This window comes from Cucumis sativus, chromosome 5, assembly GCF_000004075.3.
Source record: "Cucumis sativus cultivar 9930 chromosome 5, Cucumber_9930_V3, whole genome shotgun sequence".
In the NCBI taxonomy this organism is placed as follows: domain Eukaryota; kingdom Viridiplantae; phylum Streptophyta; class Magnoliopsida; order Cucurbitales; family Cucurbitaceae; genus Cucumis; species Cucumis sativus.
The window spans coordinates 20,700,874-20,766,232 of record NC_026659.2 but is presented as its reverse complement, the minus strand read 5'-3'; the positions used below and the strand labels follow the sequence as shown (position 1 = coordinate 20,766,232).

General features: G+C 33.5%; 4 protein-coding genes and 1 pseudogene across 6 annotated transcripts; 2 read left to right on the top strand and 3 right to left on the bottom strand.

The window, feature by feature from the left end:
- Positions 1 to 15,083: 15,083 nt before the first annotated feature.
- On the top strand, positions 15,084 to 17,137 carry LOC116403942 (annotated as a pseudogene).
- Positions 17,138 to 25,371: 8,234 nt separating this feature from the next.
- Positions 25,372 to 39,726, bottom strand: LOC101209942 (protein GDAP2 homolog). 3 transcript variants are annotated; one of them, XM_031885545.1, is made up of 16 exons: positions 39,566 to 39,714; positions 39,457 to 39,480; positions 38,939 to 39,334; positions 34,741 to 34,818; positions 34,456 to 34,511; positions 34,234 to 34,353; positions 34,054 to 34,124; positions 33,429 to 33,522; positions 33,106 to 33,309; positions 30,517 to 30,768; positions 29,912 to 30,020; positions 27,832 to 27,899; positions 26,251 to 26,320; positions 26,088 to 26,162; positions 25,914 to 26,005; positions 25,372 to 25,737 (listed from the first exon to the last, which is right to left on the bottom strand). In XM_031885545.1, the coding sequence occupies exons 3-16, from the start codon at positions 39,251 to 39,253 to the stop codon at positions 25,662 to 25,664; spliced, it is 1,680 nt and encodes a 559-aa protein (XP_031741405.1). In that variant the 5' UTR covers positions 39,254 to 39,334; positions 39,457 to 39,480; positions 39,566 to 39,714; the 3' UTR covers positions 25,372 to 25,661. The 3 variants fall into 3 exon arrangements, with proteins under 3 accessions (XP_031741405.1, XP_004143794.1, XP_031741406.1); XM_004143746.3 differs by lacking the exon at positions 39,457 to 39,480 and having other exon boundaries at positions 39,566 to 39,726; XM_031885546.1 differs by lacking the exons at positions 25,372 to 25,737; positions 25,914 to 26,005; positions 26,088 to 26,162; positions 26,251 to 26,320; positions 39,457 to 39,480 and adding an exon at positions 26,378 to 26,399 and having other exon boundaries at positions 39,566 to 39,726.
- Positions 39,727 to 46,303: 6,577 nt separating this feature from the next.
- Positions 46,304 to 47,662, bottom strand: LOC101209452. Its single transcript, XM_004143744.3, has 4 exons — positions 47,342 to 47,662; positions 47,051 to 47,140; positions 46,867 to 46,963; positions 46,304 to 46,757 (listed from the first exon to the last, which is right to left on the bottom strand). Exons 1-4 carry the CDS (start codon positions 47,580 to 47,582, stop codon positions 46,616 to 46,618), a joined length of 570 nt encoding a protein of 189 aa, XP_004143792.1. The 5' UTR covers positions 47,583 to 47,662; the 3' UTR covers positions 46,304 to 46,615.
- Positions 47,663 to 56,139: 8,477 nt separating this feature from the next.
- Positions 56,140 to 59,096, top strand: LOC101209207 (probable inactive purple acid phosphatase 2). The gene is made up of 2 exons (XM_004143743.3): positions 56,140 to 57,153; positions 57,522 to 59,096. Exons 1-2 carry the CDS (start codon positions 56,464 to 56,466, stop codon positions 58,812 to 58,814), a joined length of 1,983 nt encoding a protein of 660 aa, XP_004143791.1. The 5' UTR covers positions 56,140 to 56,463; the 3' UTR covers positions 58,815 to 59,096.
- Positions 59,097 to 60,602: 1,506 nt separating this feature from the next.
- On the bottom strand, positions 60,603 to 63,767 carry LOC101209697 (reticulon-like protein B22). The gene is made up of 4 exons (XM_011657001.2): positions 63,375 to 63,767; positions 62,995 to 63,136; positions 61,416 to 61,485; positions 60,603 to 61,107 (listed from the first exon to the last, which is right to left on the bottom strand). The coding sequence occupies exons 1-4, from the start codon at positions 63,611 to 63,613 to the stop codon at positions 60,992 to 60,994; spliced, it is 567 nt and encodes a 188-aa protein (XP_011655303.1). The 5' UTR covers positions 63,614 to 63,767; the 3' UTR covers positions 60,603 to 60,991.
- Between the last annotated feature and the right edge of the window lie 1,592 nt (positions 63,768 to 65,359).

Here is a 65,359-nt window from a genome sequence, read left to right as displayed (position 1 = left end):
GTTTTGAAACCTATTTTGGAAATTTTTAAAATCTATTTATTATTTTATTCATCACTTTTCATCGGTAAAAGAAAAATAATGATTAATTTAATTTATTTGAAGGTAAAAGAAAACTTTTATTATTTTATTATTGAGAAAGTAGATAGAGATTAGAGGAGGAAGATATTATTATGTGTTGGGGCATATGTTTGGAACTAAATATTTTTTATCTCTTAAACTAATGTAATTTGTTTATTAGAAAATATTTTAATCTACATTTAATTTTTTTATTACATGTCATTATTAATAATTAAAAACTACATCATATTTTTAATAATTAAAAAATACAACTATAAACTTTCATACAGTTATAAATTTACATAAATTTTCACGCAATTATAAATTTACAAAATAACCAAATTGGGGAGAGAAAACAAAATTATTAAAAACTACAATATTATAATTATTATTTTGAAAAGTACAATAAATCTCTAAATATTTTTTTCATTTACTAAGAAATCAACCCTCAATAAATTTGAAAAATATCCAGCTCCTATGTCCACATATTTTCTTTAGTCCATTTTATCATTTAATTACAAGTGTTTTTACTATTCATTTCATGACAATTTTGTCATTCAACTTCATGTTTCAATATTTAATTGAAAAACATTCATTACCCCTAATTAACTATATAATATGAGTAGTGGAAGAGTTTTTTTTTTAAGCATGATAATATATCGAAGGCAGGGTTTTAAAATTTCTAACCACACTTTTTACCAATTTATTCGATATAAATCTATGGTATCTCCTTAAGTGAAGGAAAAAGTGCAAGGAGACAAAAAAAGATGAGAAGATAAAATAAAAAGTGAATCTAAAAAATTGCATCATCAATTAGGTGGAGAGGAAAATGCAAGAAGACATTATTTATTTCTTTGCACATTAAACACGTGCTAGAGATCAAATATACAAATATCTTCTTCTTTTTGTAATAATCTTCTTTTCTATTTCTTTGAAACTATTTTTTCTTTGAAGTTATGTACGTGAGTGGAATGAAAAAGTTTCTTGCATATTCTTTTTATCATATTCCTTCCTTTTTTTCTAGTTGAAATAAGAAAATTGTCACACTCCAAATCGTACTGCGACCATAATGACGAAGCAGTAGAATAGGATGCGAGTTTGTTACAATCTTGGAATTTTCTTATCGCAAAATCTTATTTTCAACTCCTTTTACATTGTCAACAAAACTCAAAACGCAACAGTGGTCAACCTAAACGTCAAGTATAATAAATATCGATCAAAACGTATACTTTATTAATAATAGACTTTTGATATATAATTACAACACTTTAAACAAATAACCAATGCTTAATTATTTCCAAAATGTTTGGAGTCATCTTGCCGCAAATCCTTTGGCCTAAACGTCTCATCTTGGAAGTTGAGATTTTTAAAACGTAAGTCTAAAAGACTTCACGAGATTTTATGAAATATTTTTCGCAATACCTTTTTATAAACATCATTTTGCATAAATAACATCAAATCATTTCATCTCGCATAAACTTTTTTTATGCTTAACAAACACGTTTATAATAGAATAATTTTACATAAACACACATTAGTTAATAGTTATTCCTTTCGCCAAGGATCACAAATCGTTTTTTACGCTTGGTCTCATTACCTCATGTTTGACTACTGTATCAACAACATTCGAGAACATACAGATTTGTTCTTGTTGCTCAGGTCGCTAAGCTTTATACGCTTCTTTCAACGCATAAGCCAACTTCTTATCACCTTATCACCTTATACACCTCATGGTGGCCTTGACTCTTTATGTGCACATAAAAGTTAGCATTATCTCAAAGAACCAACTAATGCATTGAAAACCATTTCATAGCATTGAAATTGCAATCATCAAATTAAGCTCTAACATTATAAATCATGCTTGAACACATATAAACTTTTCATAGAAATTTCTTTTTGAAATACTTTCTCATTTGAAATCATCTTTCAAAATAGTAAAGCGGAACCATAAAACTTTTAAGAAGAAAACCACTCACCACACTTTAACAAAAACCATCATCTTCCTTTTCTTCTCGTAGAGCCTTTTTGCGGAACAAACCGCCGTACTTAACATTTTGTTTTTCTTCTTCTCACCAAAGCAAAAGCAACATTTTAGCTCTTTTTTTTTTTTTTTAATAAAATCTTTTTTGTGCTTACTTAATGACCAAGTTCTCTGTTTATAGAGCTCTTAAACTATCTTAGTCATGCTTAAACTCTTATCGGTTTGTTAGCTCTTGCTTAAAACTTTACACGTGTAAATTTAGTATTCAACCCAGCCATGCTTTAACTTCTTAATCTTACACGTTAACCCTGTCAAATCAGACTTACTTCTTGCCTAACCCCATACCGCAAATAACTTTAACTACTTAACACTTCTAGCGAATAACCTTATCGCGTGATTCTATTTTTACTACAAGAAACCTTCCTCGTGAACTAACCAACTTTTACTCGCTTAGAACACTTATCACGAACTTAAATTTCAAGGTTTTCTCGCAGACTTCTTCATCGTGAAACCCTTGGTTCTTATCGTGAAGACTACCCAATCCCCTAGTCGTTTTAGCCAAAACTTTGCAACTTATTTCTTTTGAGAGCGTTTAAATTTATAGATTCTACTGCAAACCCTTATATTCTCAAAACTTCCTCGCGAATTAACTTCTTAATCGTGAAACTTATACTTAACCATAAATTTATCGCTTAATTCTTTATGCGGATTTATTCAAACGCCGACTTTTTTAATACTTAGCTGCATTTTACTTCTTGTACTCAAATAAAAAAACGGGTCTTACAAAAGTAAAATGACCTTATTTTTCATTATGCCTTTTAATCTTAAATTAATATATCTTTTCATTATGCATTTCTAGATCAACGCTTTAAAATTCCTAACATTTTTTTTTTGGAGAATGTGGTTTTAAATTTAAAATTAGTATTATTTGTTATCATGAATTAAATTCAAATCAATAATTTTAGATACACATTTCCAAAATTTTTAAGTTTAAAAATATTATATGACCTTTATATTAGTAGTTAATTACAAGATGTCTTATGAATATTTATTACAAACATTCAAATTATAAAATAGTAAAAGACAATAAATTAACTATTCAATCTCCTAGAAACAAAAGACATAATATCGGAAATTTGATCATGGAATATCTTTCTTGGACTTTAAACCAAAAAATAATACGGAAAGCCTAATTTCATCCTTTAGAACTCATCGATCGCCTTGATGTTAGCCTCCCGCGTAGTGGGCATTGAAGTGAAGGACTTGTTAATTCCTCTATATTTCGAAGGACTCATTCATTCCACTCAAACTTATATCCATTTTTTTCAAACTATACTCAAGAAGATGTGAGAAGAAAACTATGTGAGCCCAAATCTGAAAAAGGGAGTCCTGTTGAATTGAAGAGAGGTACCAAGGCGTGGGATGATTCTTCTAAAATGAAAAGATTGATTATTTTAAAGATAAAATTCAAGAAGGATGAGAAAATGATTCTTACACTGCTAAACACCTATACGCAAATAGTAGCATCCTAGTGGGTGAAGGAAGGTGGGAAACTTAGAGCTTAAGTTTTATTTTTGTACCTTGCAAGAAAAAAATGTAATCGTAAAGGATTTGGATCAAGTAATAAAAGTAGAGTTTTGTTTTCTATTTTTTTTTTTGTTGTGTTGTGTTTGTGTATCCATGTTGTGCTTATCGCTTAGTAGCTAATGAGTTTAGATTATTTAAGTGTTTTTTCTCTGTATTGAGTTGTAAAGATCTCTTGAGTTCAAAGTTGGAACTCTCCATTGGGAATTGGTTTGAAAAGTTTCGTTGATTAGGCATTCAACCTGCATTGTGGGTGGTGCTCCAAATGATCCAAACTGTGGGTTAGTATGGTCGTTACCCAGACGAATACCCCATGAACACTTCAAGAGAGTTTCCTGAAAATCTGTAGCATGTTCTCCCTCCCTAACATTACATAAGAGGAAATTTCTCCATCTATTGTTTTCTATTTCTATTTTCACCATTTTGTTCTAACAAAGGTGGACGTTCCCTTTAGTAATTATTTCACTATTTCATTTTTTGTTTTTAAAAATTAAGCCTATACACCTTTCTTCCATTCAAAATCTCTTGCAACTCTTCCCTTTATGGATATAATCATTAATTTTCTTTGTTGGATCATGAAGCATACAACAAGCTTCATATTTGTTTTTTTGATTTTAAATTTTATTTCTCTTTTTTTTTTTTTTTTTTGAAGAAACACAACTTATATTTGTTAAATTAAACAAGAATTCTATGATTTTTATAATCTTATTGGGACAAAGACTTTCTAACGTTATAATAGCCACATATTGCTACGTGGATACTATCTAAAAGTCTCTAATTAACGGTACTAAACACTACTTTAGAACCATTCATTTGCTACAATATTTATTATTTTAGCATCATCATTTTATTCTTTAATCCAATACTTAGTATTTCTTTATTAAACTAAAATAGTTACATAGTAAACATATATACTACTATAATCCAACTATAATATAATAACTTAAAGATTATATCAACCAACTTCATGCTTCAAACGTGTTTGAATAACACATGGATAAAGATTTGGACTAACTTTTGACCGATGGATCAAGGATGTGATGCCTATAAATTATTACACTATTTATAGGTTCACAAGTCAAGTATTTATTTTTTCTTTAGAAAATAAAAAACAGAAAAGGAAAGAAGAAGGCTAGATGTGAAAGAAACCTAAAGAAATGAACATGAAAACTAAACTTACCAAAAAGGATAATTTGAACATTCCAACTGGTGTGTTTTGCAAAGTTTGAAAGGAAAATAGGAATTAATATTAATTAGGACCAAGTTACACCCAGAGTTCCCCCAAACACTTCACTAAAGAAATATCAATTTCTTCACACTTTCTCCTGAAGTGCTTGGAAGGGAACTCTAGGAGATGCCTGATCAAACATTTTTTTTTAACTCTTTTTTATATTTCAAATACATTCCTTCAAGTCCAATCTATATATATATATATATATATACCTATACCTTCATAGGGTTATTTGGTTTCCACATGCATGCCTGATGCCCTTTGTAGTTTTGCATGCTAACAAAAATATAATGTAGATACATATCAAGATTCTTTAGGGTTTGAACCAAGACACATACCTGGATATATGCAATAACATTTCTTATGTGAAATAGAATCTTGCTTTTCTCTCCCATTTTCCTTTCAGTCCTTTTCACCATCTCAAAAAGCAAGTTCCATTCTAAAATCAAGATTTGTATTTCGTTTCATTGTTAGGCAATAAACTCAAATTCATAGCTTCTTCTTTGTAATTTAATAGTGTTTAATTTATATGAGAAGAATACAAGTGGGAATTCAAACCTCGTTTTCTTTCTTTGAAGTGATATTATACATGAAATACAATAACAGTACTATATTACTTAAAAGTTATATTGAGCGTATTTAAATACATCCACATAAATATTTTAAGTGCATTAACAATCAACAAATATGTTAAAATTTCAAGCACAATCTCATTACACTAATTTCAAGTATAAGATATACCTACTACGAAGTAAAAAAAATCAGAAATGGAAAGAAAACTTGAAAACAAGTCCAACCGTGGGAAGGGTGTGCATCAAGTGTACATCTGTAGTGTATCAAGTATCTAAAGGGGCACCGACGGATTTAGTATAGGTCTAGGAGCCTCCCTCAACTTTATTGTCTTTATATAATATGTATAAATTACAAAATCAATTATTGTTTAATATATTTGTAGGTAGTTTAGTGGTAACTTCATTTGTCAGCCCTCCTTCCAACCAGAGTCCAAGTCTCCATTGTATAGTTTTTTTTTTTCTAGATTTTTATTTTTTCTCTAAGTTATAACTCGAAGCCCCTGTCAATAAATTTTCTGTATCCGCCATTATAAAGAGGTATGGTGTATCAACTGTACATCAATTGTGTATCAAATGTATCAAAGGTCATCTCAAGTGTATCGAGTTATATCAATATCATTCGGTCACTATTTGAAAATAAAACATGAGTACTTCATTTTGTAAACATGACATGCCAAATATATTAGAAATACTATACAATCTTTCCTTGCTTTGCTACGGATTGACCCGTGCATACCACTAATGGTATGCTTTAAGTAGTAGTACTAGTCAGGTTCGATATTTATAAATTTCTTTTGATCGCCTCCTTTCGGAATTAACGGTACCGCAAATGGAGTTGCATCAAAATAGCTACGTTTTTCATTTAGTTGACTTTCTAGTTAGAGCATTCTTTTGCTTTAATTTCAATTTGTTTTCTTTCTTATGTTAAGAAACTCATGGCTGATGAAGCACATAGTGTGTACTATATCAGTGACGAAACTAGAATTTGATGTGGGGCACAATTTCCTATAAGATTGGAATGCGTTTATAGTGTCATCCCAACAAATTTTGTAGCAAGGATTACTTCCAAGAGGAGTGCCTAAGTAATCCACTGGGAAGCTTTTTGTAGTGAGTTTCCATGAGTCAGCCACAAACTTGATTCTGTTGTTGGGGACATTTACTGTACTAATTGTAGATTTGGTACAGTTTATCTTGAGTCCAGATGCTATCTCAAACATAAGCAAAGCATTTTGTAAGTTTTTGAGATAGTAGTCATCGTCCTCAATAAACACCAAAATGTCATCAGCAAAGAATAAGTGGTTAAAAATGCAGTTATTTTCGAAAAGAACCCCTTTTATGGAACCTTTCATTTCCAGGTGGTTGAGTAGTCGGCTCAAATAGTCCATGGCTAAGACAAAAATGAGAGGTGATAGTGGATCACCTTGTCGGATGCCTCTATTTGATTTGATTCTTCCATAGGGTTTGCCGTTAATGATGATGGAGTATTGCACATTATTACAATGCATGCCTTTATCCATGATCTCCATTTTGAAGGATAGTTTTTCACCTTCAGCATGTAGTCAATGAATGCCCAATTAACTTTGTCGAAGGCCTTTTCTATATCAAGCTTTAGGACACAACCTTTGATTTTCTTAGCTTCCCAATAATCTATAGCTTCATTTGTTATTAGGATTGCGTCCGTGATTTGTTTGTCTTCTACAAAAGCCATCTGATTTTCAGCAACCATTTCCTCCAAGGTAATCCTAAGTCTGTTGGCCAGTGTCTTTGCAAGGATTTTGTAAAGGGATGTAGTGAGACTGATTGGCTTGTAGTCAGAAGTAGTCACACATATATTTTTCTTGCCGATAAGAGCAATGTATGTGTTGTTTACATTCTTGTTAATGATACCATTCATGTGGAATTCATCAAAGGTACCCGTGATGTCATTCTTAACAGTCGCCCAGTATTTTTTAAAGAACAACATAGTAAAATCATCCGGGCCCGAGGCTTTACCCTTCTCAAAGGATAGGACCGTTTTTCTGACTTCATCTTCTTTAAAAGAGGATGTGAGGGAGGCATGGTGTTTAGAGTCGATTGCGTTCCAATCAAGATTTGAAATCCACATATTTTCCTTGGCTTCTCCATTGAAGATTCCGTGGTAAAGGTCTATGAAGGCTTCTGCTATAGAGTCATTTGTGGATTGGATATTCCCGTTGGAGTCAATGACCTCTGATATTTGATTTTTTCTTTGATTCATAGAGCAGACTTTGTGGAAGTATGCTGTGTTTTCATCACCATATGTAAGCCAGCTTCTCTAGGCTCTTTGACTCCAATTTTGCCTGGAACATAAACAACGGAGAAAAGCTCCCCTTCTGGCGCGATGTTTGGCACGAAAATGCTCCATTATCCAGAACGTATCATAGACTCTTTGCCATCTCTAATCTTCAAAATGGCTCTATCAAAGAGATGTAGGACTCAACCACAAATGGTTGGAACATCCAGCCAAGAAGGCAGCTCAATGACAGAGAATTAAACACTTGGATGAGCATCACAAGAGACCTTCCCCACCCTTCACTGAATCTTGGTCCTAGTACGCCAAAATGGATCCCAAGTAAGGATGGCACGTACACAATTGCATCTATGAAACAAACTCTTTGAGGAATCGAACTTCCCCAGCATAAACATAAAACCGCATCTTCTAAAAAATCTTCGGAGATTCTACATACCAAAAAAATGCAAATTTTTATGTGGAGTGTCATTCATGAGCGTCTAAGCAATATGGACACCATTCAAAAAAGATCTCTAGCTTACTGCCTCAGCCCCAACTAGCTCCCCTCATGCAAAATAGCCAATGAAGACCTAAATCACCTCTTTCTTCACTGTCTTAAAGCACAAAAGCTTTGGAAAAAAGTAAATGAAACAATTGGCCTATCTATCCAAGACACAAACATAAAAGACCACTGCCTATCTCATTGCAATCTCAGTTACAACAGCATAAAAAAACATCATATAAGATTCAACATGGCAATTGCTATCATGTGGGCTATTTGGCTGGACACAAACAACCTGATCTTCAAAGAAAAAGAATCAAGCTTGATAGGAACTTGGGAAAAACATTTGCAATCTTACAGGAATGTGGTCAAGCAGACACAAATGTTTCAAAAGCTACAGTCAATGCACAATCTCTCTAAATTTAAGTGCTTTTATCAACTAACTCGTAATGGTTTTGAAAAGGGATGCACTCTAGCCCTTTACTTGTAACTTCTTTGTTTTAATAAATGGGTTATGGAGCTTTCTGTCTCCTTAACCTGCTTGTTTCTTCTAAAATATATATATAAGATTGGAATGCGTAGCCTATAGACTTTTGAATTTGTTTTTATATCATGGCACCTAGACCTTTAAATTTTTCATTGTGTGTTTCATAGATTCCTATGGTTTCAAGTTTATATCGAACACATCTCTTACAAATTTAATTTAAGCAAATTTTTTTGGTATTATATCATATACAAATCTAAATTTGTCTCAATAGATCATACATTGTATGTTTTTCTTTTAAATATTAAAATGAACTAAATTGAAAATTTTAAGGCTCAATTATATCAAATTAATTACTTGTCCAATAAAAAATCCATTTAAACGTTAGTATGTTTGAAACCTATTGTATACAAAATGAAAAGTTCTAGACATATTAGACGACACACCCAAATTTTAGAGACTAAATTTATAATGTATTTACTGGTACTAAAAAAAACATAAAGTAATATCAATTACAAACTAAAAAAGTTCTAAATATATATCCAAATGAGTGAGTTTAAGTAATTTGCATGACCCTCTAATTCGCATAATTTTTTTTTGAAGGAAACAAGATGTTCGAAATCACTATCGAGAGGAACCACTAGGACTACCAAACACCATATAATATTAATAAAGTCAACGAGGTACAAGCGGGCTAAAGATGAGCCGAAGAAGAAAGTTAGTCTATCAAAGCTCTAAAATTTACTAGTATGATTGTAGGTCTATAATCTTTGAAAAGAGGGTGTCTATTACAGCAAAGACCTAGCAAATTACAAGAATCTTCCTATAGGTTTAACATGTTTTTTTATTGTTATTGAAGATTATGTTGTTTCTGTTGAGCCATTAGGACCATGGTATAGCAACATCCCCGTATTGAATGTGATGACATTTTTTTTTGCTTTTTTCTTTCATTAGATTTGACATTATTGTCCACAATAATATGAACAATTTGAGCTTGAAACCTTCCCCAAACTTCTTTATAAAACAAACGGCAGGTAAAGAGGATAAGGAAAATTTAAATAATTTGAACTTTTTACAAGGGGTTTTTTTAAAAATAAAACAAATCAATAAAACATTTACACTGTATAGAACAATTTTGAAAACGGACAAAGCCCACAAGTCCACAATGGAAAATACAAAAAATATCTCAGTCAACACGCGATTTTGGTCACACTTGCGCGTGAGTAATTATATTCTTTTAAACAATCTGCGGTCGTTTAGATCATAATCACGATAGTGTGTTTTTTTCACGATGGAAAAAAAAGCTTCAAATTTAAATGATTGTGTTGACTATGATAAATGATCGATTTGACCATGACAATTGATCAATTTGACCATGAAAAACGATCGTGTTGATTATGGTAAGAGATCGTGTAGTTCAATGTAAATAATCGTTAAAAACTTTAAATCTAACAAGTATGTTGACTTGGTAAGTGATCATTTAGATCATGATACACAATAGTATAGTTCTTTTTAAACGATGGAAAAAAGTTCAAAATTAAAACGATTGTGTTGGCCATGGTAAATGATTGTGTTTATAATTTAAAATAATATTTAACCGATTTTGATATCCTCAAATATGAGAAAGATAAAGAAGAATATTAAAACAATCATGAAATAGCTTCAAAGAATCTTGTCGAAAGTGATGAAGATGAATTGGGAGATTTAAAAAGAAAAATTATTCATTTAAAAATAGAAGAAAGAAAATCTGGAAAAGGAGATGAGGCAATCACAAAGAAGATAAAGAAATCACAACGAAGAAGAAAAAAGAGAAGTGATGAATCGTTTACCGTATTCAAGGACAAATCTGGAATTTATGAAAACATAACGGTGGTGGCTTCATGGTGTTGGATTTCATCTCCTAGATATAAAAAGATGTGGTCATCATGCTTTCACTTAGTAGAAATGATGTGTATTATTCTTTTCACTTGGGTTGTGCTCTTGTTACTCCTTTTAATCATTAGACACCCTTGCAATTGTATCACATAACTCATCTCCAATAACTTTGATGCATCCAATTTGTAGGAACTAAAAATACAACATATGGAAGACATAAAAGTTTTACCTTATAAGTTATATATATCTTAATTAAGTGTGTTCATAAAAACTATGTGTATAATTAAATGGTTGTCTAGCTAGTACAAAACAGCAAGCAAAGAAGTTCGAACTTTTTTATTAACTCACAACTTTGCATCCCAAAGTACATATTTATTAAATTCACAAACAAATTAATCAATTCATACTTCCATTTATTCAATATTAAGTCTTTATTATCGTTGTCACCTAAACTCACAATTACGTACTTTAGGAAACACGTGTTATTGATACGTCGTTATCAACGAACATTTTCTAATTGGTTCAAAGCTCAAGTATATAGAGTAAATGACTTCGATAATTCGTACAAGTGCTACTTTATATTTTATATATAACTATTCATGTACACGCATTTTAGGTTATCGCTGAATTGCTTGAGAGTTCAAACATTTCTCAAGATTTTTTCTCACTCACAATGGGACATTCATTTGATGTCCGCTCTTATAATGGATGCATTATCGGTGGCGTATGATTTCGCATGTTGGAGCTTAATTCTTGATGCACAACACAGAACAGTAGAGTCATAGTAGTCGATGAAGGCAGTGGAGGCGGTGCCGACAACAATTTCTACGGTGTTTTGGATTAAGTGTTGCACGTCGTTCAATATTCATTTGGACGACGTGCTTGACAATTCAAGTGTTGATCGTCTGACACAGACAACAACAAAAACCATAGGACACATAAGAAACTAGACTGTAAATCAATAAACACGTCTCATTTTTGGTTTGTTGAGGAACCGATGATTCTCGTAATCCAAGTGTCGCCACGTGTCCGAGACGACGCAGAGCGGCGTCCTCAAAAGAGTTAGTTTTAAAAGAAAATACGAGTCGCCACCAATATTTTTTACGGTGTGATTGGACACTAAAATAAAGTAAACATTTTTTAAAAAATGGTATGCAAAAAATAGAGTTTGAGTTCGAGAGTCATTTGTGTATAAGGAAGGTATTAGCACCCCACAACACCCATTTAGAAAAACGGTAGCCAAATTTCAAATCTTGAATTGAAAATATTTTTTAATTTATTTTAAAAACAATGTCTTATTCTATCCCTTATTTACTCCAATATTTGAAGCAATAATCTCATAAAATAAGTGGAATAATATTCCATTAGTTAGACTATATATTGAGGAAAATTTCTCACCTTAAGAAAATGAGATTATTACAATTTCTCAAAATCTATGCTAGTCTTCGAATAAATATTATTTTTAAAACATTGATCAAAATAATTTTTTCTTGGAATCAAATCTTGAACTCCCTGTGATATTGATCCCTCACTTCAAGAATTCTAGAAAATCAAACTATCAAATTTCCTAAATTCTATTGTAGGATTTTGTTTAAGGAAAACGATATAAGTTATTAGAAAATATTGATTTAGAAAACATTCACTACGAGAGATTGATGTATTTCCAATGCGTTACAACGTCGAGAAATATTAAGAAAAACGTACCGAACAACTCTCCCAACATATTACTCAACATCGGGACAGACGCGGTAAAATTGTGTTGGGAGACCCATCCCCAACACACCACGGAACTTCATCGGTATTTCATATCTTCCGATGATACTTCCACCGATGTCCATTATGCACCGGCTTACCCCTAGGAATCTACCGACGTGCACTTCACGTCAGGAGACAGTGCGTCGTGAAACTTTTCTCCAACACATGTAGACGAGTTGGGAAAAAACCTTTTTCCCGACACATTATCTGCGTTGGGAATAGTATTTAAATTTTTTATTTTGCATTATTATTATTATTATTATTATTATTTATTTTATTTTTGTTTAATTTTTAGTTTTTTTTTTTTCCAATTGTAGTTTCTATTCGATTTCGATTTAATTTAAATAAGAACTGAATAACCAAAATAGTAAATAATATATCAAAATTGAAATTGTATTATAATTAAATAAACGTCACAAGAACATATTTTTAAATTCTTTTGGAAAGTACCCATTTAAACGCAAAGAGTTGAATTAAAAGTTTCTAATTTACGGTTTTAAAAATTTGTAGAACTTGTAGAACATGAATTTAACTCAACTGACACATGTATATATTTGTGAACAAGTTGTCCTGGGGATTCAAACCTAAGGTGGGTGTGAGAGAATAAAATAGAAGAAAAAAAATAGATTCTTTTTACCATCAAGATAGACATTTTTTGGCGTGCTTTGCATATCAAAGAAGGCCAAATTTGTAGTAGTTTTTTTTCTGTGAATTTATAAAATGTCAACTTCTTAATAAGACGAAATTTAAACAATAAGACAATAACGCAAAAAATTACTTTTTAGTACTTTTACTCTTGGAATTACAGCCTTGTTACATTAAAATTACAACTTTTTTTCTTATGGCTTCCTTCTTCTCCTTCCTCGCCTAAGTGAGAGTTTGATCTTTTTAAGCCCAAACTCTTTTTTCACTCGTAGGGTTGCGTTCACTAACTGTGTGTAGTCACTCCTTATCAAAATTGGAACGATAGGTGTCCTAATCTCTTCCCACAAAAGCCATTTAATTTACAAAATGTCTCTAACTTTCTCCCTCATCTGCGATCAATATTAAGATAGTATTTCGCCAATTCTGAGAATTTTCTCTCATATTCAGCAACTGGAGTCTTTTATGTTCCAAATAGAGGAACTCAACTCTCTTTTCTTTTACATATGCCACTAAAAAATATTTGTCATTAAATATTCCCTTAAATTCTTTCCAATTCACCCTTCCTCGCCTACTTTCCTCCAGGATCCACCAGTCTTCATCCTCTTATTGTAATAAAAATCCAGCTAAATTCACCCTTCTTTCTTCTAAACATTGCATAACTCGAAAGCACTTCTCCAATGTCTGTAGCCATTTTTCAGCTTCTTCCAGTTTAGTTGTTCCACCAAACTCAATGGCTTCTAACGCTTTCAACCTTTCTATTCCAAAATTTCCCTTAGGTTGTGGTAATAAAACGTCAAGGTTTACAGAATAAGCTTATGAATTCATCGTTGTTCTAAATCTTCCCACAAATACTCAACTTTTAGCTCAATCAACCCGAATTTATTTATGCTTTCCTAAAGAACATATACATCTATGTACATATACGTATATAAACTTTGGCACAATAGGTATTTATGGACTTGAATTTTAAAACCCAAACTATACCTTAATTATATTTTTTGGTTAAGTTTACAAAGCAAGGTAATCTTATCTAAAATATGTTTCAAACGTAGAAAGAATTAAGTTTCATAGTAATTTTTTGCTTCATTCATTTCTTCTCCTCTTCATCTCCCTTACTCCCATCACTATCAGTGTTGTGGTCATTGACGACTACTTAAAAAAAAAAAAAAATATATATATATATATATAAACAAAGTCTCTCATTACATTTTAGGGGGTTCAATGGTGTAGCATTGAGTTCATGGTGTTGGTTTGGTGTGTGTCGTTAGATCGGCTTCAATCTCTTTCCCCTCCTTCCATCGACCATCATCTTCCCTTCCGTTTCTCTTTGCTTTCCTTTTCCCTTATTCACTTTCACAAAATATATTATTCTATAGCATTTATTAATGTAAATTCAGTAAATTAGGCTAATTACATTACATTAGGCTAATTATATTACATTCCTTAGTTAATTTGGGTAATTTAGCTATTTATGCATAATTTTCCTAATACTCTTGTATAAATACACAACTTTGATCAATAAACAAATCATGGAATATTCTTCAGCATATTCTTCAACATGGTATCAGAGCTAGGGTTTTCAGACTCCATCTCAATCGCCGCCGCCGCCAACAACCCGTGAAAGTCTCCATCCCGCATCCTCATCGAGCCTCGCAGACGTCTCGAACCGTCTCCGTCATCCTCATGGCGCCTCGCAGCCCGCATCCTCATCGCGCCTCGTAGACGTCTCGAACCGTCTCCGTCCCGTATCGTCATCTCGACTCGCAGCTCCGATCTGTCGCCAGCCGCGAAGTGCCAGACTACGCCGCTCCGATCTGTCTCCAGCCATTCCACCACAGCATCGGCGTCGCGCCGATTAGTCGCAGCCTCGGCATCGCAGGTGTCCATTTCCGCTCCGATCTGTCTCCATCCGCGAAGCGCCAATCTACGCCGCTCCGATCTGTCTCCATCCGCGAAGCGCCAGTCTACGCCGCTCCGATCTGTCTCCAATCTACGCCGCTCCGATCCGTCTCCATCCGCGAAGCACCAGTCTTCCTCTGTCGTTCCAAGCCGCACGCGACTTCTCTTCCAGCCGTGAGTGCAAGACGACGTCTACCGTCCGACGCCGCCCACCAGATCTGACGAATCCTTTAGCCGTTTGTCTTCAGATCTGACGAATCTTTCAGCCGTTTGTCTTCAAGTTTTTTTTTGTCTCCGTTCCCAGCCGTGCACCCCTAAATCCAGTCGCCGCAACCCAGCCGTGAACCCCTGAATCTAGTCGCCTCGACCCAGCTGTGAAGACGCTCACCTGTCACGAATCCCAGTCTTGCAAAGCAAATCTCAGCCGCCAAATACAGTGAAACCCAGATCTGACGAATCCAGTCACGAATCAGTCAAAACTCGGCCGAAAATCTGCATTGTTAACCCCAAATCAAAATGGAGAGAGACCATATCTTTAGACCCATTTCTACAATACTTGATGGTACAAATTATATCACATGGGCAAATCAAATGAAAAGTTTTCTTATTGGAAGAAAACTATGGCGCATTGTAACTGGCGACATCACCAAACCAACTGCAAAGGAAGGGGATAACACATTCATTGAACGTCTCGAAGATTGGGACAGTAAAAATCATCAAATTATCACCTGGCTTGGTAACACCTCTATTCCCGCTATACATGCACAGTTTGATGCCTTTGATGATGCTAAAATATTATGAGATTTTTTGTCTACACGCTTCAAGTCTATTGGTTTAGCCCATTATTACCAACTGCACAGTACACTTGTAAATCTAAATCAAGATATTGGTCAGTCTGTTAATGAATATTTAGCAGTTCTTCAACCCATTTGGACACTCTGATGGAACTATTGAACGTTATAAAGCTCGGCTTGTTGCAAAAGGATACTCACAAGAATATGGGATTGACTATGAAGAAACATTTGCCCCTGTTGCCCGGATGACATCTGTTCGCAGCTTGTTAGCTGTTGCTGCTGCCAAACAGTGGCCTCTTCTTCAGATGGATGTCAAAAATGCATTTCTTAACGGCAACCTATCTGAAGAAGTGTATATGAAGCCACCTCAGGGAACTTCTCCTCCTCCCAACAAGGTGTGTCTCCTTCGTCGCGCTCTATACGGTCTAAAACAGGCTCCACGAGCTTGGTTTGCCACGTTTAGCTCCACCATTACTCAACTTGGATTTACCTCCAGCTCTCACGACAATGCCCTTTTTACACGACAGACAACTCATGGTATTGTTCTTCTCCTTCTTTATGTTGATGATATGATTATTACTGGTAATGATCAACAGCCATATCCGACCTACAACAATATCTTGGTCAACATTTTGAGATGAAAGACCTTGGATCTCTCAATTACTTTCTCGGTCTTGAAGTCTCTCACCGTTCAGATGGTTATCTGTTATCTCAAGCGAAATATGCATCTGATCTAATAGCGCGCTCAGGAATTACAGACTCCACCACATCTTCAACACCGTTAGATCCTCATGTCCATCTAACTCCGTTTGATGGTGTTCCTCTTGACGATGCAAGCTTGTATCGGCAACTTGTTGGCAGTCTTATATACCTAACAGTAACTCGCCCAGATATTGCATATGCTGTTCATATTGTCAGTCAATTTATGGCTGCTCCTCGAACAATTCATTTCACTGCTGTTCTACGCATACTTCGCTATGTCAAAGGCACCTTGGGACATGGTCTTCAATTCTCATCTCAGTCTTCCCTTGTGTTGTCGGGATATTCTGATGCTGATTGGGCGGGGGATCCTACTGATCGACGATCCACTACAGGATACTGTTTTTACTTAGGTGATTCTCTCATCTCATGGCGTAGTAAGAAACAAAGTGTTATATCTCGTTCCAGTACGGAATCTGAATATCGTGCTCTGGCTGATGCTACAGCTGAACTTATATGGCTTCGGTGGCTCCTTGCCGATATGGGTGTCCCTCAACAGGGTCCTACCCTCCTCCATTGTGACAATCGTAGTGCCATTCAGATTGCTCACAATGATGTGTTTCATGAACGTACAAAACACATTGAAAATGACTGTCACTTTGTTCGTCACCACCTCCTAAGCAACACCCTCCTCTTACGTTCTGTTTCTACTATTGAACAACTTGCGGATATCTTCACCAAAGCCTTGCCATCTAATCGATTATGTCACTTACTTACCAAACTCAAGTTGATCGCTACTCTACCACCTTGAGTTTGAGGGAGGGTATTAATGTAAATTCTGTAAATTAGGCTAATTACATTACATTAGGCTAATTATATTACATTCCTTAGTTAATTTGGGTAATTTAGCTATTTATGCATAATTTTCCTAATACTCTTGTATAAATACACAACTTTGATCAATAAACAAATCATGGAATATTCTTCAGCATATTCTTCAACAGCATTATTTGATAGGTGACAACCACATATATCTTACAATGACACCATATTTTCTATCTTGGGTATAACCGCAGCTCGGATTACTTAATTTTAATTTTTGGTTCCTCCTTGAGAGGCAGCCCCAATGCGAGATATTGATTTCACTTTCCAACCATATTCTATTTCAATTCGATTAAAAGCCTAGTTAAGAACATTATTAATTTAAATTGATGGGGTGTTTAGGCAAGCTAATTACGTAAACATGACTTCATCTAATCTGTTCATCATTACACTGATTCCTGTTTGAAAATTTTACAGTCAAAGGAATATAAAATTTCTAAAATTGAACTTACAACAATTAAATTTTGACACCTAAAAAATCGATGGCCATTGTCCATTCAAAAGATGTGAGTTATTGTCAAGAAAGAGAAAGAAAAGTTAAGGGAAAAAGCTACCACTTTTCTCCACTAAAAATATAGGAGAAGTAACTTCCCACTTCGTATTAAATAGGAAGATGGAATTGACATCTTGAATAAGTAACAAAATAAGATTATATATTTTTAATACAATTTTTTAGAGAAAAACAATCAAGGCTTGGCATAATATGTAAACAAATTGAAGAATAATTGAGGGAATTCTAAACTCTAAATCTACCCTCTAAATTAGCCTACATTTATATAAGGATGATTTAAAACTCATAATATGTAAATATGGTAACACTTAAAAAAAACTCATAAAATAGTTCTTATCATTTGTTAAATACTATTGATAAAGATTTTATTGATTAACATAGAAACTAAACTGTAGTTTTTAAAAACACATGAACCAAATTCACAGTATAATTAACCTTTAAAAATATTTAAATTAGAAACACAAGACATTGCACAATTCAAGAAGAAAATAGCATAGCATAATTAAGATTTCTAGAAGAAAAAAAACTAATATAGTTTGTACTATATGCCTAAGGTTAAACCAAATCAATTGCACATTCTTTTATGATTATATCCATAAAAAAATTTCTTACCATTTGAAAGAGTTAAGTTGATTTTGAATTTGGCAGAATCAAAGCAAATAGGACTCGATCAAGCGCTTAGAATCAAAGAAACATGGAAAGAAAATAATGCAGTTTGGTTAGGGTAATTTTCCACCTTTGTGATTGAAGAAATAAGTATATAGAAATCGAAATATCTTCCAGAGTTCCCCCAAACACTTCAGCTGAAAGCTGCATCTCATGAAGTTTTAATTTGGGATATTAGCTATGTCTGTTGTTGTTTCTTCTGAAGTGTTTGGAAGGGAACTCAAGAAAACACCAAGTTTATTTGGAATTGCTTTTCATTGAACTTAATTCAAAGTGCAATAAGTCATGCATTTATATAGAATTATAAGGGAGAAAAAGAGTATATGAATGAAGACTCAACTATGGGATAGATACAATATAATGCATAGAGTCCGAGACAATATATATATAACACTTCATGGAACCATACCCACCACTTGCCACACATGATAATAAAACCCCTTTTTTTTATGCCTTTCCTTATACTTTTTTTTCTTTATATCTTTTCATGGAAATTGAAGCAAACTCCCATCCCTTCGAATCTCTACTTTTAACTTTTTGTTTCCATAGTAACTAAAGCAAACTCCATTTCTAAAACTATAGAGATGAAAAGATATTGATCATATAGAAAATAGAATTCTTAGTTAGCATAATTATCACTTTTACCACGTGCATTAAGTGAATAAATAACAAAAAAAAAAAAAAGAAAAAAAAACTGTCATTAATTTCTACCTTGAACCATAATTAAGAAATTGTGAAGTATCTCAAATTACCAAGGTACATAAATGAAAAAACTACATGAACAATATCTCAAATTGCTTCTGAGAAAAAAAAGTCATTCAGTGCCAAGCTCCCAGGGGATGAATCTTCAGTAAATCCTAAAATTTTCAGCAATCTTTGGAAATAAACCATCCCTAAAAATCTCTAAAAAATGCAGGTTCTTTACCTGATCCCTCGTACATAGACATGTGCATCAATACCACTGACATCTTGAAAGAAACTCCCTACTGCATATTTAAACCTGAATTATTGGTGCACTTTATGTCAAACAAACTCGGATGAGATCGACCACATCTTCCATTTCATGCTCTACTACTAAGAAAATTTGGGGAAAATTGAAGAACCTACTGACTTGGACAAATCAGCATCAAAACGCATCTATTCCCTCTATGATGAACTTTGCTCCATAAATAAATAAAAAAAAATAGAATTGCATCATCAAATTCATCAGTCATTTGATTTACTTGGCTGGAAAGGAACAACCGCATCTTTAAAGACAAGAAAAAAATCCATTATAGATCTTTGGGAAGATATTTGCGCACTCACGGGTTTTTGAACTAGCAAATCCACTTTATTTGCCAACTATGTTGCTAGCACCACCAGTAGAAAACTGGACTTTAATGTCGATTGGGCTTTAATTTAATGTCGGTTTTCAACCGACATCTTTCATAGTGTTATTAAAACCCTTTAATGTTGGTTGGAGGCTTTGGTGTCGTACTACTAGAAAAAGAGTTTTAATGACACTACTAATCAAGACCTTGTGTCGTGAAAATAAAAAAAGGGTGGGGTGAGGTAAAGTTGAAAATAAAAATATGGATTATTTCTTAACACAATTCTATTTTTCTTGACACAATGTTTGTGTCGTTAAATTAACGACAAATTTTTTGTGTCACTGCAAAATTTCCAAAGAAAAAAGCCCCAAATTTCAAAAAATTTTAATTCCCTCTCTCACGCAATTAAAATTACATAAAAAAATGCTTATTTTCTCTCTCTCCCTCTCTTTACCAAAATCTCAAAAAAATTGCCGTCGAACGAAATTTCCCAACTGCAAAACACTGTGAAGAACCCTTGCCTTCCAATTTTCTGTCACCCGTCGTCGTTAATTCAGTGCTCTCCAGCCACTGTCGTCATTGACGCCACAACAAGCCTTCATCGTCGAACCTACCAATCTAGCAACTGCCATTGAATTTTGGGTCGCAACACCGTCTAAATCAAGTTCGTCGTTTGGTGATTCTCCTATGGCACAAAATCTTTTATCGTCTGGTGCTTCATTCCAATAGTGCTCCTTATTGCTAGTTCGTTTCCTTCACTCTCTTTTCTCCCATTTGATTTTTTTTTTTGGTTGAAATTTGAGTTATTTGATTGCTATTTTGAGTCCTCCAGTGAAATACAATAAATTTGTCATGTTTGATTGCTATTCTGCCATGCCATTAAGTTGATTAAATCAGGCTATTTGAGGAAAATGCAGATACTATTGTATACTATTTTGAAGTTATTTGGTTTTTAATTTTACTTTGCAAGACTTAGATTAGGAATTAAGTTGTTTAAAAAATTTTAGGATCAATTGAGAATCTGTGAACTGTGCTCGTATCGTAGAACTGCAGATTATATAGAACCTTAGCTTGTGGGATCCAGATTTTTATGTTTACTAACTTGGATAACAGTCTTCCTTTTCCTTTCTTGAGTTCAATAAAGAGTGAAGATTCTTGTTGGGTTTTATGTTCTAAACTCGTAGATAGTAAATATAATTTATTTACCGTTATTTCTTAATAAAATGTTGTTATTATTATTTCAATAAACGTTATTGATTATATTATTAGCTATGTCTTAATAACCTAAATCCAATAAATTAATATCCTAAGTTGTTTGATAACTCTTGAATCGTATGTAGAGACATATAAGGATCAACGTTCGAGATCAACTTAAAAAGTCTATAGTATAGAGATAATGTTGGATACCTTATCCTGGTAACACTATGGATACGGCTCACTTTGTATTTGATACAAAGGCAATGATCAAACATGTTTGTGTAGGTGACATGTGAGTAGGGGTATCTTATGCAATGAGTTTGCATAAGACCGAATCACGAAATAATAACCACGAGATGTAACTTCGTTAACTAGTTGAGTTTCTATTTCATAAGGATGACTTAGGTAACTTAATCTTAATATATCTTGGGTGTATTATAACTTTTTGTTTGCGATGGATTGTCCTTTAATTTGTACGAGTGAGAGTGACCGGATGAATTAAGAACACATATTAGTTCAGTTGTATGTATTTTGTCACTTATGTGTGCAAAAGTGAAATTAACTTTTCAAACCAAACTCAGATCATCAAAGCAAACATTAAAAACAAAAGCAAACAATTCAAATTACAAAAACTTATGCTTAAGCTATTGGTCATTCGTCTCTCAAAATCACCATTCGTTGAACATGAATGAAGTACATTGTCCAATACTCTTTTTAACGTAACCATTCTTTCTCTAAGCTTTTTATTTGTCCTCAAATTTGTATACTCCTTTTATTCTCTTCTCGTGACAAAATATTGAAGTACACTACACTTTCGAATTGCTGCGAGAAAAGATTTTTCATGAAAAATAAGTATACTACAGAGTCTAAAAGACTTCTGCTATGTTAGTATCAAATGTAATTGAAAGTTTTCATTTTTGTCCCGTTAGTGCCAAATTAAATCGAAACTTGAAAGAATTCGTTGAAATGCTAGAGAGATTCAAACTGATAAAGTATAGTCCATGGTCTAATGATTAAAGTTTGTCATGCTTATGAGTTATATAGTAGGTTAATTTTTATAAATATAACAAAATATCAAAATATTTACGGTTACAAAATTAAAAGGTTCATGAAACCGGTAGAAATTTTTCATAAATTTCATGTTTTCTCTTAATATTGTGGACGATTCGTCACTTTTTTCTCTCATTCTTTGCGATTTATTCATTTTCTCTTCTAAATTTCTTCAACTTCTCTTCAAGATTTTCTTTCTTATATTTTTATTCATCTTTTTTTTTCTTTCTTTCTCTCTTATAACTTCTCTTCTAGAATATCAAAATTATTTAAATATCACTTTGATCTGATCTATATGATTGCTTGCTTAGTCAACACAATTGTATCGTTTAGATTTGGAACATTTTTTCTATCATTAAAAAGAACTACATGATCGCATATCATAACCGTTTAGAAAAAGAATTACACGAAACATTTTTTCATTGTTAAAAAAAACTATATGATCATGTATCATGCTCATTTAGAATAAGAATTACATGTGCGAGTATAGTCGATGTTGATACTACCTACACAATTATGTAGGAAATGATATATAATCATATATCATAATCGTTTAGAAGAAAAATTACACATATTTATGTGGCTGATTAATCGAGTGTTGACTAAGTCATTTTGTTATATTCACATTATGGGTGCATGAGTATTTTCTGTTTTCAAAATTGTTCTATATAGTGTAAATATTTTATCGATTTTTTACATTTTTTAAACAAATCACACACACACATATATATATATATAAATTGGATCTCTCCATTATCACATGAAAACTCTCGAGCCACAAGGAAATTGTATATATATATATTTAATTGTACTATTTGAGGGAAAAGTCATTCTTAATTATATATAATTATTGTTGGAAAAATTTATTTAGAGAGTAGAGAGTTCTATATATATTCGTGGATGTGATGAGAAAAAAGGGTATATAGGGGTGAGTGGGAATATAGCAAATTACTACAAATTAATTAAGGATATAACAAATCTTTATAAGAATTGCAAGTATGACAAATTTTAATTAAATTTCAAGATAAAAGACGAAAATACGCCCAAATACACTTTACTTATTGTCTTCCATCTTCCACTTTCTTCTTTTTCTTCATATTCCGATTTTCTTTTTCTCCACAATTTTCTCTCATTCTCCACGATTTTCTCCATTTTTCATCTTCACAATTGTTTTCTCCATTCTCCATCTTCATCGTCTTTTTCTCCCTTCTCCATCTTCACGACCGTTTCTTCTTCATATTCTTTGTGATTTTCTCCTATTTTAAGATTATTTCTTCTCTTCGCGATTTTCTTCCATCTCACTTTAATATTTTTTTAGATGTGATTCTTTCCTAAAATTTTACTTGATCCAATTTTTACAATTTGATTTAATTTCATCACTCTAGGTTGATTTTGTTCAATTCAATTGATTTGACTGGTACTTTTATATTTAAAAATGTGTGGGAATAGAGGTAGTATTACACTCATAACATTGATTAATCATAATTCTGAATCGTTGCAATATATATATACACAGTTTATCATCCTAGTGTTACACTCATAACATTATAGAAGATAGAGTCTATCAATAATTGACTAATATTAGTGATGACCTAGGATACGAGTCTATTATTGATAGACTACTATCAGCGATGGACTAGGATACATATCTATCATTGATAGACTACTATCAGTGATGGAGTAGGATATATATCTATTATTGATATACTACTATCAGTGATAACTTAGGATATTAGTGATGGTCTAGGATAGGGTTTAATATTCGTGATGATTTAGGATACGAGTCTATCATTGATAGACTACTATCAGTGATGGACTAAGATAAGAGTCTATCATTAATAGACTAATATCACTTATGGATTAGGATAAGAGTCTATTATTGATAGACTACTATCATGATAACTTAGGATATTAGTGTTGCACTAGGATACAGGTCTACCAATGATAGACTAACATCACTATGCTCATATTAACTAATCCAACTAATAGTCTATCAGTGATAATTTATATTCATCAATATTTTTAGGAAAAAAATCTCAATTTCTTTTAACCTAAAATTGTAGAAGTGATAGAAAAATTCTTAATATGCTCAATTTCTATGAATCCTCAAACTAATGAAGTACAATACAAGTGAAATTGAACACATTTTTAAATATAAAAATATTGGCAAAATCAATTGAATTGAACAAAATCAAGTGATGAAATTAAATCAAATTGTGAAAATTGGATGAAGTAAAATTTTAGGGAAGAATAAATATCAAAGTGAGATGAAAGAAAATCGTGAAGAGAAGAAATGATCTTAAAATAGGAGAAAATCACAAAGAAGATGGAGAAGAAACAATGGTAAAGATGGAGAAGGAAGAAAAAGACGGTGAATATGGAGAATGGAGAAAACAATTGCGAAGATGAAAAATGAAGAAAATTGTAGAGAATGAGAGAAAATGGGGTAGAAAGAGAAAATTGTGAAGATTTCTTTTAAAACAAGGGTGAGTTTGGAATAGTTTAAAAAAGAATACAAAATTTGCTATATTTACAAATTGTTTAAGAAATTGCTATATACTTAATATTTTATGCCAAAAAGATTATTCATTATAGAATCTCTAAAAAGAATTATCATGCAAAAAAGAAAAAGCTTTTGATGGTTATTCATGGCCTTGAAATTGGTGTAAACTATTAAGCGATTTTTCAACTTTTCGTTAAACAATTGTTCAACTTTTATTAAGCGATTTTTCATATTTTGCAAGCGATCTTCCAATTTTTTAAATGGATACAATCAATAATCCGTAACATGTCATAGAACAAAGGAAGCCCAAGATACTAAACAAGAAGATCTTGCGAAAATAGTCTCAAACAATTAGCCAATAAAGTAAAGATCTCACTCTCAATCCCCCCACAAACTACAAATTTAGAACTCTTACCACAATTAGCAACCAAACTAGAATATTTCTATAAATCAGAAACTAGGTGAACTTGAAAACTCAATCTTAATTTCTAAATGTTTTGATTTATTTTTTACATTGCAAGTCAACTCGTAATTTGTTAATTTTCTGAGAAGTACTTCAATAAGATTAGAAATATTTACAGAACTCAATAAACACATTTGAAACAGTTGGTTTGTATGCTTTTGCCTCAACATAAAGATAAATGTAAAGTTCCAGTGAAGTACAAAAATAGTTGGAACAATTAACAAACTGAGAGATTAATTGATGAAATTAAAATAACAGTTAAAACATGAGGAAAGAGGAAAGATTAATTTAGTAACTCTTATTTCAATTTGATCAATTAATGGATGAAACTAAAAGTTTTAAGAATAATTCACAATTTAGGACATGAGAAAAAGGTCGGGGGAATAGTGTATTGGAATTGCTAAATTGCAAGATTAAGAGGTCGCAATTAATCAAATGGAATTCTTAGACAAGAATAATAGAATGATGTAAATTTCAACAAACCACTTTTTTCCATTTTATTAAGAGCTCATCCAACATAACATACAAAAGGAATAACGTTACTTCACCTTCACCACACAAACAAACCAATAACATGAGGGATAAAAAATGAAAGAAAAATGGGATACCATTTCTACAACCATAATCAATACCTAACCCACCTAAACACACACGCTAAAGGATACGATTAAGCAGCATAAAAAATCATAGCTAATGCTGTGATTTGTGGCTTGACGAATTGTATCCGTACATTCATTTTCCTTCACGTTAAGGCTAAGGCCGATGGTATACGTATTTTGTTCGAGGATCTACAATCAAGCCCTTCCCTCCATTTACTTCTAAGTCGTGCCTGCATTTATCACACAATGAGGCGTCTTAATTTTTCTGAATTGTAATCTTCAAAAAATCTCAGGACTATGCTTTAAATTTGTGAATGTGCACAATTTCCCTAAGGAATTCACCTTTAATTGAATAGAAAGAACTAAATCATTGTAGAAAAGGAGTTTAAGGTAAACATTAACTCACTGAAATACAAAGTCGGGGATGGTCAACTGCTCACGAGGAACGTATTTGAATAGCTGCAGTAGCCGATCAATGTATACAACTTTGTTCCATACCTGGATATCAGTTATTTAACACTTAATCTCATTCGGTGCATTTAATATCAGAGGATTACAACATCAACAAACACAAACCTACCACATTATCCACGAGCAATTGCATGGCCAATACTGCAGCTTTCAATCCAAAGGTTGGGTGAAGAACATATATTGCCTATAAAGATCATACAGATTGATAAGAAAGATGAAGGCAGATTTTTGGTCTGCAAGTACTACGTAGTGGAATAAGTTGGAGTTCATACATGGAGGTTACGCTGGTGTTTTCGGCCAAGAATCTGCTGCAATCTCTTCATCCATCCCATGTCTGGCCGACTAACAGTATATAGACCATAAACATGGTCAGAGAAGTTGGATAACATCCGGATATACATATATGATGCACCATCAAGAACTGAATGCACACAATTAGGTTTTCATTATGAAGGTCAATAACAGTCAGCTCCAAAATGGGCATTTTTCCAGTATGGCATTTCATTTAATGATGGATTCTTAAATTTTATATTTTTTGAAGTTTGAATTCAGAGCTACAGAATTCTTTATCAAATATCAAGAACAGCATTTCTGATGCATTCAAATATTTCCCATGACAAGGTGCAATGTAGAAAGTTACATTTACACATCTGTTTAGTTTCCACAAAGAATAATAGCAAATAGTGGTTGAAGGTGGTGACAAATCTAGAATTGGTTCAATAGGCCAAAGGCCCGTGGCTTAAGGAAAAGACGATTGAGAAGGTTGCAATACGGTTGTAATCTTGTAACTGTCTGAAATGGCTAGAGTTAACAAGAACCACTGATCAAATTGTATTGGAGTTTGAGATAGGATGGTCCCTCTTTCTAAGGAACTATTTGAAGTGTTGGAGGCATCAGTGTGATTGAAGATGAGTATTGATTTCACATGCAGTAGAGATCCTTCAAGCCTTTCTATGGCATTTGAAGGGAATATTGAATTGGGAAAATGAATTACAGTGGTCTACATGTACCAACCTCCATAAAGATTTTATTTTGTGGAGATTCACCACTTTGCCGTCCTGTCAGACTCATGATGTATGACAGGGTACATTCATATATCTAGTTCTTTTGAAGAATCTTCTCAGAACCTTTTTATTGATAAATTGCACTACCATCAAAAAGAAAAGAAAAACATCATGGCACATCCTTGTTTATGGACCTAGACTTGATGAAATGGGTCATTGAAACAGAGAAATGTGTTTACATAGCATCTCCTTTTGTAGAAAGCATTGTCTAAATATTTGTGACAAAGTAACGAGGAGGGTTTTCGAGCATGATATTCTAAAAACTTCTCATTCTCTGTGTTTTTTATGTGGATAATACGTTTGTGTTTCAATTTTAAACAGATATCATCCACTGGAGCAGGAAATCTAAGTATTGTTTAGCTTTTACCAAGTTTTGACTACAGATTGTCAAGGCTTTTAAGACCAACGGTATGTTTGTGTAGGTTTGAGTTGTAAGGCCAGGTATTTAGGGTGGTTTGTACACTCTAGCTGATATTTTTGGCTTGCTTACTTCTTTAGATTATGCAGTTCAATCATGACTTGGTTCAAATTTTTAGTTTTCTTACTTCAGACTTGCAAATTAATCAATGAAAAATTATTTTCCTTAAGAATTGAAAACCAATTGAAACATCCTAAACATCAACGCAATTAATCCTTAAGGTATACCCGCATGATTTTCCAAAAACTCTTCATTGTCTAGACTTGTTGCTTGGAAAAAAAGTGTTTCATCCCACAAATCCTTGCTTGCTTAAAGAGTAAATAGTAAATAATAAAATAGATGGTCACTTCAAGAGATATTACTGCACTTACGGCTGCAAAGAAGCTGCTGAGTGGAAGTACACTATTGTATAGGGCTTCTGTATTAATGGCTCAAACTCCTGAAATTTAAAACAAATCCGTACATAGACTGAATAATATCATAGCACAACAAAGAAATGATGTGCAAGACTAATTATTGAAAAATATATCATTCTTATTACGACAATATTCTACATTATTTAATGTTAGAACTAATTGAATGAACAAACCAAAAAAGTATCAATTGATGAAAGGTTTGTAAATGGACCACACCATAACGTGCAAAAAAAAAAGCTCTCATTTTTTTAACAATGCCCTATGATAACTTTTTTCCAGTTACTCTTACGTCAGTGGATACTCTATACCTTCAGTATCTTGAATCGTTTGTATATTGTTGTTCCCCAAGTGGACTGTCTTGAAACATGTATATATCCAAGATGACCCAACTTAGATAAGTGCTAAATATGTACCGATTATCACAATACTACTTTCTTTAACAATTCCCTTACATCATAATCTTTTTCTGATTGCTCTTACCTCCATGGATATTAAATACCAGATGAATTGTCTTTAAAAAAAGTACCAGAAACAAGCAATCTAATTGAATTAATGAAATAAGTTTAACAATCAATGTACAAAGAAATAAAAAAGGATTAAAAAAAACAACACAAACTGAAAAGACAAACAGCCATCCCTAGGTGAATTATCTTGAAGTGTGTACATATCCAAGATGACCTGGCCTAACTATGAGCTAAATATATCCCAAGTGTTGTGTCACAATACTATTTAAACATCAGGATACTACTCTTTTCCCTGTGGCGCTAGAATCTTACCAAATCATGGCCAACCTTAAGGGTATCTCTATCCCCCAGCATTCTTTTAACAATCGTTTTCCTCCATCTGACCATACGTGAGTTCTCTCCACCTCAAACCAAGCTTCTTTTGCTTACTTCGCAAAGCCAACTTCACGAAGCAATCTTGAACGTCAACCCAAACTAAACTAGCTGAACAATTGAGAATCCTTCTGCTCATTGTCAAATTTGTCTCTACCAGGCCAAGACCGTGCATACCTTAACTTGCCTCCACAATTCCCATCGCCCTTTTGTGCATTTCTTACCTTTCATGAGTGCAATCAACTTTCATCCTCTTCAGGCCAAGACCCACAGTGTTCAACATTGCCGCTACTCTATGCCAAGATCCTTCCGTTCTATAGTATTATTTCTCATCATCTTGATTCTTGACCACTCAGCTGTCCTGTCCCACTTCTACATAATGTGAGGACCTAACAAGAAGGGGTTCTAACCTTTAACAAGGTCAAAACTAGCTTACAAGACTTACTGGGTACTACTAGGTGAGAGATCAAATAATTTTTTAGAGTTATTCCTTTTTGCACTGATAGATTTGGATAGCCTAAGATTTTCATCTTGGATAATGTTTCCAAGGTGCAAAGCACACTCTGTGGTGACAAACTCTCTTAATTTCTTTAACCCAAGAAGCGAAAAAAAAACGTCAACTTACTGAGTTAAGGGAGGTGCAATTAATAAAATAATCAATAATAAATTAAATAAATATCATTAATAATATAATGATATAAAACAATAAATATTATACATGAAAGTAACAAATAAAACTATTGAACTTGCCACCACAGAAAAAAGGTGAGAAGTTATAAACGAAGGAAAACAAAAACAAAGCCAACAATATTTGTTACGCAACTGAAACTGGAGGCTTACACCCTCCAAACCTCAAAGGCTTAAGCAGAGAGGTTGTGGCATGGGCGTGTCTCTTATGCTTCAAATGATTTTAAAAGTATCAATACACCACTACTAATAATTTATCAAAGTACGATTGAGAACAATTCATACTTGCATCCTTATAAAGTATGGAAGCTTTGGAACAATCTATAGATTGTCCAACTGTCCTCGAGCTCTAAGAAGTTCATCAATATTATATTACAAGGTCCATATCAATGTTTGAAAAATGGGTGATTCTTTGTGTTCTGTGTCCATATAATCATGCTTCTAAGGAGTCTCAAGACAACAATCTAAAATGAGAAACAAAATGCATAATATTTAAGATTAAATTAAATTACCTTTACAACGTAGAGTACAAATCGCTCAAGATCAAGACAACGCAGTAGAAAATGTGCTCCCACAACAACCATAACAGGGCGACCCTCACTATCAACTCCACCACGGTAACTGCAATATATTGTAAATAAAGGCATCTCAAGCTAATGATATTTTCAGAAATAAATAAATCTCTCTTCTGGTTTTTGCAAGCTTTTAACTAATTAGCCTGCCAAAGAGAGACATAAACTTAAACTCAGTACATTCCATAACGGGACACAACATGGTGTTTCTATCGTAGACACTTCAGTTAGCCACTGGCACATCAAAAATCTAATGAACACTTTCTTAAAGTGTTCTCTCTTACCAAGCAACTGTAACAAAACCTCTCAAAAAGTAGTGAATAAAGAGAGATAAATAAGTAAACACTAATTGACCTGAAGATCCAGAACTCCGAGAGCAACTCTACTTGGATAAATGATTTTCACAAAGGAAGCATAAATTAATATATCCAAATTCCAAGGTTCTACGATTTTTTCCTTGTTTATGTCCATCTCACCTTTTGATTGTCATTTCAGACCATTATATGCATAAAGACATGAAAACTAGCAAGAAACTTGATACTCACACTATTTTCATCTCCGCAATTTCAGAGAGATTAAGAGAATTTGCTTTAGCAAGGTATCTTGAATGAAGTGAATATTCTTCGGCAGCAGATAAAGGAGGTCCCCCAAGGTCACCAAATCCAAGTATTCTACCATAGTTCCATCCAGTCTGCGCCTGGGCAGTTTTTTCCCATTGTTCCTTGCGTCTTTGATCGGGGTCTTTGATTAAAGCCATGAAAGCAGGATCCAAGTATGAATCCAAATATGATGAGTTCCTAAAAATACCAAGCACTATCAGTCAAGTTAAAATACCTAAACCAGAAGCAGCATAGATTGAGGAGATTCAATCCCAAGGATTTTCAAAACAAAACTATTTGAAAATAGAACAAATCATAGGAACCATGATCTTTTTTTTGTTAAAACAACTTTCATTGAGATTAATAATGAAAGGTACAAGGGCAAAGGAGCCCCATAATGACCTCAGATTATGAAAGGGGTCCAACTAAGCAAAATTTGACAAATCGTATAGTTACAAAACTGCTTCGAAATTAAAGCCCAAAGAGAACCATAAAATCTAACCAAGGACCATACTCTCTCTCTCTCTCTCTGTCCAAGGACCATAGGGTTCACTTTTTCTGGGCAATGAAGGTAATGCCAATCCCCACCCGTCAAATTGTCTCCAATGATACTACAGTTAATTAGTATGAAAAAAAAATACAAGGGTAAGATAGCCATTTCTATTGCTTTTTCTCTGGTACAATTCCCTCTTTTCATTTCTAATGGCCTTTAAGATAGAAGGTACTACCAAGTAACAACTCCGAAGTGTAGCAAAATGATGATTATACAGTAGGATTAGATAGGAAGGTGAATTTTGAAAAGTAAAATTCGAGGAAAAAAGTAACAAAAAAAATTATTATTTATTTTTTAATATTCTTAAGATCTAGCAGACAAAATGATTGACATTAACGATTGAACCGGTGTCAAGGGGCTTTAAAACTTGAAATCTTTCATTGAAAGTAGAGTGGCAGAAATTTTCTATGCTCGAATCAGTTTGGGTCTTTGATGGTTAGTTTAGCGCCAATGTGCATCAGTTACTAAGGGGGCCTTATTTATCAAAAAAGCCTTTTCTAATTTGGGTTAATTTGATAAAAGCGATCCTAGCAGAGATATGGTTTGAACGTAACCAACGCATCTTCCATGATAAAAAAAGGAATTGGGTTGACATCGTACAGATTTCTAAAAGAAATGCAGCAGCTTGGTGTTCTTCAAATGCAGAATTCAAAGATTACTCCATTCAAGACATCTGCCTCAATTGGACCGCCTTCATCGGATGAGTTTCATTGTAGTTTCCCCTGATTGCCAATTCAGAATTAGTGCTTTTGTAGTTTGGATGGGTTTTATATGTATTTCTGCCGTTATGTTTGTCACTGTGCTGTTAACCTAACTCACTGTTACTATTTTATATTTGTTCTGATATTTTAGAAGCTTTATAATTAGGCTGATGTAATTAGTTGACTGTTGGGTTTTAGTATAAAAACCCTTAGTTTGTCATTTTGTTTTTTTTCAAATAGAAAAATTCCAGAAGAAGATTTTTAGTTTTCTTTTACGCGTTTTCTGTCCAAGAACACAGACACACACCAAATACATCATGTTGATTGTTTATGTAGATGACATTATTCTTACAAGTAATGATGAAGCTGAATTGAACATGTTAGAGAAAAGGCTTGCTGGCGCATTTCAAATCAAAGACTAGAATACTTCCTAGGGACGAAATTTGTGAGATCCAAAAGTGGCATGATTGTGAATCAAATTTAAAATTGAAGGCGGCAAAAGATGAGAAAGTAAAAGATAGGGAACGATACCAAAGACTTGTGGGAAAACTTGTTTATTTATCTCACACGACCAGATATTGCTTTTGTAGTAAGCATGGTAAGTCAATTCATGAACTCGCCAGGACAGGCCCACTTTGAAGATGCATATAGAATCTTGAGATATTTGAAGAGAACTTCAGAAAATGGCATATTGGTTAAGAAACACAACTATGTTCAGGTTGAAGTTTACACTAATGTTGATAGGGCAGGAAATACAATGGGTAGAAGATCTAATTCTAGCTATTGTTCATTAGTTGGAGGTAACCTAATCACTTGGCATAGCAAAAAACAAAATGCAGTTGCCAGAAGTGGTGCAAAAGCAGAATTTAGTGTTCTGGCACATGGTGTATGTGAAAAATATGGATAAAAAGATTATTAAAAAGCTGTCAATAAAAGACATACTTAAACCAGCTTGAGGAGAGTGTTGGTTGTAAATGTGTTGTAAAATCATTTAGGATTTTATTTTATTCTTATTTGGATACTTTCCTTTTTATGTATTTAGCCTTTCTCCTATATGAGAAAGCTTTGTATCTTATGGTTAATCAATAAGAATAAAAGATATTCCATTCCATTCCATTCAAATCTACAAAAACAGATTAATGTCGTCAAATTCATAGCAACTCTGATCAATTTCATCAAATTTGTGGCAACTTTTACTCGAGTATGCAATTCACATAAATCTACCAAGAATGCAATATTTTTTGAAAAGGATTGTTATATTGCATAAATCATTCCACTAACCTCCGTGTCAACCTTACATCACTAACAGGAGTATCATTAAGAACTTGGGGAGGCTTTGGAACATTCTTTTTGGGTAAAGATTTTATCCTTATTTTCCGCTCGTCTATAATGGTCTCCCCATTCTCATCTCCAACATCTGCAGGAAGCTTTGATAATGCAACTTCTTCCTCGTGTTTATCACGAGGAAAGTACAGAGGAAGCAACCTGCCTCAGAACATACAAAAGCAGATAGAATAAGTCCAACATGGATCATTATATTTAATACACCATGAAAAACATAACCTCCAGGAATGGCAGGCCTCAGTTGCCTGAGAGTTGAGTACCTCTTGTATATTTCTGTATCTACTGATGATGTTGTACAAAATACAACCGCTTTAATTTTATCTCTCTGCTTCTCGAGAAAACGGCGCACAGTTCCTAAACAAAAAAAAAGAATTAAATGGGGGATAAGACGTAGAACTTTTCTTTTCTTTCCTTTTTCTTTTTTTTTTTTGTTACAAGATGTTAATTAGAGTCCCAACATAGTTCATCAGACAATCGGAAAAGCTACTTTGGTTGGATATCAAGAAATTGATCAGGTACAGAGTTGTATACAAAGATTTTCGTTAAAGGAACATTTGACATCTCAGATAATTTAGTTCGATCATTATGCTGATCTAAAGAATGCAAGTTGGTATTTGGTAACAATCATAAATGGTGACAACTAGATCTAAATGACCCAAACTGGCCAACCATCAAAGAAAAATAATAAGATAAGTGGTTGAAAATTTATAGCTGGCATCCTGTGCAAGTCCTCAAGCCCAAAAACATAGTAGGTCCGAACATACAAGGTAAATTGGTAGTTAATGGAAGCCCATAATTTATGAATGTACTGCACGGAATTTGAAATCAGTGGAATAGAAAAAAATATAAACAACTTAAAAAGGAACGTGTAGTTAAATATCTCACTTATTGCTACGTGTGCAGCAGGTTCACGGGGATAGTTTTTTGCCTCTGTATATATACAACCCATAGCAATGCTGCATTAAATGCCATTACCATGTAAGTTAAAAATACCAAGATTCATTAGATGAGCAATAATATGGAGAAAATAGAATGTAACATCAGGAACTCAGCTACTTTCACAACCTCTGAAGCCCATTTTCAATGAGAAGTTCAAGGCAAGAACGGTAGCAATGGCTCAGAGCATTCTCTGCAGCAGTATGGTATTTGACAGCATATTTTGGACCAACAGTATGTATGACCTTTCTGAAAGAACATGGTAAATATCAAATTGAATTGGGAGAAAAATTAACAATAGTGAGGATATAGGTATTCAATCTGACATCCAAACATCAACTACATACTCACCTTGCTGGAAGGTCATAAGCATTAGTGACTTTTGCCATTCCTGTGCGGCAACCACCCTTCAGGAAATGAAAGTGTATCTAGTGAGTCAGATTTTGACATTCTTATTTTCCAAAGAAGTGCTATAAAAGAACTTTTCTAACAATAGTAAAATCCATATTCCATTTGTCTCCAAAGTATTTACAGTTATCTTTTTTTTTACATTATGCATCTGTTAATTTTTGGAAATTTTCAAGGGTAAAGCAATAAATAAAAGCCAAACTGAAAAATAAATAATTGCAGGCGTACAAGTGTTCCACATTCATCCAATAGACCAGGTCCTGCAGCAGCATGCAAACCAGGGCTGCTGTGCGCTTCATCCAAGTTCTGTATAATGTAATGTAAAATCAGAAGAAATTGCAGATATATAAAGTAGTTACCTATTTCATTGTAAACTTAACCAAAAAGAAACATTCTGACTTACAAATCATTGATTATCTATAACAAAACTTCATAACTTTCACCAAACAAGCTTTTATTTAACAGGTTTTAAAATCTCGTTTCTGTTCAAAAGAAAAAAAAAAGAGAAAAAAGAAAAGAAAGAAATTGAATATGCCACAGAACCCCATCATATCTACAATTGCACTGTACTTTTTTAAAAAACGGATACGAGCCTCTTTATATTAAATTTATTAATAAAAAAGACTAATGATCAAAGTACAAGAGAATTACACAAATGGCAAAAAGAGTGATCACAAACAAAAGTACAGATGAATTGAACAACAAAAACAACACAACACAAACAAAACCCTGAGCAAAACAGTAGAAGAATAAGAACAAAGCAAACTTAAAAAACTTTCAACAAGAAGCCCAAAAACAGCTGTCGATTGCAGAATAAAAACTTCAAAATAGATAGGAGGAAAACACCAAGGGAGAGCAAACAGCCATGCAGCTTGTAGTTGAAAAAATATGCCTCCTAAGTAGTCCTTAAATCTTGAGTGGATGACTAGAACCAGAGAAGAACACTAGAAGGCCAAAATAATAGAAGTATCCCTCGAACCTCTCGTGATCCACTAAAACAGTCTTCAAAAATAAATGGCTGAAAAAACAAGATCAGGTCTAAAATCTGTACTCAAACCAAAATAATTCCACATTTCTCAACAATGGACTTCAAGTGATCTGGAATTTGGCAGTGCTGAGCTTGTGAAGGAAATAAAGAGGCATGTTTCTCAACAATTAAATCCTCCTCTGTCTAAAACAAGGTACTAAAAGATCAGATTCTAAAGGATACTTAATGACTGGTCACCTTCTCCGCTGTCTTTGGCAAATGTTCAACTTCCTCGCTGCTCACACTAAAAGGAGAGTCGAAATCTTATACACTCTTCTTTTTCAATGAAGACATTGGAGTTAGGAGGAGAGAACCTCTTGAAAAATTTACCTTTGAATGAGGCATAGAGAAAACTGAGTATTTAAAAAAAAGATGAACAGAGCTCTGAGAATCTGACTTGTTAGATTGAGAAGGGGCTTGCAAAAGGGCACAATTTGCCTCCAAACAATCAGGGTTCTTATCCAAAATCAATGTTTCTTTTGTAAACTTTTTTTAAGGCCTCCTTTACCACTTTCCTTCTAAGTTTCTAACAAAATGCTTTGGGAAAGTCTTGAAGAAATGTGGGAGAACCTTGTCTTTTTTATGTTTTTTAGACTTAGCCTTTGAACTGTTTTTGGTCGAAAAAGAGAGGGAAAAAGAAGAAAGAGCAGCGCAGGAAGAGTTGGTTGGAGCTTTTCGGAGGGGATTTTGGTGGGCACAGAACCGGCAATGGGAATGAAAGCAAAAAACTGACAAAGTTGAGGGAAGTGACCTCCTAAGGGAGAAAGAAAGAGCGGAAAAAGTGTGGCCACACTTAGACTGACCTGCCTTTCCATCTGTACTGGAACTTACAATTCCAATTGGCAATAAAGAATGCTCAACTGTAGTAATCTCTTTCCTCTCTAAAAGCTTCTCTTCGACTTCCCCTGCATTTTTCCTTTCACTTTTGAAGAATGTTTTTCTCTCCTCTTTAAAAAAGGCTCTTTAATGGCCCATGACTCTTGGGCTTCCTTTTGAGGGCTTACAACGAATAAGGTTTTTCGCGCCAAGAGGATTTGCGAACCTTGGACTACTTTCAAAACTGAGTTTGATCGTTTCCCCGTGATTCTTCCATCGTCGGCAGAAAGAAAGCTATCAAGGAGTCTATAATTAGAATCCGGTGGGTTCCAAGCTATCAAGGAACCCAGGAAAATTTCCAAGAAATGCATTCACATCTTGTTCGTTGATTTTGGTTTGTAATTCTATCCACATTTATTTGTTGAGTGGTTTTACCATCAATCATCATACTCTAATTTTGCGCATCCAGATTACATTCATAATCATCACTATATGGTCGCATGTGGCATGACCTATCCATCAACTAGTTGCACAACTTGGCTCCAAGTTGATGCCAATCTGGAGTTTGGCCTTGCAGATAAAGGATTCAATCAAGAATCCAGTTGTTGCTTTGACCAATGATGATGACATTGTGGAGTTACTTGAATATTTGAAATTTCTACTCTTTGTAAAAAATTAAAACTCCTTCAGAGTGGAATGGTAAGATTTAATATTATGCTTTGTTTCTATAACGCCTCCAAGGCTAAATTTTCTCATAACCAGAAATATTTGCCGGTACTTCTTTTCATCTTCCTCAATAACAATTCCTATTCATCCCTCAATATTCTAATTACACTCTAGCTCTAGTACATAAAAATTTCCAAGTATATGTCTTGTAACAAAAGATCCTTCATCATTAGATCCAGAAGCAAGTGATGATCTTCCCTAGCTCATAATAAAGGTAAATAACTATGTATTTATCCTGCATAACCACCATGGGCTGGCTTGGTGGTCAGTAAGGGTTAGGTGAACAATAAAGGCCCTAGAAACCTACCCAAGATTTAATATGTATAACTTACTTTGGCAACCAAATATAGTAAAGTCACATGGTTATTCCATAAGAATTCTTAAGATACACACAAGGTAGCTCAAACACTCATGGATATATCCTACTTTCTCTTTATCTCATACAACCAATTGTCATTTCCAGCATGCTCTTTTATTCTATCTTTTCTACAACTACTCATGAAGTCAATTGACTTGGTTGGTGCGAACAATGTTCAAGACGATATTTTCTTAGGTGATGATGGTATCACAGCATTTGAAACTTGGTAACTCTTGAAGCACTTGAAAGTCAACACTAATGGAGGATATCTAGCTTTCTTCTCCTATCTCCTTTACAATAGACCAATGTCTTTTCCACTTCCTCACACACAACTTCCAATCCACGGCTAAGTTAAAATGTTGCTTGAGCTCAGGCATTTAGTTTTTGGCTCCTTGGTATTCGCATCTGTTAAATTTGATAGTATGGGGTTCCATCTCAAAACCAATTGGCAATATGAGAAGTAGCCCATCTACCTTATATGGAGTATGAGTCCCCTTGGTTTTTCCAATGTGAGACTCTCAACTTCTCCAATATGCCCCCTCAAGATGGTGCCTCTTTGGGTTCATCTATCTTGGACCGAATACCCGTTCGAGTTTACTGGACTCTGATACCATGTTAAATTTGATAGTATGGGGTTCCATCTCAAAACCAATTAGCAATGTGAGAAGTAGCCCATCTACCTTATATGGAGTATGAGTCCCCTTGGTTTTTCCAATGTGAGACTCTCAACTTCTCCAATATGCCCCCTCAAGATGGTGCCTCTTTGGGTTCACCTATCTTGGACCGAATACCCGTTCGAGTTTACTGGGCTCTGATACCATGTTCAATTTGATAGTATGGGGTTCCATCTCAAAACCAATTGGCAATGTGAGGAGTAGCCCATCTACCTTATATGGAGTATGAGTCCCCTTGGTTTTTCTAATGTGGGACTCTCAACTTCTCCAATAACATCATGAATATCTTGTCAAGAAACTCTTGGGGGTAAGAGGACCACCATCTAGTTACATATTGCTAATGAACACAATTGCACACAGGCAATGTGATCCCTTGAAGTTAGTTAGCCATATTTCACAGCATGTAAACGAGGCACTGGTTTTCTAGTCAATTAGGCATGCCAAACGTTAATAATCAACGAAATTCCAATTTCAACTAATTTCCCCATTAATATATCCTATTTCAAATGATATGACATTAAATCTGAACGAGATAAAAAGAAATTGTTGTGTGATAATTAGTACGCCCTGATGTAGCCCAAAACCAAAGAATTGAAATTCTTGTTCGAAATTGATTTCCCAGCTTACATTACATCTAGTTTTTTCTTCTTCTTTTTTCTTCTTCTATGTAATGTACAAAGTTCTGGTTTTTCCTTCTGAATTCTTTTGGAGCTATTATTATAAAGTTCACGGAACTTTTGGCATCGGTTTACTGTCTTGGTGTATGAGTGACGATTTTCTATTTAAGAAGGAAAAGAAGAGGATAGAAAGAAGATTAACTCTCACCTCGTTCGTAGAATTCACGACAGCATCTACCTCGAGATTCCATGGATTCCCCCTCCAGAGATATATTTTAGAATTAATTTCATGATCTACGGGAAATCTCGAAACGACTCCATTGGTCCCACCTTCGGCGTCAGATGGAGACGTGAGGGGATCAGGAAAGTAAGAATTAGAGAAGGAAGGATCTTCGTTAACGAACTCCAATGAAGACCTATGTTCTGCATCACTCCAACGTGGAATTTGATCCAAATTTACAACATAATCCAGGCTATCTGTTGTGGTAGTTGTGGCCGCAGATGTAGCCACTGTCCTGTACATTTTAACAACAACGCAACCAAACCCTTCGAAAGCTCAAAAATCGAAAGGTCGTGCAAAGACCCACATTCATGAGAGAAATCCCTGAAACAAACGAAGTTCCATAGACAATCAGGAACAAAAGAAACAATCCACAGAAAATCTAATAATAAAGTATAAGAAAACCTGTTGCAATTTCAAATAATTCCATAGAAACGAAAACGAACCGGATTTCATTTTGCAACCCTAACCTGACATTTAACGAAGAAGAAAAAGGAAATTGAATGGAAGAAATTCACAAAAGGAAAAAATGATGATGAGAGAAAGATTAACAACCTGCAAATGCAAATTCCTATGGAGATTTCAGAAAGTGTTCTTCCTTTCTCTTTTTTTTTTTTTTTTTTTCTTTCTTTCTTTTTCTCTGAGGGACTTTTGTTGTTCTTCAGATAAAAAATTGCAAAAGAAATGTCCAGCGAATTTTGATAAAATGATGAGCTAGCGAATATAATACGAATTGGGAGATAATTCCGACTTTAATTGTCCAAAAATGTTTTTCTTTTCTTTAATGGTTTCTTTTTGTCTTTTTCCATCCCATGTCGTTCCTTCCATTTCACTCTCCAATTGTTTTCTACCATTTTTAAAACCAACCTTAAATTTAAAATAGAGGTTTTCTTCCAAAATAACAAATACGACACCGTTTACGTTTAAAAAACTCACGTTTTTGTTTTTCCCAAGCAATCTCAGTCAAAATCGAGATTTCATGTTTTGTTTTTAAAATTCAAAATCAAAGTATGTTCAAATTACTAAAATACCCTTGTTTTCACGAATATTTGACGTTCACTTTCATTAAACAAGTTTCTCATTCTGGCCGAGTTTAAACGTTTTGCTCTTAAGATTGACTGATTTTTGTGTGGCATACCTTATGAAGTTTTGAATCTCGACTCGTGTAAATGATGAATCTCGGTCAAGATTGATAAAATTGTCCAAAGATTTGTTGAATGAGTCGAGGTCTTTTGCGTTTTATTTGCATTATGTGAGGTTCTCGGTGTCAATTTTGGTCGAGATTAACCTAAAATACATCACAACATGCATGTAAAACCATATTATCATGGCATCCCGATGCAATGTAGCCCGAAGTTTCATTGTTAATTCATGTTATTCTAGGACGAGATTGTCCCGAACTTTAGGACATATTATTGATTTTGTGTTTGTTATGTGTGTTTTCTGTTTGGCATATGCCTCTTGTCACCAAAATTGGCAGCGGAGACTTATTTGCAAACTTGATATGTTATTCATACTTAGCAAAGACTATCTTAAACATTAAAACAAGTTAACACCTAGGGAAATGTATATATTTAGGAAAATCGTATTTGAACATTAAGTTGGTTTTCAATAACCCTTGTGCCATCACATATTATTAAGAGAGGTTGAGAATAACATTACTAGCTTTAAATTACTATGTGAGATGTGTCCTAGGTTCAGGCGAGGGGAGAATCTCAGGTCCTTGTAATGAGAAATGATTGTGTGATAATGTTAATCATGTAGAATCCTTGTGATGGTTGGGTCGTGTTTGATGTGATGAAATCCTGTGATTGTGAAGTGACAAGCTTATTTATATATGTTATGTTTTTATATATTTATGTTTGCGTTTTGGCATTAGTATCACTCATATCTGAATTGTTGTATTCCACAAAAGGTGTTTCTTAAACTCATCACTCACTAAGTTATTTACTTACGTTTTAAGAGTCATACTCTACCTGAAAACCTACAAGCTTGTCTTGCGAGACGCAACGTAACTTGAGTATCTTGACACGTTAAACGCCAAAACACTCAGTCTTTGAGGTTCTTAAGTTTTTCTTAATCGTTCATTAACTTATCTTTGATCAACTTGCAACTTAACAAATACCTTTAGGCAATAACGTACAAGACATAGTAGATAAACCAAACTAACACTTTAATGAACTGCAACTAGGCATTTTACAATAACTTTACAAACAAAAACTTAAAATATTACAACTTCAAATTGAACTAAACACCAAACAACCTTCTCACCCAGTAAAACCTTTAGCCTTCTTCACTTGGCCTTAAAGCTTGCTTCGTGGAAGATAAATTTTGAAAACATAAGTCTAAGAAACTCATCGAAGTTTTTAAGAAAAACTTTTTACAATTCATTTTCACAAATATCATTTAATATCATAAATTGGAAATATCAAATACATAATATATCAATTCACATGACACACATTAGTTACCAAACATTCCTTACACCAAGGATCCAAAATCATTATCTATGTTAGGTCAAAAAGCTTTGCATTTAGACTATTGTAACAACAACATTCGAGAATATATAAATTTATCCTTGTTGCTCAGATCGAGACGCAATGCACATCTTTTATACATTGTCCCACCTCAATTCATCATGTAGCCCCTTTCGGTCCATGGTGAGCTTTATTCTTTATGTGCATATAAAAGTTAGCTCATTTAAAATGAAGTAACCAGTGATTTGAAAACCATTTTATAATCATTTCTCTTTAAAGAACATTTGCAATGTCAATCATTAGTACAAAACAACATAGATAAGACCTAAAAATCATTTAAATACTTCAATAGAAAACACTCACAACTTAGCCTTAACCCAAACTGCTTCTACGCTTTTTTTCTTCTTCTCTTCTTCTCTTCTTCTCGCGTAGCAATGCAGCATCACTTCAAAACTTAAACTTTTCTCTTCAAATTCTCATAATAACAAAATGACTAATAATCTGACCTCGACCTTCTATTTATACTACTTCTTAAACAACTTAGTCACCTTCAAACTCTTGTTTGCTTGCCAACTCCCCTTTTTAGCATTGCACATGTAAACTTAATGTTTATCCTAAACATGTTTAACTTAAACACTACATGTGACCTATTTGTTGGAATTTTTTGTCCTAAAACTCGTAGTTTGTAAATCATATTCTGTTCAATAAAGTTGTTATTGATAAATTAAATATTATAATCTTAAATCCAATAAATCAAGTTCCAAGGCTATTTTTTGAATAAACTTGAACTTTATGTGTAAACATAAACGTGGATCAAGTTCGAGTATATAGCCTAAATAGTCTATAGTATATGAAATAAAGGTTGGGCGCCTTATTTAGAGAAACTATGGATGCGGCCCACTTTGTAGTACAAACGAGGTGATCCTAATCGTTCATGTAGAGACATGAAAGTGGGGGCATCCTATGTAAAATGTTTACATAAGACTGAACCATGAATTAGTCATTTTTACGTTATAACACCGTTTACTGTTTAAAACTGACTATCTCAATTATTGATGACCTAGGTAACTTAGTCTTAATCCTGAGTTAACTATGAACTCCTGTTCACACGAGATTATCCTTAGATCTGCATAGGTGAGGGCAGCTCATCAGCGTTGGCCCAATAAGCCTCCCATTTCAAGGGTAAGATCGGGTGGATAGCTGGGAACATAGGGTACAAGATGGAATTCACTCCTACCCGCTTTAGGGTTAGTAGATAGGTTGCTCTCTTAAGCACTGAATCCAAGTCTTGAACAAGGGGCCCCACCCTCTCATTGGCCCGAGAGGGATTAAGTTTATAGGTTGAACCTTAAACCAATTGTTCAATAGTGGATTAGTGGGACTTAAGGAGCAAGATGTAATCTTGGGGGTAAAACGGTATTTTGACCCAGCCAAGGTTACGAGCAACCTGTGAAGGATTAACTTACTGATTATGGTTTTATCAAATGGACACAAATATATCTATAGTGAGGGGAGTGCAACTACGGGACTTTAGTGGAATGACCCGTTAGTTAACGAATGTTGATTAACTCGGTTTAAAAGAGTTTAGCTAGTTAATCTTGAATCGTTGGAGCCCATGATCTATAGGTCCATTAGGTTCCTCTGCTAGCTCATATGGATTAAACTTAGAACAGTGTGATGAAATAAGTCGAATTGTTCGAATTGGGAGAAGAAAGGAAACCGACAAATATAGTGATATAGTCGTCGGTCTTCTAATTAGAAATAGAGCTTTATGTTTTACATACTATAAGTATGAATGCGGATTCATACTAAGAAGCTCGGAATTGGTTGGTCAAAAATAGTAAAAAGTCAAAATGTTGACTTTTGACTTTGAAAAGTCAAACTTTGACCGGCCTTATATTCAAATGTGATTTGAATTTTGGAAAAATGAATGCGGATTCATGCTCGGGAGGTTGGAATTAGTCAAGACGGACAAAATGGTAAAAAGTCAAAATATTGACTTTTGACTTAGAAAAGTCAAAGTTTGACTTTTGACTAGAAAATCTAATGACCATTTTACCCTTGGACTAAGTTAGTGGGAAAATCCAACATTTTGTTGGATAATCCCACTAACTCTTAGTGGGATATGTGGCTATATGAGATATAGACACCTAGCCCACTAAGTTCCACTAATTGTTAGTGGAACATTAGGTGTTGAGATTTGGCAATGAATTGCATGCATTTTTGCATGTAATTAGGCTATAAATAGAGGTGTTTTCAAATGTTGAAACTTTTGCCTCTTTTATCATTTTCATCATCTCAACAAAAGAAAAAAGAAACTTCCAATTCATTTTATCTCCATTACTTTCTACACCAAAATTGGGTCCCACAACCCGGTTCTTTGTCTAGAGGATAGCAGTTGAGTACTAGTGGTGGTCTCGGTTAGAATTGGTAAGAAGATATCAAACCTTTTGAAAGCTTCAAAGGTAATATTTCTTAAAACCCCTAATTTGATTAGTTTATGGTTATATGTTAATTGTGGCAATTAGGGTAGAAATTCGATTCTTTTTCCACTGTGCATGACTTAGTTCTATCACTATTAACACAGAAAATTTCTCCGAATTTTCCTTGTTTCTTCTCGTCCAGTTCTTATTGCATAGTTACACTTACACTACAGTAATTTACCTCACGAACAACCCTAGATACCAATTCTTATCGCCTAACCTTCTTCAAATCGCCTTCTCGCATAACCTTTATGCAGAGACCATCCAAAACGCCCAAATTTGGACACTTAGCCAAAAAATTTACTTATTAACTCTTTAATTTAGGTGTGGGCCTTACATTAAGTTTTCTCCCTCCCGAGGTTGTTAGACGTTGAAGCCAAGTAAGAGATGAAAGTTAGGCATGGAAGCCAAGTAAGTGAGAGGATAGAGGATGGTTGTGTAGACTTGTGCGGTGTACAAGCTGTGTCATCCTATCTCGCGTTTAAGGAGCTGGTTGGAAAACGCATAACTCTTTAACGCAAAAGACTCCAGCTTATATCGAAGAAAGGTCATCGGACGCGTGCCACAGTTATGGAATAAAAGATGTTGAGTGTGAAAGATCTGAGTCAGGGAAAGGAAGCCCTAAAGAATGTCCTTGAGTTATGTTGTTAGCAACTCATGGAAAAGGATGAAATCAGAGTCCTTATACTCTTGAAAATCTCTCCACAAAAAGAGTAGTGTTAGGCAGTGGATGAGGAAAGGTGGACCAGAAGTCAACTTTAGTTTTATGTTTCGTAAGAAAAAGGAATGTAATTTATATGTAAGAACCTTATAAAGATGTTAAATTAATAAAGAGAAGTAGTTATGTATTCCGCTATTTTATTATTATCTCTTGAGATTGTCGCCTAGGAGTTAAAGTTGAGTTGCGTTATCAAAAGTTGTAAATTTTCATTGAATCAAGAAAGTCTAAGTTTGAGGCAAAGGTTTCGCGAAAAAACAAGTGAAGTAAGATGTTTTTTTTTTACTAGGTGCTCAACATGTCATCTCGTGAAGAGGTACGCGATGAGTGTCTAGGTGGCACGTCCCCATCTAATCGCAAGGAGTAACATTTGAGGTGGGACATGACAATTAGACCGCTTAATATGTGGAGAACATGACTTTTGGGTTGTACGTATATCAACTAATTATCTCATTTACTTCAAATTATTAACCATTAGCTTAGTTCTTTTTATCTTTTGATGCAGTTTGAGTTGTCTTTCTGACAATATGAAGTTTGACCATCCATTAGCCTCTTCATTATTCATGTTAGTTTCTAAAATGAATCATACATATTACTTTATTCAAAAGTATTCTTAGTTGCAAGATTCTAACCCTTTTTTTTTTACTTCATCTTTTTGAAATTATTTAAGAGTTCAACCATAAATACTAGCGAGCATTTCTACCGTTCGTTACCAAAGTTGACCATGTACGGTGATGAAAAAGAAAATGACGTGTACGATCTAAATAAAATGTACAGTGGTGGTTAAATTCATCTTTGGTCTTCATTAGCAACAATAGGGAGAACAAAAAGAATTTGGAGCATAATGATGGGAAGTTGAGGAAGAGGGTGAGGAGAGGGATGCCCACCATTAAAAAAAAAGTTAATATTATAATTATTTTTGTCAAATCATTTTGGTGATTAATTATTAGTCAACGAATGGTTAATATGACATCAATGACTATTTAGAACTATTTTTCAAACTTCAATGACTGAAGTGTTTGTTTTGAAACTTTAGAGACCAAATTGACAACACTTCAAACCTCAAAGACCAAAAGTGTATTTGCTCTATAATTAATTAAAAATTTTATTGATCGTATGAGCACTTCTCATAACAAGTGATTAGAGTAGTTTGTTTCAACATTTCCATTCTTGCATTTGTTTTATGCTATGCTATATAAATTGAAATTATAAAAAATTAATAAATAAATTAAAGAAATACTCAAAAGGGCATTATTTGAAGATTACATAAACTTAATTTAATACATTCACAAATCCTGTGAAACAAACCCAATTCTGATTTTGATATTCTTGTAAAAAAACAAAGTCCACTATAGTCAAATTAAATCATAACTAAAGTTTCACGAACTAATTCAAACAATTTTGATCAACTTGCATGATTTTCATAAATTTCCATTTTCAAAGTTTCTTTTTTTTTCTTTTTTTTTTTTTTTTTTTGTAAAATCTAGAGCTTATTATTTCTATGGAGGTCAACATTGCAAACCTACATTACAATTTTTTTACCATATTTTTTTTTTATCTAACTAACACTTCAAAATTCGAAAAACAACCTTACATTTATAATAGTTATAAAAAATGCCTAAAAAACCTTATAATTATTAATTAATTAAAATCACTATTACCTATTTATAAACAATAGTTCATAACTCAACTAATGTAACCCAGAAGTTTATAGAAAGGCATTAGGTTGAAGGCTTAGTTTAAGTGTTGAAAAGTAAGCCTTTAATGAACACAATGATGAAAGGATTTATCACTGAGTAGATAGTAGAGACCTCATTTTGCTTTGATTTCTTCACACTCTGCTAATCCTTCCTTGTGATGAATGTGAAAAAACAACATTCAAATTGGTTGCTCGGAATCCCCAACACAAATTCATTCATAGTTCAGTTCAATCATCCACTCCAGCCTTTTGCTTCAACATTGCGATGAATTTGTCCCTCTCCTCCGGCGACATTCCCTCTGCCGAGCAATCTCCAACTCCCCATTCGGCACCACGGATGCAATATTTCTCAACAATTTTCTGACGGTTCCTGAAGTTTTGCACAACAACAGAGACACAACGATTTCATTCGTTAACCAAATTTCGGATGAAACCTGAAAACAAGAAAGAAAGAAAAACCTAGCAAATTCTTGTTTTACTTTTCCTTGTTCATCTTCGATCGCTCTAGAAGTTCTTTCAGCAGTGGAGATGATTTGAATCTGGCATCAAATTCCGCGTATTTCTTCTGATTTTCTTCTGCAAATCAGTTTCAGAAGTTAGGTTTTTAATTGAAGGGTTGAACCGTTTTTCTTACTCTTTATAAGAATTTGAAAGTAATCGAACCATTGAAGCGATTGAGAAAGTCGATTTGAGGCAATTCCGGACCAGGAACCGATTCGATTCCAGAGAATCCCGATAGAAATCCGGCATTCGCTGCAGATAATCGGCTAATTAAACAACTTCAGATTCCAAATAACAGGAATCGATTATTGAATTTACGGAATATACAGGATGACAAAAAAGGTAAAGAAAATCGATTCCGTACAGAATTGTGGATAAGATAAAACACAATTAATTTCGCAAACAAACATGGAAGGAAATGGTGATTCTAATAGAATAAAGCAATGTTAAAACCTGGAGTGGGCCACATGAGAAGGGAAATGGAGGCGGCAAATGCGATGGATTTGCGAAGAAGTGGAGAGTAAGTGGAAGAAGACGAGGAAGACGGAGCAGTTAGAGAAGTTGGAGATTTGTGGACGAGGGAAGTGAATCGGACATTGTTGTGAAGATTAGAAGAAATTTCAGAGGAGTGAAAGGTAGAGGATGGAATTCGAGCAAATGGTTGGGGAAGAAGGGGAAGGGATGAGGAAGCCATTGACGCTCTCTTCTTCTTCCCTCCACTAAATGCCCGACTTCAAAATTAATAAATAAATATTCGGTTTTGATAATGGTAGAGTTCTTATGTATACAAATCATATAAACTTGGGTTCGCATTACTACCAGGGAATTTGCATTACCAAAATTCTTCTAATAAAATTGAATTCCTATGATCACTTTTTTAGTATATTTTAAATATGCCAAAAATTATTGATAATATTGGATAAATAAAAAATAAAATAAACTAAAATATTTATCCCCTATAACAATTGAAATATAATCAAAGTAATCAAATGATCCTTAGGAGCTAATCAAATCAAATAATTATTTAAGAGTACTAATTAAAATTGAAAAAATTAAAAAAAAAAGTAGAAGGTGAAACATAGAAGGTAATCTCATAAAGTTAACTAAAATTGAAAAAAAAAAGTAGAATGTAGTCGGATAATGACTATCTCAATATTTTGTTGTTGTGGTTAAACTTCCTATGGTCACTTTCCATGGTGTCAATGGAATGATCGACAATATTATGTAGATTACAAAATTTGATGGTAATCAGAAACTACTTAGTAATTGAAAGAAAATGTAAGGTAATCAGATGACAATCATAGTACAGTAAAAAAATATCTTACCAATTGATAAAAAATTATAGGTAATTATATGACAATACGATGGTAATAAGAAACTACCTACTAATTGAGAAAAGTTAGAAAGTAATGAGATGATTATCAGATTCTACTTAGTACTAAAAAAAATGTAAAGTCATTCAATAGCAATCAATATCATTTTGCAATTAAATAACAATTAGATAGGTAAATAGATATAATTAACAATCATATAGAAAGAAACATAAAATAACAATCAAATAGTAATTAAACAACAATAAAATAACAATTGATACAATTGATAATTACCGTAATTAAACAACAATAAAATAACAATTGATACAATTGATAATTAGTGGTAATTAGATGATAATGACAATTTGATAACAATCAAACGATAATCAAATGTAGTTTCACATTTTTAACTATGAGAGCATTTTTGTCACTCGATAGTTTCAATTAGGTTAGACTTATTAATTTGTCATTTCTGCAAATGCAAAAACGTTGGGTGATGGGCTCAATTTTCTTAGTTCTCCATTCCTTTCAAAAGAACCTTTTATCCCTTGCTTCAAACTCAAGGTCATTATGCCTAACATCGAAGTAACTTTTATTTCTACTCTGTGTTGTCTACATTTGTGATTTAATTTTTTGTATTGCTTTATTATTAGATTGAACCAAAACATGACTTGTAACGATCCAACTTTTCAAAGTAAGCTAAGATCATAACTTTAAAATAAATTACAAATTTTTATTTTCTTGAAAAGAGGAAAACTAATTCTTTATTAAATAATTTCAAAACAACTATTCAAGAATATAATCATAACCTGGCAAAACATTAAAAAAAAAAAAACTATAAAAATATATTCTAATTCAGGCTCTATCTAATTTTAAAAAATAAAATAATCAACGATCGAATAAAATATTTAACAGTCAAATCATGAAAATACATACAGACAAGCGGAAGCAAACACTGTGAAGTCCTTATATGGCATATCATGAGCCCTTCATGCCATTCACCAACCTTTCATTTTCTCTACATTTGCCTAAAACGTTAAACATAGAGTAAGTATAAAAGTACACCCAACAAGAGACTCACTACTAGTCTCACTAGGTGAATTATTAACTTCCTATTAGGAGGTACCCTCAATCATAAAAGTCTTGTGATCCTGAATGAACACATATGATCTAGTGATCCTGTAGGAACACTCATTGATTTGATGATCCCGTAGGAGCATACATCATATCGAACAATCTAATGATCTTATTAGACCACACATGAATCATGACAGACTAGTGATCATGTTGAATGCACACAATTATAACAGTGAAAGGTAGTGATTTTGTGGGATAGTATCGTACATGTAAGTATACATCCTAATAGCCAAAACTAACATACACCAACAGTCCAAGAAGGATGTAACAGTCAAAATAAACATGACATAAAACATCAATCATAACTGTCCATAAACATATAATTCAAACATGCATAAATGTCACATAAGATCAACCAATAATTACTATCACTTATCTATGCATTTTAGGTACTGTTAATGCATAATCAGTCAACACATGTAAACTCTTAAATTTTCATTCAAAGATCCAGTAGTCTCTGAAAAATTACTTCTCTTTAAAATTAATTTCCTTTTCCAATTTTTGTCCCCACATCCAAAAATTTCATTCTCAGATAGGGAAGTCTCCAAGCAATGGTGCCTCAATTTGGTGTTTTAGATACAAAGTCATCAACAAGAATAAGTACCTTTCCTATTCTCTGTATTTTTTTTTTTTAAAAGCATGCTTAGCCATAGAAAATTAGTTTCTAATTCTTTTGCGAATGTAATGGTATTTTGAAGTTTCAATTAATTTGAGTTAATGGTTTGTTAATTTATTTGCTACGTAGAGCTCTCGTCCCTTCAATTGTTCAATGATTATTGATTCATCGCTAAAGTCATTGAATAGATCATCTTGACGATCATTCAATCTAATATAATTGTGAGTTGTGCAACATGCTATCGATATATTTTTCTGTCTTGATCGGGTATGGAGACATTTGCTTAAGAATAGGAAATCGAGCCTTCAACACACAAAAACAACGTTCAATGACATTTCACAGTGAAGAATATCAATAGTTAAAACATTTCTTCTTTGTCTTGAGGGCGATGTCTCCTTTCTCTAAAATCTCGTAAATGATATCTTTGATCGCGAAATGGTGCTAAAAATATCAACATATTTGAATACCCTAATCGACAAGATAATATTGATCCGCAGATAATAATAATAAAATTTATAATAAAGTCAAATATTGAATATAAGTTCTAAAAATACATAATTATTTACCTCTCTTAGACATAGGAAATTTATTCTAAGGATTCTTGATACATTCTAGAAGTATGTGAAAATCATTGACTAATCCTTTCCAACCAGACATGACATATGTGAATTGAACAAACACACACTATATTCCATGTTGTGTTAGTTTTTTTTTCCACTAAATATTTTGTTTTTTTTTTAGGAATCCTTGCAGCAATGTGAGTGTCTTCAATAACACCAATACAATCCTAAAAGATAAACATAAACACAAATATATTTCTAAAAAACAAATCAAAACATCAACCCATTACATTAAAGAAAGGGTTATATTTTGAATTTGAATACGATCTTTATTGGTACAATGTTCATGTTGGATGGGCTAATAATTTCTACTCCAAGCTTGCAAACCTTCCTCAAAACAAGGTTAAAAGTTAGAGAAATAGTATGATCTAAATGTTGAAATCTTTATGCTTCTATACGATTGCTTTCATTATGTGGTATGATTAATAAGAAAATAACAACTTTTTCTTGAACGGTGAGATATTTAGATGCTTTAAAATTTGTCTTGGATTTTAAATCTTCACAAAAGCTTATGAATGTAACTCTTTTCATCCTAAAACAATCAAAACATCTACTATTGTTTTCATTTGACAACTCGATCACTTAATCATGTATCCTCTCAGTACAGAGGTTTTACATGGTTGTTTAGAAGATTGTCACTTGTGCCAGTTGACGTAGAATAAAGTGAAAAAGGATGCACATACAATTGTCATTGTCGTTAGAATCAAAATCCTCAAAATGAATGTCTTGAATCAAGTTCATCTCAGTTCACTAGTATATCTCTAAATCAAACACAAAAATTGAAATTTTGAAACAAAGTACAAATACATCTCATAAACAAAAAAAAAAACAAAACATAATATAACCATGTGAAACAAAAATCAAATCCATCTCTAAATTCGGAGAGAAATCACATTCAAAGTAGCCATGTTAAAAAATAACACAAAACTACAAAGTCAAACATACAAAACATCCTTTAAGTCTAATATGAAGAAGTAAATGGAATAGACCTAAAATATCCATAAGTGACATCTAAAGACTATTTATGAAATATTTCTTCTTTGGATCGGGCATGAGCAAAAATATTTTTCTCCATGCAGCATCTCAATGCAAAAGTTTCAGTACTTTGGTATAAGCCCCACCATCAACATCCTCCATTGTATTTAAAATTTTGAAACATTCCATCAACTCTTCATCGAGATCATCTTTTTTGCTTAATGTTTGACCCTCACTAACTTGAATAGATGTAAAACCAAAATTTCTTTTCTCAAGGATGCCATTTTTTCTCTTTGCATTCTCAACATACACATTTATGATTATAGAAAAGAAGTTGTCAAATTTGTCCTTTCTTCTAACTCATTTTATGTGAAACCCCAAAATTTCTTATACCCTTGAAAATTATTAAATTGGTCAAGGATAGGAGAAGATAAAATTTATAAGAAAGAGAATAAAATACTTGGAATTTAGGTTTTAACTTGAGGAAAAGAGAAAAGTTGGAAATTTTGACTAAGTGTCAAAAGAAGGTCATTAGGCGTTTGAAGGTTGAATGGGCGACAAAGGAAGGCTAAGAAATTCTCCAAATAAGTGTTGTTGAGTGGCAAGACAATCACAGAGAGGGTTATGCATTTGAAGTTAAGGCATGACTTAGCGTTTAACTTTTAAGAGGTTAGTATTGTCGAGAAGGGTTTGTTTACACAAGGAAGGGTGCTAGGTGAGGAAGGCTTGCGATCAAATGTTGGGAGATTGTTACGCGAGGAAGGCATTGACTAGGCGTCTAGAGGTTAGGATAAGGCTTGTTGAGAGAGGAAGCAAGCTAGGCAAGGAAGGTTGTTATGCGGCCAAGCTATGCGAGGAAGGCCGAGGAGGTTAGCTATGCATTTGGATCAAGTATGTGGCATGCTCTAAGCAATCGATTAAAAGTAAATCGAAGTGTCATAATCATGTCATCATGCATTTTATGGTCAAGAAGGACTTGAAGAAGTTGCTGAGGTGTAAGTACATCCTTAAGATATGAGTCTAATCAAGGATTAAGTGTCATCTTAATCACATGCAAGGAACTCTATAAATAGTTCAACTTCAGTATTGAATTTCTCACAACTCACTCGTGCAAAACCACTCATTTTAATCTTAAAAGTTAAAAAATTGAGTCTAGTTTGTGATAGAGGGCTGTTGTGCATTTTGAATTCAAGAAAGTTTGCATTTTAATCAAGAGAAGGTGAATAGATAATTTCTCAGGTGAATCTGAACAAGGTGCACTTCCAGAGGGCTATAGGACTCATTATTTAAAATTTTTCTTTACAAATTTGAGGTAAGAAATTTAATTTAATTTAGAGAAACTTTGTAGAAGGAAGTGTTGTCAAAAGAGTTATGGATTTTATGTTATGAATTTTCAAAGTTGGAACATGATTATGGAAGTTAATTTGTGTCTGGATAGTGGTCGTGAGTCATGCATGTATGGGTGAGCGTTTTGTTCATAGAGGTTATTTTGAGTCATGTTGCACACACATGAAAAGTCCATGACACAGCCAAGCGGCAAGGCATGCGCTCACACTGCGCTCATGACCCTGCTTTAAGAGGTTAGCATGCCACACATGGTGTGCGGAGAGCACCAACGCCGCCATGCATGCGAGGGGCATTGGGTAGACGTCAAGCATGGCGCAACAACCCCACTATAGGGTTAGCATGTGGCACGTGCCCCACCTCGATGTTATGTCTTAAAAGGAGGAGGGTTAGCTACCCATCGACTATTCTATCTTCAAACGAAGGAGTAAATACTGCCCGTGGCTATAGAGGTATGTCTTCAAAAAGCTATGCAAACATTTCAAGTTTCATGTTATGAATATTTACTAATAAATGTATTTAAGCTTCGGGTTTACACTAAAATGTTTATCAAAACCTGTTTTATAAAACCGTTGCTCACTAAGTCTTTCAATTTACTCTTTTAAAAATGTTTTCCCTCTTTCCAGGTATACAGATTGTTGATCTCCACGTGCTCAACATACTACTGCCTTTTTATAAAACATGTTTTTATAAACAATACACATTATCATTCCATACTAAAATGTTTATAAAAACCTGTTTTATAAAATCAAAGCTTAAATACATTGATTCTTTTTTAGAAAACTTGTACGAGTTTCAACGATAATGTTGTGTTCATAATGTTTTGTTTGATTGTTGTTAAAGAATCTTTAAGAAGAAACATAGATGTGCATCTTATACAACAAAAAATTATACAAATTGTTTGTTAAATGTTTGATGCAATTACCTCAGGTAGGATGATAGTGTGTATTGTTCTAATGTGAATCTGTATTATGAAACTGATTTAGAAGAACTCAAACGTTGATGATATATGATTAAATATCTACTTTAAGTAAGAGACAATTAATGAGTAGGCTTGACTAACCTTTAATATACACTTGGTTAGCTATATTTGTTGAATCAATGGCATGATTATTGAGTTTAAAATTAAAATTTTCTCAAAATGTAGATTGTTGACAATATATCTGTGTATGTGGAGTTTAAGATTTGATCATCAATGAAATATACTAGATCTTACAAGGATTTAGAGAAATTTGTATTAAGATCTATCCTAGTTGGTGTGGTATGCCATTAGTTTGCTTGTGAAGCAATACATAGACATGCAGACATAGGTAACAGTGATAAAAGACTAAAACTAAGGACAAAAGGCAGCAAATGGAGAGAAAACAGTATAGTAGTTACCAAGATTTCCTTTATGTTGATTCATATTTTATTTACGTTTAATAGGATTATATTATAATTTTATCAAAGTTCTTTGAATAGCTAGCAAAACTAAAAATTGATTTCCCAAGGAGGATACTCGATCATTCTCATTCTAACTATATCATGACATGCGTTTGTTGACATTAGTCATTCTCATTCAAAAAAATCGAAGGACAAACTCTCATAGGTAGAAAAGTTAACAACTCATTTAGGATTGGAATCGTCACATATGATCATTATATGAAATATTAATCTTCTTAATAATATATTAACGATAGATTAAGTGATTTTCTTGTCCAGTCTTATACAACTCCTTGTATAGAATCGATCGATCGGATTTCGTCGTCCAAATCTAGATCAAATAATAAAAAGAATCACACACAAAAAAACTAGTCTTAGTAGCAAGTTCGGTTCGAACACACGAAGCACATAAATTTCTCTAGCAAATGGTTCCCAACCCAAGGTAATCAAGGAGGGTTTTTTAGTTGTTTTGAATTGCAAGAGAAATAATGTAAAAATGAAAATCCATTTGAGAAAACTTAGCTTGAGTTTTGTAGATCTCTCCAAGCAATACATTTGATCATTAAATTCTCGTTACTAAATCTAACAATTGATACTCCTAACCAATTTGATTAGGTAAATTATCCTAGGCATCATACAATTTAAACCATGAAAAACATACAAGATCAAATCTACACTAATTACGTTGACAAAGTTGGATTGAAAGCCTGATTTCCATGGGCTTAATTACACAATCATCGAGTACAATCCCAACTTATTAGAACAATATAAAATCTAATAGATTTTGCAAAATAACCTAATATTGCTTGAATTGAAATTAATATATTTTACGAAGATAATCGCACATAATCAAAAGAATTTATGATAAAAGTCCCATGCGTTTCACATTATAAACATAATCATCAAACACATGAATTAAAGGGAGATTGCCACAAACCCAAGCTACCAGAGAGTAATTTAGCATCTCATGACACATGCCGGATGATGAGAATACAAGTTACAGGACTAAAACAGAATAAAAAGACCACAAAAAATAAAGAGAAAACAGGTAGAAATTGGCTGGAATCCCAATTGTAATGACCTAGGTGCCAAAAATATTTTATAAAGAAACATAATGGCATGGTGACGTTAGGAATAGCGTCGCGACATTGGCCGAAGTTTGGTGCGCATGAATGTAGCGCCATGGCGCTAAGTGCCTTTTGTGACATTCGACCATTCTGCCTTGCAACATTGGACAGTGCCATAGACCATTGCGATGGTGCAAGGCAGAAGCCTATATGGCTTTTTTTCCATGCTTTACCTAAGTTGATGTCTCGTCACTTCATTTTTGTTCAATTTAGCTCTAAAATGACACAAACACCAAATTTTAAAGTTGAATTGCTGTAAACCTATAAAATAGCCCAATAAAAAATAAAACATCTCAAATTAAACGGAGTTAGATAACAGATTTTAAGTGGTATCAACAATACCTCACTCACAAGTGTCCACGCAACAATTGTGAACAAATCCTCTATATAAATTACAATGTCAATCGTATCTAGGACATATGTGATGTGATGCATGTGAAAATGTAAAATTTTTAATATAAAGTTTTAAAATAGTGTCTAGAGAAATAGTTGAAATATATAATTTTGTAAAACAAAAAGTGAACTCATAAGTTTGAATTATTTATGGTATAAGAAAGGGGTATAAAGTTTCCTAATTTAAAAAGTAAACAGAATAGCATGTGATGGAACTGAAATTTTGGATTGGCGTTGCCTAAGAAGAAGTTAAAGAGAGGAAAAGTTTGATTGTAAATTTGGGATTTCATAGTTAAAAAAGAAAAAATTGTCAATTGTGTAGAAGCTTTTGGAGCATTTTGTAGAGACGTAAACAAATATCTACGGTGACATCAACATCCATATTTATAATCAAAATTCAACCATCCGGAAAAGAAAAACCCTTTTCTTTGCTTTCCATTTAAGAAAAAGTTTTTGTGAAGAAAAAACGGATCAAAATCATCAATCGTTCGAATTTGATGAATGAAAGTGAAGTAAGAAGAAAGAAGCATAATCCCAGCTGAAGAAGACGCCACGCCCAGTTTCTCCCTTTTCAATCTCATCAACAATAATTAAGAACTCTTGTAAATTTCTTCCATACCTGTTATACATGAATTATCTCATCATCCCTTTCGTCCTTCTCTTCTCCTTCATCCCCATTTCATTCCAATCCAAAGTCTCCGTTTCTTTCTCCCCTTCCATTCTCTCCAAATCCGGCGATTCTGTTCATATTCAATGGTCTGGAATCGAATCCCCTTCCAAGCTCGACTGGCTCGGAATTTACTCTCCCCCAAATTCATCCCATAAGCATTTCATCGGCTACCTTTTCCTTTCTTCTTCTCCCACCTGGGAATCCGGGTATGGATCCGTTTCCATCCCTTTAGTCAACCTCCGATCCAATTACGCTTTCAGGATTTTCCGGTGGACGGAATCGGAGATCGATGACAAGCATCACGACCACGATCACAACCCTCTACCTGGCACCGCGCACCTCCTCGCGGCCTCAGATGAGCTCCGATTCGCCCCCGGCGGTGGCCCGGAGCAGATCCATCTGGCGTTCACTGACCAGGATGACGAAATGAGAGTGATGTTTGTGACGAAGGATGGATCGAAAAGGTATGTGAGATATGGGGAAAAGAAGGAGAAGCTTGATCAGATTGTTGTGGCGGGTGTTGAGAGGTATGAGAGGGAACACATGTGCGATTCCCCAGCTAATGATAGCATTGGCTGGAGAGATCCTGGTTTTATTCATGATGCTGTTATGAATAAATTGAAGAAAGGAGCTAAGGTTTATTATCAGGTAACTTGTTTTTCTTTTGCCTAGTTTGGGATTCTGGTGAAATTTGTGATGCTTTTGCTTTTGAGTTTTGATCATCGGGGCCTTGGTAGTTCAGTTAATCAAATAGTTTTTAGGATATTTGTTTAGTGAAGATGAAGTTTTATGCAGCTTGTTTTAAATGTTGATTCATTATGGATTCTGTTTTGCTATAGACATGAGCATTCATGGACATTGGTTGACAAATCAAGGTTTCAAATGTTGAAGGCCTAATCTCATTCAATGACGCATTAAAATACGAAATTAGATTGATGGTGCTTCTATTTTGTTTTGAGTTTACTGATAGGTATCAGGGTACATAACTATAATGCAATGCTGTTTGCTTTTACCAGGTTGGGAGTGATTCTAAAGGTTGGAGTAGTATTCTAAACTTCGTGTCACGTAATGAGGACTCGGATGAAACGATTGCTTTCCTTTTTGGTGATATGGGAGCTGCAACACCGTACACGACCTTTGTCCGAACACAGGATGAAAGCATATCTACTGTTAGGTGGATACTTCGCGACATTGAAGCACTTGGTGACAAACCTGCAATGGTCTCTCACATTGGAGATATCAGCTATGCAAGGGGTCACTCGTGGTTGTGGGACGTTTTCTTCAATCAGGTTGAACCTGTGGCATCTAAGGTTGCATACCATGTATGCATTGGCAATCATGAATATGATTGGCCTCTTCAGCCATGGAAACCCGAGTGGGCTAACGGGATATACGGGAAAGACGGGGGAGGGGAGTGTGGGGTGCCATATAGTTTGAAGTTCAACATGCCAGGAAACTCCACAGAACCTACTGAAAGCCACAGCTTGCCTACTCGAAACCTTTTCTACTCTTTTAACATGGGATCGGTGCATTTTGTGTACATATCAACAGAAACCAATTTCCTTCAAGGAAGTAGCCAGTATGAGTTCATTAAGCGTGATTTGGAGTCGGTTGATCGGAAGAAAACGCCATTCATAGTAGTGCAGGGGCACAGACCAATGTATACAACGAGCAACGAACTAAGAGATGCCCCATTGAGGGAGAAAATGCTGCACCATTTGGAACCATTGTTAGTAAAAAATAATGTGACATTAGCATTATGGGGTCATGTCCATAGGTATGAGAGGTTTTGTCCACTTAATAACTACACTTGTGGAAGTATGGGTTTAGATGGGGAAGACTGGGAGGCATTACCTGTCCATCTCGTAATCGGAATGGCTGGACAAGATTGGCAACCAATCTGGGAGCCAAGACCAAACCACCCAGATGACCCAATCTTCCCACAACCAAAACGGTCGATGTACCGTGGAGGCGAATTCGGGTACACCAGATTGGTTGCTACAAAAGAGAAACTTACAATCTCTTACGTTGGAAACCATGATGGAGAGGTGCATGATTCTGTCGAGATATTGGCTTCTGGACAAGTTCTAAATGGTGGAGTTGGTGCAAAATTCATCAACAGTAGTATTGCAAACTCGACGACAGGGAATGCGATGCTAGAATTCTCATTCTCGTGGTATGTGATGGGAGGAAGTATTTTGGTTCTTGGAGCCTTCATTGGATACATTATTGGATTTGTTTCACATGCAAGGAAGAATTCACTTTCAAGAAACAACTGGACTCCTGTGAAGACTGAAGAGTTGCAATGAAATTAAAAAACAACTGAAGGTAAGTTAAAGATGTAAAATCTTTGTATAGTTGAAACCCTGTTTGAATGAGGGCATCAGTGCAATTACAGAAAGGGAGAAGACCTCTGTAAATAGATATTTGAAAATGTGTTACTGATTTTTGTGAAGTATGTATTTTGAGGAATATTGAGTTTTTTGTATCTTATGAATTAACTGAATATTTTAATGGGATGAGATGAAACCGATTAGTTATGATGTCGATAATGAAGGAAATGTAATGGAAAAAATTTGGCCTTTGAGAAAGGTGTAAACTGGGACTGCTAGTTTTGCTACAAAACAGATTTAGTACTCCAAATGTTCAACTTAGTCCACATATATATATTTACATTGTGGTTTGACCTATAAATCAAAATTTTTAATATATGTTGAACTAAAAATGTTATTATATACAAAAATTAAATTAAATTTCAGAGTTTTATCAAATTTTAGGTATTACAAAAAAAATCCACATTTCAACCCTTAAATAGTATAAATTAAACAAGCATATACATTCAAAAGTTAAAGTAAAATGAAATATAAATAAATAAAAGGATTGGCAATATATTTACATAGGAGTGGAGAAAATTGAGGTGCCAAAATCAAAATAGCTCAATCGACAGATGTATAGAGGATTGAGGTGTGAATTAATAATTTTCTTGAAATAAATTTAGGAAAAATTTAAATTTATACCCACTAGTTTGAGGAATTTTTCAAAAATAGAAAAACTTAACGGTTTGCACTCTATACATCACTCAATTTACAAAATTCATTGCATTTAACTTTTGGTTTTAGTTTTGATCGTTCCCTAAATAATTTTAAATTTGAACTACTAATTAAACGAATAAATAACAAATTTAATAAAATATTTATAACAAATAACAAAATTTTTAGATTATGCATACTTTTACATTGATAGATATAGATAGTGATAAAAGTCAATTAGTGAATTCATTGTAGTTTATAAATTAAAAATTGTCCAAAATAAATATATAATTCTAATATTATTAAACTTTTGTTGGTATATTGACTTACACCCCTCCTTCATACATACTTTGAAATATATCTAACCACCGACAGATTTAGTATAGACCTAGAGGGCTCGAACCTCCCCTTAATTTTATTATCTTTATATAATATGTATAAACAAAATCAATTAATATTTAATATTTGTAAACAGTTTAGTGGTAACTATATTTGTCGGCCCCTTTCAATCGGAGTTTAATAGATTTTTTTTCTAAATTTTTATTTTTTTCTGTATCCGCCATTGTATTTAACAATATATAATTGTTTCAGTTAAACTTTTAATTGTTATACAACAATTTTAAAAAATCTAAATTGTTAAGACTAGTGATTAAAAATCTACACAAGTTAGAAAGAATTGAATGCAATGTATATAATCTTGATAAATGGTTGAAAATGATTCACTTATGTAATGGTTGCAAAATGAAACTATTTATTACACCCTATAATTAATGATAGACAATAAGATACTAAAAGACATATATCGAACCGACATCTATCAATTTTATCATTTCACTATATTTGAAATTTTGTTATATTCGTTAATATTTTCTAACATTTTTGTCCATATTAAAAAGATTTCCCTGACATATAATTAATTAAAATCATAGAGCTTGTGAGATTCAGAATGGTGAGAATTACAAACAAGGTTAAAATCCCTATATTGTACTCAATTATAGTAAAAAAAAAAAAAAAAGTAATAAATACAAATAAACATAAAAATAAAAGATTGGTATGATTCTTAAGAAAGGACCAAACAACCAAACCAAACCAAACTTTAGAATTGAAGGACGTAGAAGTATAACCTAACAAATCCTATTCAGGTGAGATTGTAGAATCAAACCAAACTTGCTTCTAATCATCCCTTCTTGGTACAAATATTGCATTAACCCAAGTGACTGTTCTGGCAAATATTTTCTTTACCATACAACAACTCACTTCAACTTCACAAAAAAAGAAAAAAAGATACCCACAATGGTCAATCAGTAATCAACAATGGCTCCTAAAATTCTATTTCCATCAAATAAATTTATTACTCCATTCCGCCTAAACAGATTCTGTTAACCATAATATTCACACAGATGAATTCATCTACAGTAAAAAAGAGAAAAGAAAAACAGGGTAACAGCCAGTGAAGATTAGATATCATCTTGATGTGAAGTACGTTCATTTCCTCTCCTAAGAATAGGAGAAATAGCAGCACTTATTGACTCAGAATTCTCCAACACCATGTATATACACAACATACATAAACCTGTTCATCCAGAGCTACTAGAATCAATTGCAGATAGGCTTTTCCATAGATATGCAAAAAGAATTTAACTATCCCTAATATAAACAGAAATGAGACTCAGCATAATCTTTTAAAATTATAAGAATAAGTGTAGCAAAATTGCAAATAGGGTATCTGTAACTGCTAAGCGCTACAAATCAGATTGGTAAAACAAATTAAACTGCAATGCTTCACCACATGACGAGAAAAAGGTCCTACCAAAACATCATGCATATTTATTACCTTGTAAGATAGAAAAAAGTAGAGACAATTAGGAAGGCCAGACATACCAGTATAGGCAACTGTAACACCCGAGACCAATCTTCCAAGCACCGAGAGAGCGTAAAGGCAAACAACGACCTACAGAAAAGATTTGCATGACTTTAATTTACAAGCAAAAGATGAAAGATCAATACAGCTATTTGTTTTACGAGTTGGTTCTTTGAAAGGCCTTATCAGATAGAGCAATTTAGATCTCGCAAATGGTGTCACATATACCATGTGTACTCCTGATATTTGACCTAACCTTTATTTATGTCCTTTTAATTTGAAAACTTTCATTTTAAACCTCAACCTTTTGTGCTCTATAGGGAGAAATGAAAGTAGAATTCATTTGATCCTCCCACATATTCATTTTAGCGTTTCTCCCTTCTTGTAAAAATGAAATAATGAATTCTATACATTGAAAAGCACATATAGAATTGGTTACAACTCAATTTCAACCATATAAACTAATACGATCATTGTTACTATTCATTTCAATATAGCAAGATATCGTCGACATCATTTAAACATCATTTCCAAAATCAAATTCTACATAGCAGATGTCACATCAATTTACATTAAAAATGTTGTAAATGAAATCATGTTTGCATTCTAAATTTACACCATAGCTGTTTTGTACATTATTAATTATTATTATTTTTTGATAAAGGATCATCCTTCATTGAAGAAAAGAAAAAAAAAGAAAGAATACCAAACCATAAACCCTACATACAAAAAAACCAAGCTCAAAAGGGAAGGGAGAACTCTATAATAAAGGTCTCCAATCTAACAAAATATGGCCTAATAAATAATAGCAAAAAGAACTCATCACATACGCCCGGAGAGGATTTCCAAATGAATTTGTTGAAACAATTCCGAAGTGTAAAGGTCAAAATGAAAATTTATCATTGTCAAGGACATGATTAAATACACTAATGTTTATGAGTATTTTGTACCATTTAACCTATATGTGCTGCTGAAACCTCACCGTGTATCAATGTAAGCTGATGCCTACACGATGTTTGATATTTGATCTCAATGTATGTCTGTTAGATATATAATTTATTTATTTTTACAATATTGCATTTTCGACTCCATGCGGATTAAATTTTACCTTTAAACTTTCCATACATACAATAATCTTTCAATTTCAAGAAGAGTTAACATAGATAGAAAACTTCAAATACTCTTTATCATTACTGGAATTTGCGCAATTCAAGAAAGAAAGGGAAGCTATTTGGCTCGATTCCATTAAGTCCTTTCTATGGTCCATTTGGCTGAAGGAGAAAATGATGTTTTTTTAACATCTTTCTAGTATTGCCGTTATTTGGTGTGTATTCTCACATAACTTGTTGGATACCTATTGTGTCTTACTGCTCCTATATCCAACGTAAGAGCTTAATTTCCTTTTATACAAAGGGTACCTCTCTTTTTGTAATTTCATATATTATTTGAAACGAAGGAATTTATGTTTCACAGAGACAATAAAAGTTTTAAAAAAAAGAAAAGAAAAAAGGACATATTCGAGTACAAATAATAACCCAAAACTCACTGAAAGAAGCCAAGTTAAGACTACCCAAAAATGTGATAATCAAAGAACAATACCTTAACAAAAAGCCTCTTGTCATGCCCTGTAGCTGCCACCCTCAGAACAGACTCAGCCGCACCAATGGTATTGGCTAACCAAGCGATCATACTATTAGCAGTATCCTGCGATACTTGCCACTCAAGAGGGTCTACTGGAACCCTACAGATCATTTAAATTTTAGATTATTATAGATTACAGATAATGTTAATTAAAGATAATTACGAGAATAAGGATATGCATAGAGATTGAGTATCTAATTTCAACAAAATTGGAGCTATACGATCGTTGACATAAACTCCGAAGCATTTAAAACAATCTGGAAGAAGTTCTCCAATCTAGTAAAAAAAAAAAAAAAGAAAGTAGAAATAAAAAATGGCGGAAAGAAGGGAATGCTTACGAGACATTCATATGGCGGAAGAGAAGGCCGAGAATGGCGAGAGAGCAAAGGAGAACGATGAAAACATCAGCGACAAGGGAGAGAAGACTGGAATTTCGAAAGGCGCAATGATAATAAACCAAAGAACCGCAAATGAGCGCAACAAAGGGTTTGCCAACTTCTGTCTTGCAGTTGATTGATCGACTCGCCATTTGCGTGTCTCTCAAACCCTCGATCCTTCCCCCAATTTGACTCATCATTCTCCGCTCCCTCTACGCTTCGCCAAATATCAAACTCTATGATTCGTCAAACCCATAACGCCCAGTCTTTCCTTCCACCTTTTCTTTTCTTTAATTTTCTATATCTTTTCCTCACCTAAATTTCATCTCCTTTTTTTTGCTTTAATTTTTTAGTAGCGCCTGTATACATTTTTTTATTTTATTTGGTTGCCTTCAAAAACAGTAAGCCATTTTTAAGTTTTTCTTTTCTTCTTTTTTTTTTTTTTTTCTTTTCTTCCCTTTCTTAAAATGGCAAATCAAATTAAAGATATAATGAATCCAAAATTGCAAAAGTCTATACATTTTGGTCCTTCATTGTAACGAACCAACTCAAGTAAACACTTCGATTATTTATTTATAAAATATAAGTAAAGTGTTTAAAGAAAATAATAAATAAAATATTAGATAAAATACTAGTTCGGACCCTATTTAAAACAAAAGAAAATGTCACAAGAATACTATAAATCATATACTGAAACATAAATACGAAGAAAACATAAATTGTCATCTTGACAAACTACTGTTACTCTTTGTTGTTGGAATTTTTTGTCATAAAACTCGTAGTTTGTAATCATATTCTATTTAATAAAGTCATTAATGAGAAATTGAATATTATAATCTTAAAACCAATAAACTAAGTCTCGAGGCTATTTTTAAGTAAAATTGAATTTTATGTGGAGACATAAACGTGGATCAAGTTTGAGTAAATAGCCTAAAATAGTCTTAATTAGTATATAAATAATGATTGGGTGCCTTATTTAGAGAAACTATAGATGCGGCTCGCTTTGTAGTAAGTACAAACGAGGTGATCCTAAATCGTTCATGTAGAGGCATGGAAGTTGGGGCATCCTATGTAAATTGTTTACATAAGACTGAACCACAAAATAATCACTTTTACGTTACAACACCGTTTACTGTTTAAAACTGACTATCTCGATTATTGATAACCTAGGTAACTTAATCTTAATCTTGAGCTAACTATGAACTCCTGTTCACACAAGATTATCCTTAGATATGCATAAGTGAGGGTAGCAGCATCAGCATTGGCCCAATAAGCCTCCCATTTCAAGGGTAAGTTCGGGTAGATAGCTGGGGACATAGTATGCAAGATGGAATTCACTCATACCTGTTTTAGGTTAATAGATAGGTTGTTCTCTTAAGCACTGAATCTAATTCTTGAACAAGGGATCCCACCCTCTCATTGGCTTGAGAGGGATTAAGTTTATAGGTTGGTCCTTAAACCAATTGTCCAATAGTGGATTAGTAGGACTTAAGAAGCAAGATATAGTCTTAGGGGTAAAACGGTATTTTGACTCAATCAAAGATACGAACAACCTGTGAAGAATTAACTTACTGATTATGGTTTTATCAAATGGACACAAATATATCTATAGTGAAGAGATGCAACTATGAGACTTTAGTGGAATGACTCGTTAGTTAACAAATGTTGATTAACTCGGTCTATAAGAGCTTAGCCAGTTAATCTTGAATCGTTGGAGCCCATGATCTCTAGGTCCATTAGGTTCTCCTGCTAGCCCATATGTAATAAACTTAGAACAATGTGATGGAATAAGTTGAATTGATCGAATTGGGAGAAGAGAGAGAAAACGACAAGTATATGTGATATAGCCATCGAATTTCATATTAGAAATAGAGCTTTATGTTTAAATAAAATTTAAATATTATAAGTGTGAATAAAAATTCATACTCGAAAACTAAAAAATGATG

Coding starts and splice junctions, on each gene's coding strand:
- LOC101209207 (XM_004143743.3), top strand. CDS start 56,464: ATGAATTATCTCATCATCCCTTTCGTCCTTCTCTTCTCCTTCATCCCC. Junction 57,154..57,521: donor GAGCTAAGGTTTATTATCAG/GTAACTTGTTTT, acceptor TGCTTTTACCAG/GTTGGGAGTGATTCTAAAGG.
- LOC101209452 (XM_004143744.3), bottom strand. CDS start 47,582: ATGGCTTCCTCATCCCTTCCCCTTCTTCCCCAACCATTTGCTCGAATT. Junction 47,141..47,341: donor TCTCATGTGGCCCACTCCAG/GTTTTAACATTG, acceptor GATTATCTGCAG/CGAATGCCGGATTTCTATCG. Junction 46,758..46,866: donor TCGAAGATGAACAAGGAAAA/GTAAAACAAGAA, acceptor GCAAAACTTCAG/GAACCGTCAGAAAATTGTTG.
- LOC101209697 (XM_011657001.2), bottom strand. CDS start 63,613: ATGATGAGTCAAATTGGGGGAAGGATCGAGGGTTTGAGAGACACGCAA. Junction 63,137..63,374: donor TTCCGCCATATGAATGTCTC/GTAAGCATTCCC, acceptor AATGATCTGTAG/GGTTCCAGTAGACCCTCTTG. Junction 61,108..61,415: donor TGTTACAGTTGCCTATACTG/GTATGTCTGGCC, acceptor CTGGATGAACAG/GTTTATGTATGTTGTGTATA.
- LOC101209942 (XM_004143746.3), bottom strand. CDS start 39,253: ATGTACAGGACAGTGGCTACATCTGCGGCCACAACTACCACAACAGAT. Junction 34,512..34,740: donor TGGATGAATGTGGAACACTT/GTACGCCTGCAA, acceptor CATTTCCTGAAG/GGTGGTTGCCGCACAGGAAT. Junction 26,321..27,831: donor TCAGCAGCTTCTTTGCAGCC/GTAAGTGCAGTA, acceptor ATATACTGTTAG/TCGGCCAGACATGGGATGGA.